Consider the following 60,783-nt stretch of genomic DNA (forward strand, 5'->3'; position numbering starts at 1 on the left):
AAAGAGTGGACAAACATGTTAAAAACAGTACATTTTAAAACACATTTGTTACAGATCAAACAGGATAAAATATCAAAAGAGGCAGAACCGTGTAATTTTAGCAAATGAATAACAGTCTCAGACACAGGCCGTGAGTGTGTCATGTCCACTCCGAACGCAGCTGCTTAACACAGAGCGAAATTCTGGCCAGACAACAAACTTCACACAAAGAGAAACATCTGGGAGATTAAAAATGCAGGGCTTTGATTGTGGTTCTATTAATCTGGTGCCATGGGCGGTGGAACGAGGCCACGGAAACAGGGGGGCATATCGGTCGCCACTCCCGAATCAGAGGCTGTTTATTAGGAAGCCGCTGCAAGACTGGCACCCTGCCTGGTCTCTGCAGATGGGAGCTGGCAACCATCTTCTGGTATAAGACATGGTGCCGTTGTTCTCTGAACCCTACACTGTCCATACATAGGCCAGTTTGTGAGCCATTTCACATTTCACAACCTCTGCTCTTAATAAATGATCTCCACTGCATGATCTAGTTTAGAGCATTTATTTCACAACAGAATAGAAAGTGGACTTTCAATTGCATTTCGCACCATTTACCTGTACAATTTGGACTAGAGTTATATATTGTCATAGATCTATGATCTTCTGAAGTTGCAGTTCTACACACTTGATAACCAATCCACATGCTTATCCAACTTTATTTGACACCACCACCACCCACCACCACCCCCCCCCCCCAAAAAAAGCACAAGATACATAGCAAGCAGGCCTTGACAATTTAGAAGTCCTTGAGATCTTAGGCTGTTCACAGTCGTTCAGAACAACGCTCCAACTATAACAGTAAATGGAGTCCTTTCAAGCATAAGGAAATATGTCAAGGATGTCAAGCAGCTCTCCTCACTGTTAAGACACATTCAGCTGTTGTGTGAGGCTCACGGAGAGTGGTTGCTATAGAAAAGTCAGGGTTGTCTTTGGTTACTTACTGCTCCTATTCCCTCCAGCCGCCCAATTCACCACCTTCCCAGTGTTCCTCCCGTGTTCACGAATGAGACAAATATTCACTTAATGATTACCGCACCGCTCTAAAGAAAGAGGCAAACACAAACATCGCCATGGCAACTCGTCTTATCTGAACTCAATCCCCCAACATGGGAGGTGTTCCCCCTCTCACCTCCACCACCCCCCACCCCCCCCACCCCCAACACGAGAAGGGACGGCAGACAAATTACGCTCCTTTTGTTTGCGCTCAGATGTTAGCGGGCTCGATTCGGTTGCACGGGCCTTTGTGGAAGAGCAGAAAGAGGAAAGTAGAACGCTGTGCGTTTGTGAGACGGAGAGAGCAGCTACAAGCCACAAAGTGACGGTCTTCCTACATCATCGCATTTCACTTTCAATTGTTCGTTAGACTGTTTGGGGAAAATAGCCTGTTACACCTATGAGCCACTTGAGTTTGAGGGTATGAATCCCAGTTCAGTATACATGTGCATAAGAGAAAGGAAAGATGAGTATCAGAGGAACAATACAATCTAAGTGCAAACCCTTTTATTACAATTTCATTTTACTCTGAAAATCAAGGAAATATAGTACACATTCAATTCATTATTTGAAATTATGCTGCATCATAAAAAGGAGGTGTTAAAATGCAACAGATTATGAATACAAAATTAAGTTACAAACAGAAATATCACAAGGTAATAAAATTCAATTTAATTCAAGCACACACAGGTATTGATAAACACAAAAATGTTATAATGCCAGTTGAGATCCTTGCTTCAATGCTGCTTCTCAAAAAATCTCAAAACAAAAACAAATTACTAGTTAAAATTTAAGTTAAAAAAACTCTATATAAAAAGCTGACAGTAGTCTTAGATGTTGATTGTGATTTGTCAATTTTGTGCTAGATCTTCCTGGACAGTCTCTGAAACTTAATATTGGCATCTACAATAAAATGGAAAATGGATTCCACCATGACCATGCTAACAGGATTATATAAATAAGATTTCATTATGCAATGTCTGCTTGTTGCATCCCAAAGCAAACAACATACTTAGCCCAAAATTCATATTTTACATGCATTTCTCTTTCCTACATGCATTCAGACCACTTATTTAATTTGACTGGCTCGTGAACCAAATTATTTGTATCTTCCTCATTACAAATGTTTTATTTGTAAGACAGCTGTAACCATTACACAACAGTACAACAATGCCGATTTAAAGTGTGCTTTTGGTATAATTTAAAATCGTTTTTTAATACTGGTTAAATGCTGTGGACAATGATTAAGATGGATTAATAACATTTTTTTTTAAACCAGAGGGCTGAATATAGTGATAAAGTAATGTGTTTATATAAATACAGGGTCACAACCAGTGAGGCAGTTTGCCACTAAAATGTCAGCACATTTAAAGAAAAGTAGAAATCTAAAAACGGTGTTAAAAATCGAGCCGTTATACTTATACCCTACTGACTGTACAACTTTGACCTTCGGTTTGTGAACTCTGGCTCCAGTAAGGGCACACTGATGAGAACACGCCACCTGTACAACCAAGAAACAGCCCCGCCCCTTTGACCTCTTCTGAACCCAACAGGAGCGCTAATAACCCAGAAAGCCACAGACCCAAGCATACGCACAGATAGCACAGTGTGCCAACATCGCTCCAAAAGCAGTTAGTATTATTGCAGATAATTTCACTATTGCCTCAAAAGTAAAAAAAAAAAGTTATAGTAACTATGGGAATGTCAAAACTTTCAACATAACTGTACAACTGCGAACAAAGAAAGCCAGTACTTTTTATTTGAATTTGTCGAGTTAGGGGTAAAAAAAAAAATAGATTCATATGCAGTTTGAAAGCAACAACAGTTTATGACTTGTGTCTGTCATTGTTAATCTACATTTTTAGATTATGTTCATTATAATTTATCAGGTACTCAAGCAAAGTCATGCATCTCTTGAAAACTGTGCACAAATGTTATTCCAGCTATTCCTCCAGAGGAGGAACAATATCTTCAAAATAGTATATTGTCGTGTAATTCTGGTGATGTCCCCGCAACATAATTAAACTGCACTATTGTCTGATTGAACTTCATCACACCTTCACCCAACAGTTTGATTGATATGTGTCCCTGAATGTGACCAGTCCTCATACCAATATGACCTGAGAGAACAAGTGCTTTTTTTGTGTGATTACCCCCAAGTGCCATGAACTTACTTTCCTAGGTGAGCGCTGAGAACTGCTCCCTTACAGCAGATATAGGCTATAACCCATTAAGATTTTCTGTACAAAACAGGAAATTTAAGAAGGGGAATTATTCCCCATTTCCCCCTTAAGCTGGGGACACATTGCATGATTTTCAAGCCTGATTTGGCAACGATTGGAGATTGGGCAGTCTGCAGTAGTCCAGGGTAGTTTATAATAGTTGCACTGTCACAGCTGTTACGGTACGTGTGCAGGAGCGAAAGACTCAAACCTGCCACGTACGACCTCAGCCGGCAACGCACCGATTAAATCAAACGTCTGATTTTATCAGGGCTGGTCTTTGCATAATCCTCAAAACTCAACACTTCGAAGGCTGAGCTTAATAAACCTGTTTTCTGGAGTGCTAAAAATGAAGAGTGACTTTGCAAATCACAGCACCAACCACAACTGTCACAAGCTGTATGGGTTCCATGTTGATTGTGGCTTCAAAATATTGTGGGGGAAAAAAAGGTTCTCTGGAGTGCAGGTGTATCATGAAAAACGATGTTCTCGTGAGAGAACTGTGTCCGTCTATTTTCCATATTTTTGTGTTCCTCAAAGACAGCCACTGTTATGTGTGTGCTTCACATACGACAGAAAATGTGCAATGACATCAGTTGCTAAATAACTAAATCACTTGGAAAAATCATGTAATGTGTCCCCTTTTTAGTTGGACTGCTGCCCCAGTAAGAGGCAACCTCCAGTTGGAAAAACCGTTTATGACCTTGAACTCTTCATCTTATAAGTGATGGCTTATTGCATTAACAAAGCGCATTCGCTGCTCTAAACTCACAAATTCTTCAAAAAAAAGGACTAATAACAATACAAAGAATTACCACAGTGATAATGACAAGTGCAGTATGACACAGGCTTTTGTCCTGAAATGAAAGTGTGAAAAGGAAAGCAGTGACGACCCAAAAGAAACATATAACATATCAAAATACTCATAAAATGTCCGCCAGGAGACCCACCAATGGGCCGATGATAGGAATGATATGGGTTGTCGTTACACATTGGTGGAGATCTTGTACTTGGGAGCCATGTTGCTGTGGAACCACAGGAAGCTGAAGATGACGCCCATGGTTTTGGGGATGTTCTCGTCGTAGGCAAAGTTCATGGCCTCCTGCAGCGGCACCTTCACCACCTCAATCAGCTCGCCCTCCTGCGGCTCGCCCCCGCCCTCGCCCACGCAGTCCTCGTCCGACACCTCCACGTAGAACATGGTCTGCCTGGCGCCGGTCACGCCCACCCCCGACCTATAAAAAAAAAATACCATCAGATGGGAACCGCGAATTAGCCCTAAGCAAGTTCCACAATATGGGGCAAGCTCTGCTTTACAGCTGGAGGACAATGGTGTGCAGACCGGGCCCTCCACCAGGAAGCTAGGTTTTACTTCCATCTGGTGCTTCAAATCTTCGCTCATCTCCAGCTATGCACTTGGCTCACAGCTCCAAGTCAGCTGTTTTGATTCGGTTGTGTTCCATTTGAGGCGGGTGGCTGGGAAGATGGGGAGGTGGATCATTGTGAAAGAATAAATCTGGCATGGGGGTCCCCCAGCTCAACACCATACCTCTGGCTCAGTGTGGCAGTTGCCACATAGCACAGCGCTGCCACACTTCAGGTGTTGATTCACCTTTAAGGTTCGGTAACGAGGCATCGTCATGGAGATCTCTGATGAGGCCCTGTGGCTTTGGTAGGCTGGCAGAGAGAATCTTCAAAAAGGCATTCTGTCTTCACTGAGACCCCTGATTGTTTTAATATGCATTCTGAAGCGGAAACCTTTGAAGGATATTGAAATGCAGAAGCCGATAGCCTTTGCCATCTTATATCTCTGTTTAGCTCTACTCGGCAATAATGCATAAAGACATAACAATGCCCAAATACACTATGACCGGTAAGGTCAGAAACAGCCTGCATCCTCCCATGACCACAAAATGCATGGCTTTTTAGGGAAACATTAAAAAATGTAATGTTCTTACTATTAACATTTTTCAAAACATCTCGTGGGCGTTTGGGGCCCCTCTGCTCATCAGGGCTCGTTTCATTTTAAACTGTACAAACTGCCACTTCCCGCCTCTGCCCATGACCCTGCAAAATGCAGTTTTCTGAAGCTGCACCAATAACACTGCAAGACCATATCATAGAGAATATTTAGTGCATTTAAAGGGGAAATAACCTTTTTCTAAAGACATGCAGCTATTTATCTCCAACAAAAACCTGCAGATAAATAGCATCAGACAAACTTACATAAGCCCTTAATATCCATCCTTTGTATCTTTTGACTAACATTTTTTTTAATTAATGCGACAAATAAAAAAACCCAATAAAATAATTCATGTTTCAGAGCGACGGAACAAAAAAGCATTCCATTTCAAGTCCGAGCGCATTCCAAATAACCACCATAGACAAACACACGCCTGGCACCGACTTCGTTCTGTTTTCTCTCTCTCTCGTTTTTTTTTTTTTTTTTTTTTTTTTTGGGCTCTTGCTTAATCTCAATATGAGGAAATCCAATATCTGCCGAGAGGCGTGAAAGAGCGGAGCCCGGTCGCGGAGCCCGGTGGCGGAGCTGAACGTGCCCTGCCGCGCAGGCCGGGCTTGTGGCTGCCTGCAGCGGAAGTGCAGGTCTCGCTCGCTCGCTCGGCTTATCTCGGCCGCGACCTCATGGGGGCATGCGGGACGCCGCGGCGCCCACAGGGGAGGAAACCTAACACGGCTCCCGTGTGCGGAATACGAATCCCCCAAAAAAGCCCCGTGTTTTGCTGAGAGAGCGCAGGGCGGGCCATGCAGAGAGCCTGCGGGCAGGAGAACGTGAGGGCGGGGCACTGGTTTAGAAAGACGCCACGCCTGCATGCAGACAGGCCAAATCAGCGGCACTGAGTCATCCGAGTCACCGCCCCCTAACCTATCAGTGCGCTGGCACAGAGCTCTCTCTCTCCCTCCTCATCCGAGCACAGGCACAGAGCCATCTATCTTTCTCTCATTACAGCACCAGTACACAGCTCATGCTCAATTATACACAGGCACCACCCCTCACTCAAGTCTAAAGAACACTCAAAACTCAAGACAGGTTGAGAGAAAGACACAGACAGACAGACACCTATCCACAGACACAGACAGACGGACGCCTATCCACAGACAGACACCTATCCACAGACAGACACAGACAGACGGACGCCTATCGACAGACAGACACAGACAGACAGACAACTATTGACAGACAGACACCCATCGAGAGTCGCCTCTAATGACAGGACCCCACTGTCACCTGTTTTCCTAAGAGATGAAGAGATGCTGAAGATACACAGAAAAAGAGCAGGTCATACCACAGCCCTGGTTGCCTGGGAAACCCAACCTACACGTAGAGTGTTTATCACCTCAAACAGAAGGAGAAGGAAATGTGCACACTTACCATTTGCTCCACCACAAGTCTGACTTTTTTTTAAATATAGGGCTGGCTGTCCATATTTATCACCTCGCCCATCAACAGAAAGTATGCCTCACTAGATTTAAAGAAAACATTCCTGTCCATTTTCACATTAGTGGCCATATACTGTTTCCACACACAAGAAGATCCAAAACAGAGGCTTGTCCAAAAACATAATGCTGAGTTTAGCAGGTTACATAATAAAGTGCAGATGTGGAAAAAGTGAAAGATACAATGTTTTGGTCACAGATAGACCATCATTAGCATCTGATGATGTAAACTCCATATGAAATGCAACAAAAATCCTCAACTTTCCACACCCGATACAAGCTGGTGAGCTACCTAATATCCCAACAATATCATTATGCAATATCTGTTTTTTAATAGTTCTCAAAGGTGTTTTCACATAATGAACAGTCAACCATTTTAACAAAGGAATCAGCAGAGTATTGTATTAATGATGCTGACCTTTTAAGGTTTGTATAAACAATGTACAGGACTTCCTGAATTTTTAACACAACACTGATCAAGTGCATCATTTAAAACAATGCAACTAGCCAATGATGTTGCTGAATATATTAACATGAACAACACACCACCAAATACATCACCTCACCATCTGAATGGTGAATTCAGTATCTAACGACAGAAATTAAAGGCACCAACGTTTTCTTCTACATAGCTTTTTCAGCCAAGCATCTTTCTGACAGTGTTTCTGAAGAGGAAGGAGAGTAGAGGTAGTTTACAGATGGCTTATCTGAGCTGTGGTGCGGTGAGCAGTGAGAATTCTTGCCATGGCTCTGTGGTCTGCCTGTTTACAGGGATTCCTTTAGAGAGGCGCTGAGCTGGAGCCACCGATGGGCGATACCATTGTAGGTGTCTTATCAGGCAGACCTGCATGAACAGTACTGGGATGGGTCTCTCACACACTGACACACAGTCACACACACACTGTCACATACACACACAGACACAAACACAGACAGACACACACGCACACACACATGCATGCACGCACGCACACACGCACGCACACACACACACACACACACACACACACACAAACACACACAGACAATGTCACATACACACACAGACACAGACACACGCGCACACGCGCACACACACACACACACACGAGACCCCCAAGTGCTGCCACGCCATGCAGCATCACAGGAAACCAGAGCCCCAAAGCTCAGCTGATTTTACTCATGCCAAATGCCCTCCTGGCACACAGAACATTTTGGGAATAACGTCATAGGGGCATTTCTTGGGGGACAGCCATGGATCATTTCCTACACTCACTTAAGAACTTCATTTTTTATTTTGCACTTCCAAGTCTCTGAGCCCTTCACTGAAAAACACTTCTGCCACTTGAGTTCATTTTCAAAAGGCTGAACACTGTTGATGGACCTTTCTTTTCACCAGTTAAAAGAGACTTGTTTGTTGTTCTGTTTTGCTCTAAATTGTGGTGAAAGTCTCCACTTAATTGATTTAATAATTTAATTATTAATTGGATTTATTCTTTTGTATTTAATATTTATTCGTTATGCAACCCTTACTGTGATGATTCACTCTGCATTCATAGTAAATTGGTCCACACAATGACAAGCTATGCAACAGAGAATTTGCCATAGATCTACATGCATCTGAGCCCATCTGGAGTTCATCCTCCAAATTATAATACCATTTAAGGAAACAAACTATCCAGAGTGGGCATATTTGTGCACACAATCATGAATTGCTATTCTAGCAATAAAAAGAAAATAACACAACGTGATGTGAAAGTGTGCTATTGGCACGTTTCAGACGATGCTGTTAAAAGTGGGCGAGAGATGGCAACTCATTCATAAAAGCACCTGTTACTCCTGACCCGGGTCCTCTGCAGACACGCGGAGATGAGCTCAGCTTAAGGACCCGCGCTCACCCATAAATGCTTGTGTAGTGACGAGAGGCCATTTCAGAGGCCCGACTGTTTGATCACATGACAGGCTGTTGACAGGACCGCCCGTCAAACCCAAGAGCATGCGGTGGAGGCCACAGAAGGCTCTCTGACGGTGTGCAGTTGCATTGTTTGCAATGAAATTTCACAGGATGACCTCCACATTACCAGAGGTGGGCAAACATGTATATGTAAAATACGTATTTGTTTTGGATTCAAATACTTTTCAACGCTTTACTTGTCTGGTCTATTGGAACCAATTAAATACTCTCAAAAACTGCAAAGCCCACCTTCTGGTCATATTGGCAGGCTCAACAATTACACCAGGCAAGATCAATAGAGCACAGAATAGTATCTGAATCCAAAACAAATACGTATTTGACCCAGGTCTGGTACATGTGCAGGAATTTCCTCCTCCATCCACACTGCTATACTAACCTGCAGTCTGCTCCCGATAAGCACAGGTGAAAAACAATCAATTCTCATTCCGATACACCTTGGCACAACACCCCGGCAGGTGGGACAGACTGCCTGGAAGTCCACCGGCGGTGCGGCGTGAGGGGGGGGGGGGGGGGGTGATGGTGAGAAAAGCAGCAGGTGCAAACTGGCGCAGGTGCGCGAGCTCGTCACCGAGCCTTTTTTTACGACACCAGGCTCTTTTTCCCTCCAATTCTGAAGCTGATAAGAGCACAAAGGCCCATTGCTAATGCTATCTACCAGGGATCTGATTACATACTTACTGCCTCAAATAACCCACTATTTCCAATCACCTCCGCGATGGAATTGCACACATTCTGCTAAACATTCATACGGCCATTCCGGCAAAGAGGGCACTATAATGATGATGATTAACTCGGGTGCACCGCCATGAATGTTGGGAAGATTACAGCAGCAAAGATGGGGGACCGTAATCTGTCTGCTGGATGAGAAGGTCATGGGCAAAGCTGAGGAGATAAGGATTTTTAGGACTGTGTGTGTACTGGGGGAAGATGGGGGGTGGGGTGTACCTGTAGGAGGTAATCCTCTTCAGTTTGGCCACGGGCACGTCGTAGCCACACTCCTCCAGGACCTCCTGGCGGGCGATCTCCTCCAGGGAGAGGGCGGGTTTGTCCACGAGCCCGGCGCACAGCTCGTAGGTGACGCCGGCCGAGGCCGGAGGCAGGCGGGAGCGCTTCTCCTCGTCCGCCACGTCCCCCGCTCCGCTGGCCTTCTCCTCGCCCGCCGCGTCCGCCGCGTCCCCCGCTCCCCCGGCCTCCTCCCCGGCCGGCGCGGGCTGGTGCTTCTCCCACTCGCACATGTACACCGCTGCGGACGGGAAAGACGTTCAGCACGGGGACGCCGGTCAGCGCCGCGCCGGCCGCACAGAACCGCTCCAGGCCCAACCACCTGCGGTTCAGTCCCGGGCACGGCACGGCACGACCGCATTCTCCCATTTTCACCGAGAACCTGCAGCTTCGCTAGAATAGGTAGCTACGGTTTTTATCCTGACCAGTTCTCATCACACCTGTACTGAATCAGCTCTGTTCAGTCTCTCTCTCATGTTAGTCTGTTTGCTATGCTTTAAGAAAAATGACCCTATTCATTAGTCACCGTCTCCCTCTCACGCACACGCGCACACACACACACACACACACACAGAGGTCAAGTACTACACAGAGCGACAGCTGACCTTCACCCAGTAGTCAAAACACGCATGCACACACAGCCCACAAGCACAAACTTGCACATGCACACACACATGCACACTCCTGCTCACAATGGGAGAGCTGAAAAGACACTGGTTACTTTGACAATACGTCCTTTAATAATCAAACAAACAAACCCTGCAGCACATACATTTTAACAATCCAAAGAAAAACATTCCACGAATAGCATTGTTTGAACATCACCCGTTACAGAAACGATTTACCGCCTTTTTTTTTCCTATGTCGTTCGCTGAAAAACAATCACTTTGAATGCGAGGCCTTCCTTCCATTATGAAGCGAGCACCGTAGGCCCTTAAAGGCTCGGGTTGGAACAATGGGTTTGTGTCCGCGGGCTGGTCACGGCAAGTGAGCGAAGTGAGACAGGGCTCAAGGGGAGGGCTATGGCCTTGCAGCCGAAACGGTCCAAATACACAGGCCGTCCCCGCCAGGGAAAAGATGTTTATATCGCTAACGTTCCTGTTTTTGCGTTTCCCGAAAGTCTTGATGGAGTTTGCCGTGTTTTGAGGCCGTTTCCGGTGCTTTGGTGGGCCGAACGGTAATTTTTCTACATTAAATACTGATAGCCACCTCACACAAAATACACGGCTGTGATCGTCAAAAAAGAAGAGCTTTCTGAGCGAGATATCTTTCTTTCTCCCCATTTGCTTCTGTCGCAGAAAACACACGGGCAATTGAGAAGCCAGAGGGCGGCCATTTGTAGCTGAACATCAGAGGGACGGGGAGACAAGAAAAGAAGGGGCTTAAGTCGCGCAATCCATCACCTTATGATTAGAGTAAGAAACAGATTCGGTTTGTGCAAACAAACAAACTACTGGGAACAAAAACGACTCGGCCCGAGGCTAGCGCTCCTTTTGGTAGCCGCCCCTCCCACCATGAACGCCGAGAGCCGCAAGCCTCTTCAGGGGGTGTTTACAATGACTGCGGGGGGGGGGGGGGGGGGGGGGGGGGGGGGGGGGGGGGGGGGGGGGGGGGGGGTGAGGGGGGGTAGAGAGGGAGGAGCCACAGCGCAAGGTGATGAGAAAAGATCGTCACACTCCAGGCGTGGTACATTGCCGGAGGGAGAGCAGAACAAGAGAATTCATTTCACTGTACTCATCCTCCCAAAGCAAAGCTCACACACCACTGTAGGCAGCAAACATAAAGGTCGAAACTCCTAAGTGAAATGTATTCAAACTGAATTACGTCTATTACAGGCAGCTTGTGACTGACAAATCCTCTGCCCATTATGGTCTTTGTGGAGGGGGCATTAGTGTTTAGGGAAATAATTTCTTAAAATTGACAGCTTCAAAAGAAAGGAGGGAATTACCTGGACGGAACTGCTTGACCAGGATGAAGCAGTGTGAGCTGGTATTGAAGATCAGGATTGAGACACTGAAGGAAGAGAGAGCAAGAGAGGAATGAGCCCAGACCACACACACACACACACACACCATCACATACACACACACACAGACACACCCATGCGCACACACGCACACCCAGACACCCTCACACACACACACACACACACATTGAAATGATGGAATGCTGAGCCACAAAGCAGAGGCTTCTGGGTGCTGGTGGAGATAACTGCACCCTCCTGAGACAGCGTCACCCTGTCTGACCATTATACCTGCACAGCTTCACTCGCCCAAGCACACTGGTCAATGTACACTGAAAACCTGACACGCAACTGCCTGCAGGAATCCCTCTCATAACAAAACTTACATTTTAATGGCTTCCTTTGGCTCTGTCACTCATACGGAGACTCAGTCTTGCCCTGGCTTGCGCTGCCCTTTGTTCATGAACATCTTCATTAGCCGGTGTCTTACTGGAAAACGCGTGTAAAGTTGAAGGCTTTAGCCTAAGGGGGGGGCTCTGTCAGTCTCGCTTGTTGGCCGCCACTGTTCCTGCGCTCCTGCAACTCAGGAATTACACTCAGGACAGGGAGGATCGCGAGAGACGCGGCGGCAGAAAACCCATTTCCTCACGGCGGGAAAGCAAACAACGACACCAGCACACTTCCAAGGGGCTTTATCCGTTCAGAAGGGCTGTTTAACACGCGGTTTAGTCACCTTCAGATTGTGTTCTCGGCAGGACCAGGTTCGGGGAAGAGGGCCTTTACAAAGACATCTTTCAGAGCTGATTCCATCACGGCGACACACCACCAAGCTCACATACCTAACAGCACTGGACAATGTGGTGTCCCACTGCTATGTTCATACCACGTGAGATTACCAGTAATCAACTACGGCAAGCTAACTGAAATAGCAGACATAAAATCAGCTACAAAAAAAAATGTGTCTCATCTCAATTTCATCTCAGCCACAAAGGAACTGAAGCACAATGTATGTTGCTCAAGGGGCTTTTAATTACTGAGCAAAAGGCCCCAAATGGCCAAAAACACGGCATTTGCCTTTCATTTACCACTTAAAACATGTGAAGCCAGTTCCCGCACTCATGTAAATCTCTCTTCCCTCATTACAAGGTTGGGGGGGGGGGGGGGGGCATGTAAGGAGCTGATTGAACCCGTAAAAGAGAAAGACACAACAGCTCCTCCATCCGCTGTGCTGAGCAGACAGTGTCAATTAGGCAGCAGGGCTTTGATAACTGGGTTGTCTCTGGAAGGAACTGAAAAGGTAAGGGTTATCACCTTAATTAATACCCAGGCTGGTTTCGTGTCTCCCCTGCACTCTTTAAGGAACTTTCTGAGAGGCTTTTGAAGTGCTTCCCTCTTGTTTCACCACAGCACCCCACCCCATCCCACCCCACCCCTAACCCTCCAAGTCCCGCTTCTAAAGAAAGGTTAGCGCACTACTGCACACCTATTAATAATGTTGGGCTGCAGTGCGGTTGGCCACCAAAACAGAGTAAACACTGGGGGGGGGGGGGGGGCTGGTCCAGCACCTTGTTGTTGTGCTAGCCTAGGATTAGCACCCCGGCCTTTGTCTCTTTGCCTTACTTGAATTTTAAGCTACTAGCTAAATCCTTCAAATAAAAAAAAATAGAAAAACATCTCAGTCTTAAGAATCTCACCATCTCAATGGGATTTCTGAGGGGAAAAGACAGCACACACAAAGGCATGGCAGGCATTCCAGATCTCTTCACATGGAAGATGCACTGGCCTGAAGGAGATTAAGGGCTTGGCTTTAGTTTAACTCCAGCCTTGGGGAGGGTCCTCACCTCCATCACCTTCCCCACACAAGCGCTTACCCCATCCCACCTCGGCCTTTTGAAACGTCTTGAAAACGCGCTCTCGGCCTGACAGCTTCCTCAAAACAAACTGCTCGGCCTGTCTCTTTCCCCTTTGAATGTGTTTTTTTTCTCCAAGATGTCTGCTGCTGATACTGTCAGCCCATATGGAGCAGCTGCACTGAAACAGGCTTCATGTGTAAATTCTTCAGATGGACAATGCTGTACACTGTAATACGATAAACTGAACACTTGTATGGTTAGCAGGAATAAAAGAGGCATTTCTCAGTTTTACAGTTTTGTTGGAGAGAAGGAAGATTATGAGATGAAGGATGTATTATGATTTTATATTCACACCTTCTATGCGTTTTAGAAATCCACAGATGGCACAAATCATGGTAAAGTCAGTTTCCTAATTTGGGCAAGGGTCCAGCAAACAAAATCAGGGGGAATTGACATTGTTTACTATTTTGCTGTTGCTTACACGCAGACAGTACTGTGTAAATAGGAATTATTACTATCTTCGGTTGATACAAACTCTCTGGAAGATGAGCCCATGTACAAGGTTCTCTGACCAGTATTGGCCAAGCAGTCCCTCTCTGTACAGCCAATGGGACCCACCAAGCCCAAGTAATGACTCGACATGGGCAGCATAATTCCTCCCCAGTACACAGTCAGCCAATGGCAAGCTATTATCGTGAAGACTGAAAAGCATTTTAGCCAGTGAAATTAAGTTTATAATGGCGTATATGTTAGTATTTCATTAAAGGACGCACACTGTTTCTTTTGTGTAAGAAAACCGTTACACGCCGGAAAAAGTTTTTGAGACTTTATATCTAAAAGGCTGTTGTTTTACAACAAAAATTTATTTTGCAATGCCAAAGTCTAAACAGAAGAGTTGGCATTTGGAGGCCTTGGAAGAAATCACTTGCCTAAACATGCCTTAGGAAAATCAATACAGTATACTTATTTTTGGTGGTATTGTCATCATCAAAATGGTTCAAAATTAGTTACCATTTAATTTTGGGTGTCATTTTCAGGCTTGTGTTTAAAAAGGGGAGCATTGCAGAACGGATTAACCATAATTAAAGTTAAAATATTGTGATATGAATCCTATATCACCCAAACATCTAGACAAATATAATAATTAAACGCATAATTAAACATTCATGAATTGCTGTCTTCAAAAAGGTTATGACAATGGCACATGATGACAAAAGTCTAGAAGTGATGATTTGCGTGAATCAGCAATTCGTTAGAAGGCATGCAATGAAAGCCAATCGCACACACTCTCTCTCTCTCACACATTCACAGACAGACAGACAGACAGACAGACACACACACTCACACTCACACGCACACTCACCCACACTCACACAGACACACACACACACACACACACACGTTGGTGGAGCCAGGCGGCTACAGGCTGTGTGGAGAAATGGGAAGGAGTTGAGGAAGCAGGAAGCCCTGCCCTGTCTTGCCAGGTCTGCTTTCCCATGGTGAAAGCGCCCTGGAAGTGGGATCTGGAGATTACTTATTTAAGAAAATAATAATAATAATAATAATACAACAAAAAAAAATCAAGTGCATTATAAAAAGGCTGGGAGGGAAAGCACTTTATCTACAAGCAACAAGATTAATTTCAGCCCCTGATAAAGAACTCCTAATTCCTTTTTTGGGCACTATCTGCGCACGCTGATCTACCGTGCTCCTGGATCCCTGTCCCACCTCGAAAACAAACACACCAGGAAAAGGAAACTATTTCCAGAACACAGGCTATTTCTTTTCCCTGGCAGGCTGCTGAGGAGCGATAAAGAGGCCTTTCTGGACAGGCCTGAGAGCAGCTCAGCTGGTACGAGGTCATGACTTTGACAGGCCTCGGCTTGTTTTAGCACCCTGCGCCGCTGCTCTACCTTGAAAGCTCTCCTAATATGTAAACCCCCCCCCCCCTTCCCCCCCTTCTCCACCCATTCCTAAATTTACAGCATGTGGAGGCACGGGCAATTTAACGTGCTGCGAGGCCACTTCTCCGCCAGACTCTCCGTCGGCAGGAGCGACAGGAGCTCGTTCCTTGCGCGTGCGGAATTTTGCCCCGGCCGGCCGGCCGCACCTACCCCCTCCATCCCCAGCCCCATCCTCCAACCTCCACCTCCACCTCAGCATCGGCCCCTCCCTGGGCTCCCTCTCTCCCACCACCACAAAAGCATGGCCAACGCTGGCCTTAACCCTCTCGCCTCCCCGCTCATTACCGGAACACCCCAAGGACCAATAGCGGGGCGCGCGTCACAAAGGGGCCAGGGTGACACTAATGATCTAAACAGATGCCGGTATTAATGGGTTTACCTTTCAACTGGGCCGGGTGCTACCACAGTGAGCCCCCCCCCCTTCCCCCCCCCCCCGGCCCCTATTGTATTGAGGGGCTGATAAGAGGATCAATACAGCGTTCCCCTGGGAGGACACCATCAGCAATAATGCACAAAGGCCCTCCACACTGAGAGCATTAAACCATACCCCACCATTCTAAACCCCGTTCTTCCATTCTTTCTTTGCATTTTGGGCTCTCTTTAATTCCCTCCATTTTCTTTTCATTATCATTCAGATGTCCACACCGCGGTTTTCCCCACTAAGCTGGACCTTTTGGATCCGTTCCTTAAGAAGAGTGAGCTGTTCAAAAAAAAAAAAGAGGAAGAAATCACCATAGAGGATATGGTAATAATTCTATTTAGTCCATTGTTTTCTCTCTCTACTTTTTATCCACTTTCCAGCCTCCTTGTCATCCCACCCAGAATAGACTTTTCCAAACCCCCAAACAGTTTCGAATAAAAATAAAAAGCACTGGTCAATGTTCCAACCGATGAATTACATAAGCCATCAGCTCATGCCTGATGCTGCTGCAGTTATGTTAAGTTATTGGTAATTCCAGTTGTAATTATTTCTGAGCGAATTGGAAGCAGAGCTGAATGTGTTTTAGCAACGCCTGAACCTCTGTAAAGCTGCTCTACAGGGCTCAGACCCATAAAAGGCACCCCACAAGTCTGAGATGTCCATCTTGAGAGGTACTAAGTTCATGAAGTGTTCTCAAGATGCCAGCTCTCTGGAGAGGGCCAACAGCGTGATAAATTGTCAATCCTCTCGACACAATCCAGAAACAAAGAGGAGATAGCACTGCCAAAATGGTACACCTCCTTCCAAAGAACTTCCTTTGAGAGAGTGCCTGAATGGGGTCGCAGCGGCTACAGCTCGGTGAAGTGGAGTCACCCCTCATGCTCTGAGGTCAGCAAATTACAGTTATGTGAATGCCTTCCAGCAAGTACCACAGCTATATAGAAAAAAAGAGGACAGATTAGGATTCGACTGTATCTAAAGAAACAACGGTGGATCGTACATGCAACAATGCTGTGACCAGGTATTGTTAGTCATTGTGGATTCATCCCACCCTCCCATTCCTACACTACAGCCACCTCATATATTGCCTGTTGCACAGTCCCAACTGGAGGTGCAAAGGATGCCCGGATTGGCTGCACTAGCATTTACAGGCTTAATCAGACTCCTCTGCAATTGTGGAGCTCAAAACGAGACCTAAAAGCTCTGTTTGCGGACACGGTCGGCATGGCTTGGCTGCTCTCAAAGCCACTCGCCCCTTGCCTGTTCCTATCAGTATGAAGTTGTTCTTTAATGTAGGTGGTGAGTCATGCTTCAGCACACAGAGAGAAAAGGTGTATGCAGCACTGGGCTCTGTGTGGCTGCCATGTCCTGACCCCTGACCCCCTGGGAACTGGCTCAGAAGCTTACCGAGGGGTGTGGGTGAAAATAAAGGGGGAGAGGATGGAAACAAAAATGATTTACCCGATACGGTGTAATATCAATACGCTGTAATATAGATACCCTCGCTCACCTGTCATGTGTGCGCATGAAGTCCCAGGACTTCCTCGTTCCATTCTGTAAAAAAAAATAAAATAAAATTTCACACATGAATAAAGCAAACCAAGAATAAAAGGTTTAAAATAAGCGTTGATTGAATATTATTCACCAAAGTAAGTTTGCAGCTTTGCAGTGAAAAAAAATGACTGGACGTCATTTGAGTGCCGATTGTGCTAGTTCAAGATTAGCCCAGTAACTGACCCACGTGCAGAACAGAATGAGACAATTTCCTTGGGTAAAATTCTCAGTGGATTCTAGAGACAGACATTTTTCTGAAGTCCCACAGAGGTGCATTGCCAAAAGCTTCTCACACTCAGTCTATCACTTCTGCAGACCCACTAGTGTGCAGCCCCACCCCAACAAGACTGGGCATCATACCACAATATTCCGGCTGTCCCTTTTTGCCAAACCCCACCACGAAACTAAGAAATATCCCTCAGAAGTTCCAAAATATGATTAATGACAGATGCAAAAAAAAATCTAAAAAAGTGAAGATCTTCTTTCTCGGCTCTCAGGTCATGACATGCAGCACAGTGCCTGGGAATGCACATACCTCCAATGAGCCCTCACAGAACGTTCCGGAATGCAGGAAGCGCGAGAAAAAATACACCCACACGCACTTTCCCGTTCGGGAGACATGTGGACAAACTGCTGGATGTGTTAAAGAATGCGAAATGTGGGTGTTTTGAAATGAAAACACAAATATAACAAATTTCGGGGAAATTGCTGTACCCCCATGGGTTTGCAGAGCCCAACCGTCACGTTGACCAGTCATGTGTGAACGCCACTCTAAACCAACCCCACCACGGCGAAGATCACAGAGGTGTAGGGGTACGGTGGGGGGGGGAGGGGGGCAACATGCATGTTTGATCACAGCATCACCAGTGCTTAATCTTCTCATATAATCCCCCTTACGAATAACTGCTTAAGTTTTTCCGCAAAGTGACACACGAGCATGCAGCTATACTGATTCACGGGAGAAACAGAACAGCCACATATAGTGTCAGTTTACACAGGGCCAAGGCAACAACTGAATCATCATATGACATAGGCCAGAAATATAATACAGCACAATATACCAAATAAATGAATATATACCAAAATGTGCAGTTAGGAAAGCACTATAGCATTCAGTGGTAACAAAGTAGAGTGGGGAGAGTAGGTGGCTGATAAGTCAAGGACCCTTCTGACATTTTCTCACACATCCAACACAGAATGCTGTACACTTTTAAGCAAGTTCACCGATCTCATATCATCCATTAAACACAAATGGTTTTTTTCTCATGCTACACATGCTTACTACTGTGCATGTGCTACTTGGAGAATGAATATGAGGCATTAGTTCTATCTGAGCTAGCCAGTAAAGAAGTCTGCTCGGTTATCAGTGTTGTAATTTAAAATGGATTTACGGCATTAAAACTCAAAGCGTGTAAATACATGCTCCCAAATATTTATAGCCTATAAAAGTATAAAGCACTCGGATATGAGGCCTGTTGGGTGATGGTTATGGGAAAGGAGAGAACTCTATAGATACTTCAGGCTTTAAGATATTATTATGATTCCATCCAGACATTTTTACCTCTTCAGAAAACACTTCCCATGCTTTTAGCCGAGGTGCCAAGCCACATTCCTCCCGTCATATATTTTATCAGCTCAAGGTAACCTAGATGTATTGCCTGGAAAACATAGTCTAGGATGAAAACCTACTTTCATCATTTAACACATTTTTTTTTTCTGGAGGTGGAAATTCATCTTGGCTCACTGTGAAATAGCATTGAGAGTCTGATATTAAACAGCAATGTGCGGAGATACCTAAATGCACTTTGCAACACCTCCCTCACTTCCTAATGCTCTCAGTGACACTGAATTCTGATCGGTTCTCAGAGAGAAATGAACCATCATATACGTATTAAGCACAGAAATGTACATTGGAGGTCTGGAATGAAATCACAGATGATTGCTCCTGCAAGGAAGAGACATAAACATGTAACACATCCCATCATACACATTTCCTGTTGCCTCTCACTACCCTATGGGCCCGGGAATAAATAACAAGGTTCACATAATACACTAGACACAATATGATAAACACACCCGCACACCCTCGTGTAAACTGACACCCCCAGTGGAGCTTGCATTATCACACAAACGCTTTACCGCAAACCCTTCACTCCTGTTTGCCTTGTGCACCAAGTAAAGATAACTGCCTGTGCCTCTTGGCTCCAAATGGTGACTGTTTTGGAGGGAAGCTGAGCTGAAACCAAACCACACAGGCCGCATGCGGTTGGGACTGAGCGTCGATGTCCAAAGGTCTCTCTCTTAACTGCCATGGAGGTGGGTGAGCAAACAGAACCTTCACCTTATTTGACACTGCAAAGGGGAAGCACGGCATATGGGAGGCTATAAGAAAAAAGATCCACAAAAAAAACTACAAGGCCAAAAATGCACAGCAGATTGATGAAGACTGATGAAGATTTCAGTCAGCACTGAAACGTTTGCTGACACTTTTCTAATCCCATACATTCACGTCCTTCACATAAAACAAGGAATGTGTTTACCGCACAGGAGACCTTCGTAAGTGGGATGGGTTTGGAGATGCCTGAAGCTGCCAAAGTTCTACCTGTACAATGAAGAAAATCACACGTGACCCTATCCTTGTGGGTGTTGACAGCGGCATGTTCACCTTTAGGGAAGACTGAGTTTGGAACAGGAGCCATTCCGTGGCAAGCAGGTACACGAGCGCATAGTTGTGGAGGTGGGCATATTTGTGTTGGCAGGGAAGGATGCCTGCATTTGTGTGCATAGCATCGGCTGTGGTGGAGACTAAATACAACAACTTTAATTTAAATGAGACACTTCCACTGCTCCACAACACAGTAGGGGTGGGGCATTTCAAAAACAATTATTTCAACACTGAATAAATGCTTTGATTAACCATGAAACAAAATCTCTCTTCTACGTTTTCCTCACTGACTATAGGACACTCCTTTTTTCTGTTTAAGTGATGTAAGACATCTGCCTTTGCCTTTCTTTCTGGCAGGAAATCGTTGTTAATGACATCATAAACAAAACATAAATCATCACTCAGATCATTGATACACATAACCCTGTAACCACTCCCCCCCTATTTTTCCCCCAGACTTCTACTTTGGAACAGAATAAAAACAACACCAAAGAGAGGACAAAAGGTGTTCTCTGTATAACGGCAGAAACCTTTCTTACGCGGCTACAAACCGTCACATTTCTGGGTGTTCAAAAGGACAGCTTGGTTTCAGAGCCCCGTGCCAACTGCACGAGGACACACAGGACTCCAATTCATTAGGCTGTAAAACAATACCTGTGTCAGGTTCACTCTGAACTGGGGTCCAGATGGCCACCCTAACGTGTGGAAACAGGCCTCTGTGGCAGAGCCCAAGGCTGGCAGCAGAGGGCATGGAGGACTGCTGCAAGAGGCCATTAGAGGATGGCAGTCAAGATGACAAGAGGAATCACGCTAACCATGTTCACTGAAAAAACATGAAAGTTCTGGCTACCCCCCGCCACAAGCGGTTACTGGTAGAGCAATTTGCAGTCAGCTATTATAACTGGACTGCTGTACAAACCTGACATTTTTACCTCCGTGTAGTCAGTGCTGCAGACAGCACACAGTATGAAAGAACTGTGGGTCGCACGCAGGAATTCTGACGCAACATAAACTGATATAATTAATACCTGTAAATATTTTCAGGGCGGAGTGCAGAGAACCTTTTCTCAGGATGGATAATTCGGACGACGCCAAAGAATTGATCTCAAAGCATTCTACGAGCAGCAAAAAGACCTTTTGACATTTCACATGCCATGCACTCCTTTTCCTGTCCCGTCTTGAGTCTCTTCTCTGGAAAGTTCCGCAGCTCACCCGCTGCCAGAAGTGTGCTGGTGTGGGCCAGCTCCTCTGTTCTCAAAGGAGAGGAGAGCAATCAAAAAAGCAGGATCCTTCATCAGAAAACGTGTTCTTTCAGAGCAGTTGGAAAACAGGTGCCAAACACACGGCAGCCCCAAGAAGAATCGACATATTACCATAGCCGCACACGCAAGCAGAAAGCCGCACGTTTTACCTGCCTAAAGCATTCACCTACCAACCGATTCATTTACTTAGACAAGTCGAGAGACCAGATAACATCAGAATGAGGTGAAAGCTACCACTGCAGACATGAGCAGCGGATCTCCGCTAGAGCTAGCATTCCAGCCTCCGCCGCAGCGGTCAGGTAATGTCCTTTCAATCGTCTACCTTTCCCCATGAAGTGATCCTAACACCCCCCTACCGCCTAAATCCATTGTGCACAACTTCCTCTACTTCTCTCTGAGGTAACACAAAACTTCAGTGAAATTTAATTGGGCCTAAAACATTACTCGGCTTCAACCGTAAGAGAGTGACGTGCCCCTCCTTTCGTCGTCCCCCCCCCCTTTTCTCCAAATCTTTCCAGTGACAAAAGGTGGATGTGTGACAGGCAGTCCCCCTTGGAAAGCCCCCCTCGCGCTGACATGTCCACAGAGAGGGCTGACTTTGATGGCAGCCGGGACCGCGGCCCGGCCCACAGATGGCGGAGGCCCTCATTAACAGGGCCACTCACTGGGTCAATGTGAATAGCCCGCTGGGGCTTTGGGAATCACAGGCGACACAGATTACTATACAGATTACTGGGGGCAGGGCCTTGAAGTTAATGCGGTCCCTTGGCCCTCGCGCAATAAAGACGGGCGTCCGGATGAATGCCGAGGGGGGGGGGGGGGGGGGGGCGCAGGGAGGGGGAGGGAGAAATCTTGTTCTCGTAGGTGCTTAAAGTCTAATTATCATCGGCCCCAGTTTATTACACGGCGACCTCGGCAGCTGCAGAAATTCAATTGCTGTCACGCTGCCATTTACAATCACGGTCATTAATTCCCACCATGTGCTATTCAATTACACGTGATTTAAGCCCCCCCTCCGCTCCTCCTTTCTCTGTAAACAAAACAGATTTCTTCTTTCTTTTTGCTGGAGATGACTGCGATGGTCGAAAGCGTTAAAAGTGTGTTCACGGGAGGACACGGCACTAAACATGTTTCCCCGATGGAGAGGTATGTCTGTCTAAAATTACTACATAGAGAATCCATAGCACTGTAACCCTACACTACAATGTGGAGGTTTTACACAAATGTATGGGAGCTGGAAGATCTATGATCATATGCTAACCATATATATATATAGCCAGTGCTTCTGCATAGGCCAGTTTCCAATACACACAGAGCAAGCTGACTGGAAACACACTGAAAGATGTAAAGCAGGAAAAAAAAAAAGAGATTCAATCACAGCACTGGTGCCAGAGAGTGTTTATCATTGGAGACTTTCTTCCTGTTCCTGTGGTTCTGAGTTCCGGTTGCTATTCAATTAGTTTTCTTCTTCAAATAAGCAGTTCCAACAAAGTAAAGTGAGGCCACCATATTTACACAAAATAGGGCTTCTCAGGACATGGAGCGGTTGGGGGCTCTGGATAAACCCAGAAAATTTGAATTGACACGGTGCCAGAAACGGGAGCACACGCTCTTTTTGAAGTCTGCTTATGGACTTCAGCCCGAGCACCAAGGTGGCAGACAGGACAAAGGCTACAGACAGCGCTCGGCCCCTTCCGCGTATGACCAGCAACGCGTTCCTTCCTTCCACAGGACGGACGCCGATGAATCCGTTTCCTTCCAGGCTCGCTTGAAGCGAGACCGTGAACCTGAAATAGAACAGGAAATACAGGCGAGCTCACATCCTGCCCCGGCACTCCGGAGTCTTCAGTCTGGGAGGCGTCCATTCACAGTCATCTAGTCTTGTCCACGTGAGAGACACACACATACACACACACACACACACACACACACACACACACACACACACACACACACACACACACACACAATCAAGCATTCTCAGGAATGCACACTTCTTATGAATAGGCCCTTCCTGAAGCCATCTCAAACCAAGTACCTTTCCTAACTGCAAATTAAATTCAGGCTTGATGACCAGTCTGCACATCTTTCATAACCACAACTACTACTACTAGCCTACTACTACTACTGCTACTAGGCTACTACTAATAATAATAATAATAATAATAATCACAAATCATCAACCAAACTCATTCTCCAAATGATATTTCAAGTGATGAATGGATTGGTAATTGATAAATTTCATAAACTTCATAAACGGTTTACTGCAGGCAAATGCAGGGTATAGCCCTATTAGTGAAGAGTATAACTTTGCTTAACAGTCGTGACTGTGCCAAAACTTTATGCAGGTGTTTCATGCCCACTTTCCCTCACTTCCTGCACTTCCTGTGCAGAACTGACCAGCGCATTAACCACGCTAATGGCACAAGATTTTCCACAGCACATTAAAGCCGTTGCACGCGGCCCAACTGAAGTTATACAGTAATAAAACCAGAAAGGATGTCCTGCCTTGGTGTCGAATGCTGAAATGTAACAATAAAAACTGAGGACGCATTTAATTCACTCAACCCCAGGGTGTTTTTGTGACATTTCCAGACTTGGTAACTCCTAATGAATACACACTAACTCACACTGCAGTCCAGTCCAAAACCTGCTACAACACTGGTAGACACCCTTGATGCTGAGTAAATATTGGCCCACAGATACAGAACACAGAACTAAAGCACCTGAAAACAACTTTTAAAAAAAATAAAAAAATATTTCAATGGAGATTTATTCAATCATAATGGCATGGTCCCTGCTAAAACTAATAGCCTAAAAGTTAGACCAACATCAGTATAGATTCCCCCCCCCCCCCCCACTGGGCTAAATACAACAAGAATTGTTGCCATCAAGTTTTGCACCAAGCTGCAATTCCAGTCAAATAACACCAGCTGTCTTTGTAGCTTCAGGCTGATTCATCGCGGGCCGCCGAGCCAGGAAACTGGTTCGGCGCGAGCTGCGGGAATATGTGTGGAGACGGGCAGACGGGCAGACACAGGGCGGCCTTATTCCTGGGAAGCGACGCTGGTCGGTTTAGGCTGAAGACAAGTCTTTGTGCTCCGCTCTCTCCTCATGCACTTCTTAAAGCAGGGGAGATGAAAGAAAGAGAGCAGGGGGTGACCAACCCCTTTGTCTCCGCATGCTGTCTTTGCAATCCCTCCCTCCCTTCCCCCCCCTCACTCCTCCCCCCACCCACTCCTCCTCCTCCACCCCCCCACACCCCACCCTCCCACACCCCCTCTCTCACAGGTGTGCTTCCCATAGAGACCCCTGCCCTTCCACTCCACCTCCCACGGCTATTCATCAGGGGACGGCCAGACACTGACTGAGTGCTATTTCCAGCTCACAAACTCCCTCATTTCCTGCAGGATCCAGCATTCCTGTTGAAATGAGGACAGTCTGGGGGACAGAGAGCCGGCCTGTTCCACCAGCCAGTGAATCGGGGAAGTGCAGTCACTGCGGATCAGACTCAGGCCGGACAGACCCTGCCACGGACAGCATCGACACAAAGAAACCTAAGGAACTGACAGTAATTATTCCTGACAGTGTCTTGTCAAATGGTCACAAGTGTGAGAGGGTCTGTCAAGAGAAAGCTTGTTAGCCACGGTGCCGGTGAGAGTATTACGCTGGACAGCTACTATCACAACAGGATGTTTTATCACATAAACATATAGGCCTATGTGATAAGAAAATTTTAAACAATAGTTCATTAGAAGAAAACTATATGTAGGCTGAATTTAAAATTAAGTACAAACTAAAAATAAAAAATATTGTGTCACTAAAGGCACTTAAGGGGCATTGGAATATATTACCAAGAATCAAAAGAAACAGATCAGATAACGGTTTGTTCAACGGTATGCTCGATTTGAGATTAGGCCACATAGGCCACTAGATTCTTCATCTTTTAAGTGTAAAATAAAACCCGGTGAAAAGCAAAGGGAACAGGTAAGAACGTACTATGCATCAAGAGAGTACTGCCTTTGTGCTATTCATATGTTGAAAGCTATACTAAATCAGCTCACAGTCCACCACAACCTGGGGTGCTGAAACCCAGAAATCTGGACAATCCAACACAGTTCATGGCACAAGTTGTTACAACCTGGCAGTTGGGATACAGAGGATCAGTCATTGTGAAAATGATCATGGAGATGTAGCCGACTGTCTTTGTGAGGGGTTTCAGCTCACACAGTGGCCCAAATCTGATGGAGACTTGGCTTGGTTGCAACACTGAGAAACTGCTGTTCAGACTTCAACACTACTTCTACCAAACTCAACATTCAACAGGTCAAATCACATCATCATCAAACGTATGCCAGACAAATTACGTGATTTTGTCATTATGCAAATTGATTGTTAATAATCTGAATTCACAGTTTTTTTTTCTAAAATTATACGTATATGCACTTTTTTGCACTCAATTATTGCAAATATCAACCCAATTTGTTAGCATTCCAAAAAACATTCTGCATATGAAACATCTAGACTAACCGCAAACAAAATGTGATCGGAGACAGCCACAACATTTTCCTCATAACACTGAGGCTACTCAATGTTCTGCATGCAGCCATGAAATCAGCTAACACCTACAGCTCTATTTACGGATGGAATAAAATGTTAGCTCAACTGGAAAACCAAGGGCCGAATATTCTTTTCTTAGTTTGCAATGGGCAGTGCGTTACGCTATATTTTCGGCATCTCGAGTGATTTACGGGTCCTTCAAGGCGACACATTCCATTGTTCCCCTTAACAATCCACAATCTAGCTGGGAAATGATACACAGGACACAAATACAATGCCCAGAATGGCCGACCACCCCTGTCAACAGAACCGCGGCTCCGTGTACAGTGGGAAAATGTTCTCGCATGCTGCCCACCCCCCCTCCCTGAGATGGTCGTCATGTTCCAATGGAGCACGATGAGGGTGGGGGGCTGATAAAGAAATAATGCTTAACAGTCCGGGGAATCAATAGCTTTTTCCTTGCTTTGACTTTGCCATGGAGTTCTGTGGGGCCCCAGCAGGACGTGGCACTGGAGCCACAGTCCACCGCGAGCTGCACGTACACATGGGGACAATGCCGTTTCAACCGCTAAGATGGATTGCCCTTTTTTTTTTTTTTTTACAGAAATACAGCTCATAATATCGCTTTTGATATAGCAGCCATACAGCTGTCCAGTAAAGACCAAGCTATAAAAAGGAACTTGCGTAACCAAGCTAATTTGTATTGAGATGACCTCAACAAAAGGTTGCTCCCATTCACAGTGCATCAGTCTGAAACATACTTGCCCATCTGACAGGCAAAAACTTTTTTAACATTCAGGCAAGAGGAGGCTAAGGAATAGCTAAATATCAGAAGAGTTTCACACTGTACTTTAACACATGGGACTGATGCAATTTTGGTCCCTCTAGTGTATCATGCATGCGTTTCTGATAAGAGCTGTAAGAACACTGGGGATTCATTTTGGCAGTCATTAGTAGATGTGAAGTCCCTCACAGCAGGACGTGACCTATAGTGAACAGGCACGGAGGGAGCCAGTACGAGCCACACAGAGGGACAGTGGGCCACAGTGCACGTCAGCCATCACCTCCAGCCCTCAAACTGACAGAAAGGAGACGGGCTTCAAAGTTACAACCCCCTAGGACCAGGCAACGCATGAACTGTCACCAGGGAGGACAGAGCGGTCAGAGGTCAACCACGGGCACACTGACCACCTGTCCATCAGACCTCCAATGCTTCTAAACACCGCCCACTCAAACGTCTCCTGCAACTGAGCTGATCCCAGGGAAAATTTCCCATGATTCCAAAGGGCACGAGAGGAGAAGACTGCAACAGGAGGACACTCAGCTGCTAGTCACCCCTCAGTTAATTTCACATTCCTCTCACACCTCCCTAAAACTATTTTTTTTTTTAAAGTTCACAATTTCATGGGAAGCGCATCCAAGGCCCTCACCTTTGTGCCCATCTCGCTCATTCGGCTCAAATGTATTCATCACCCCTCATCACATCTGCCCTGGCAAATCCTATTTCCTGTGCCTATTGAGCGCGCTCAGCGGCCTGGTGCTGCGGTGATGGCTGCCACACGTTTCCCATGGCCTCCTCACCCCTGAGCCTCCCCTGGGCTCCCGGCTCTCATTGTTCCTCATCTGCTGTCCACCCGCTCGCTCCGGTCCTAATACCCCCGCCCCCCGCCTTTGATATCACCCTCCCTCCCTCCCTCCCGTCCCCTAATCCAGCAGGCTGTCAACTGGAGAAATCACCCGCGTCAGCCCAGCTGCCTGCTCAGGACTCCTGAACGCCCTGCATGAGAAAAGCTCTAGGATTTGGGTTCTGGGACCAAGCTTGTCCTTCAGCCAATCAACTAATCAATCATGTCCAGATCCTATCATTTCCCTAGAGTACCTGCTTTCCTAATCAGTGATGCATCTACACCTAAGCCCTGCTAGTGTGTTTGCAACCATAAAACAGCTAATGTTTTGCAGTTTTATTTCAGACAAAATGCATCTGAATGATGTAAACTCACAGTCGGTTTACAACACAATTTTGCAGGGAAGTAAATATTCGTGGAGCTGGCAATTTTCTGGTCTCCGACCGTGAGACGAAGTGAACGGGGACAGGACGAGATAATAATACGACTGGGAGCAAAGATGTGAAGACAAAGCACTAGCAGCATTCCTCAGGGTAATAAAACAGAATCAAGAGAACAATTTGAGAAATGCACAGAGCGGGGGAATATGCCACAAACAGCAGGTTGAAATGGCAATGGCTAATGACTAATGATTTCAGGGAAGGGAAAAATAGGATAGGTGATATGGCACCAGTTAAAAATGATCCACAGTCAGGGATGTCACAAAATGCCAGGAACATAGGGATGAGTACTTTGACTGAAGTACTGAAGTGCTTCAGACTAAGCCACCCAGCACAAGACAAATGGGGTCACTGCAGACCAGGGATACCTTAGATAACACCTTTGCCTCAACAGATTTAACCCCAAGCTATGCTCCAATCCACAAGATTATGTAAAGCGGCATCCTGACCAGGAAATTCTCTGTTCTTGCTTTCTGCAAACAGAGATAAGAAACCTTCACTAGTTTTGGCTTTGTCTCTTGTCAACATTATCTGCAAGAATACTTTTGTATTTACATTTTTTTTTAATGACGGAAAGTTGCAATTCTGTAAATTGGAGTTTAAATGTTCGGGAGGGTCCTGAACTATTTTTACAGGCTGCTTAAATTATATTTGCTAATCTATCTATACTGTCATTGTTCAGTTAGCAATGTTAGAAGGTGAAAAGGTCAACTTAAGATTCAATGTGAGAATTACCACAAAATGTCATCATGGCCAAACCATCAAACAATGTGTACCAGCAAAAGAGTTAGCTCTAAACAAGAATAGACTATTTAGCACTACACAAGAATAGACCATAGATGTCAAGATCTTTTCAAAATGATCTAACTGTAAGATTTGTCCTCCACCCATGTGAGCTATTTGTGTCCAACGATTGTATTCTAAAAATGAAACATATTGAGGCATTGCATCAGTGGACCCAAAAGTGGACAAAGACTTTAGTAGCATAGCATAACTGCAAGCAACCATGTCCTCAGTTGTAACCGACAAAAAAAATACAATTATATCTCTGGAACTAAATTACTCCATAGACATACATATGATTAATTTATGATTGATTTTAAGTTCTTACAAATAGCACAGTGCAGAAATGTTAGGAGGAATTAATAATAAAGAAGTGCTCAGCCTGCTTTGTATAGGCATATAGCTAAGATAGGAAAGGTGAAGAAGAGCATTATCTTTTTAATAAAAATGGCTAACGGGATCTCAGTCCAAAGCACAGAATTCCCAGTATTTCAGTGTATTTAAAAATAACTCCTGATGTCCAGCTTTTTGTGTTGTATCAGAGCAATGGCTTGGAGCTGGTCTTCTGAGCAATGCAGAGTCAGTGTCTATAGGGAACAGACTGGAAGGGGTCTGCATAGAAACTGGCAAGCACGTGTAGGTGGTACAGTGACTCAGAACTGCAGATCCAGCTCAGCCAGTAGCCTCAGTGGAGACTACTGCAAAAGCCTCAGTATCTCACTGCAATGTGCCCCATCTCCCAAGACTCTTCACATAAAACCTGAAGTTTTGAAAAAAAAAAAAAAAAAACCATCATAAAAAAAAACATCATAAAAAAATGCAAGTGGATGTGTAATAGGCAGGCAGGACACTGCCGATGCACTGCTTCAGTATATATTCAGCTGAAGGAACAGATGCAATGTAAATGCTAAATAAAAATATGTGTAAGTAGCTCCGGATAAGAGCGTCTGCTAAATGCCAGCAATGCAATATTAATGCCCGCATTCAATTCAAATGACTCACACTGGCATATCAAGCTGCAAACGGCAGTGTTCCTTCCTATCTTCAGACAACGATTGCACTATACACTCTGACCAGACCCCTCTGTTCAGCACCCTCTCTCCTATAATGGCTGTCCCATTTTTTCAAGCACCTGGCAGCAGGTCCTTGTGGCCCCCTCTCCCATTGTCTCACAAGTCTTGAGGGATATGCACCTTGACAGCGACACTTATGCAAATGTAATTTCTCCTCTCTCTACCTCTCATCATAGCAGTGGTGTTTGGTTCCATGTGAAATGCATTTTCATAAGTTGCTTTGGCACCTGCCAAATTACTAAAGTCTAAATGGCTGTACTTAGTGTGAACAAAACCTAGGCCTACCTAAAAACTTGCCACCAAACTTATCAACCTATTCTCAGTAATACTTCTTTGCCCAGATCTGTCCTGGTACCCAAAGTCTGAGGCTGACAAGATTCAGTCAATTTCCAGTTCATTTTTATTTTGCCTTGTACAGGCCATTCACTGGCCATTATCCTATGATGATCATCATTTGCTCCCCCTCCATGTTTTTAAAACCAACACTGGCCATGCCCCAGGGACAAAGGGAAATACTGTAAAATTCCCCAAAAACATATAAGAGATAAAAACATGACAGTGTGGCTTGCTGCACTGATCACTGTTGGTAGATGGTCTACACAGACCATCTGCTTGGAATGTTAAAGGAATTTCTCCCCTGCCATGGACCCAGCAAGCGGCATGTGTGACTCATCCATGAACCCGGAGCACAATAGGCAAGCACCTTCACACTGACTCTTAACTTCAATACTAGGAAGCATTACAACATTGCACAAATGTCAACACTACAGACACAGATGTAGAAAACAATTAACAAGGAAACAAAAGCAGGTGCCCTCCTCTTAAGAAAACAAACACAATATCCTAAATGGGTCTGGACTCCCTGCGAGGTGCTTCGTCATTTAATGATTTTGCACAGGATGTCCTGGGATAATGCATTTCATTGCTTTTGGAGGAATGTGCGTGCTGACAATATTAGCAAACTCTAGACAATATGAGCCATTGTGCTGAGCTTGCATGCTTTTTTTGTGTCTGTTTTTCGTTCGTTTGTTTTTTGCTTAAATAAAATCACAACCCCGCCACAACCCCAGGTCACGGGCTCCAATACCGGATTTTAATTGTTTCTTAAAATAATAATAGTGATAACACGCACAGCTGCGGCTACAGTACGGCTACACGCCACATTCTGTATTTAACGCTATGTCTCATGCGTCTGAAGCCCAAAGACACAGCACTGATACACTAAGTTCTAGTCCATGCACTAGAAACTCCAAGACAGGTTTCTGTTCTTTTCTTTATGCATTATTGTATTTATCTGCTCGGCGGGTGCTAAACCTTATTTAACCGCTTAAGAGAAGAATTTGACAGCTAACCGCACGTCACAGCTATACAGGTGCATGAGGTCACATTAACCGGACAGTACTGATCAACTACATCAGGATGTAGGCCTACAATATAGGTAACGGTGCTTAGTAAAACATTTCCGTGCAACAAAGCCTGCGTCCAGTGATGTCACTTTTGACACAAGTAACTTGAACTTGTTCATAAAAAAGACAACAGTGGGCATATTCGACAACTTGAGAAAATGTATTTCTTTCAAGTCACACGTAATTAAGAACCACCTAATAAAACGAACTAACGTGGGTAAGTAGGCTATTCATAGCTAGTTACTTATCAAAGTAGCAACCAAGAAAAGTTCAACTCATCGAGGCTTTACAGCTGAAGAGCAAGCAACACGGAGAGGCTCATTGATCATCTGCGTTATGCTGTCCATTTCGCAAATGTAAAGCATGTGGACAGCAGCTATCGTTGTATATTTGGGTAAACCAAATGCAAACCTTCGTAATGTTAGTTAGCAAGCTAGCAAAATATTTGCTGCTACTGGATTACAAATTTACTGCTATCTGAAAAATGCAACGAGCGAAAGCATGCTCACCACCTAGCTCATACTTAGTATTCTGTACAAGTTATCGAGATATTGTGATGAGTATAATGAAGCAACCGCATATGAATGGGGACTGGGTTGTTAGCTAGATATGAATGGGGTGGTTTAATGCTAGCAACTAGCTTCCGATGAGCTCTGCAGTCCAGAGTATCTCAAAGACAATCGCGTGGGAGTGAGTTGCATTAACTCACCTGGCTATAGTGCACCCTGAACGGTTTCATATAATTGGAGCTCGTGCACGGAACGACTTCGATATTATTAATCTGCTCCATGGTTTATACAGATTGCTGCCCACACCGGTGTTTCGCACCCGAAACGCACAGCCGCAGAGAAGCAGGAGTGCTGTTGACGCCTACGGATGCTCAGATAGGCCAAGCCGTGCAGCAAAACCCAAATTCGTTGCACCGAAGCTTCGTCTCGTTTGCAGTTATCACAAATGGTTCTGAAGCATGCAATTGCACGTGTTATTTATTCACATTAAGTAAATTCCATTTATGGGTCTACATTCAATAGCAGTAAAAACACAGGTTTAATATATCTGTTATACAATATATGTGTAGACAATTAAGCCTATTATTGTTATTATTATCATTAGAAATGTCTTAGAGTTCTGCATTGGGGAATTTGGCAAGGACACACTCATGCAATATGCTCTCCTATCTTTGCAATATGTGTAATGGCCTCTAAACACATTGAGTCAGGACCTCAGTTTTTAATACCTCATGTGAAATATGGCATCTCCTACAACACAGTTTCCCCATCACTGCACTGGGGCATTGATTTCCTGCTTAGTCCTAAGAGAAAAACACACACATATTGACATAATAATACTACTTCAAGCAGCAATTTTGTTATCCAAGGAGCTCTCCCATTCAAGTACTTACTAACCTCACACAGCTTTAGGCATCAGGTATGAGAAAGAATAGAATTATATGAATTGTATGAATGATTGTAGAATGATCTTTGACTCTCTGTATGAGAAGTGTTGTATAAATAGTGTTTATTATTATACAGGCTACTGCTATGCAAATTCATCTCATTTATTATGGTTCCTATATTTATTGGCATTGCATTATAAACAGTGAATAACATATAGAATATAAACATCACTTGATCTTGTCCACTCTATAGCCTAATGCATATTTACCTAACGGTTTGTGTTTCCTATGTGGAAGTTACATCTCAGCTGAATGATAATGTGGTTTTCAGACCTGACAGCCATCTACAGGATTTGAGGTTGACTGTCAACATTTCATATATAGTGCATGGGTAAATTTTTCAAATACGGTATTGGAAACTTCTTCTGTTTACATATAATGTCTGCAATAACTAGTTGCGTTTAAACTATCAAAACTGCATAGTAAAATAGGCCCTACAAAGTCAAGGGAAGAGGTTGATTATGTCAGTGGTTTAGGAACCCTAGCACCAATACTGTAACATAACTGAGACCGAGTCGCATACATACTGTATGTCATTGCTTGTGCTGCTTTTCAAGTAAGGAAATGTGACTTTCTATGCAAAATTGTTACTTTCACAGAATAAGTCACAAAACAGAAACATCAGATAAAGAAGATATTCTTTAATACAACATATACACTTTTCTCATGTTGTTATTACTCCTTTAATTATGACGATTATGACTATTTGTAGTAGTAGTAGTGATGCTAGTAGCAGTAGCTCCAGCAGCAGCAGCAGCAGCAGTAGTAGGCTAGTGTTAGTTGTGCTGTAATAGCAGCATTACACTTTATCTCTGTTGCAATCACTTCACCTTCCCTCTCTCCATTGCCACAGGCGGCAAGGTTGTTATCAATCACCTGGAATGTTTCCCGCGTACGCCTGGCGCGAGACTATGGATATGATCCATGAACAGCATTAACCGCACCTCTTCCCGCCAACACGGCTCAAAGTTTCATTTCACTGCTTCTGACTCACCTGAGCCTGCTCTTTATTAACCTTGATTTATTTTTTCAAAAGCGCCAGACTCGCTTGAAAACGCATTCAAGCAATTAGACTACATCTAATCCAGTCATAGGTCACCTATTGGTAAAATCCAGCACCGCTCGTGCTGCGCGTAATACATCAAGTCACTGTTAATGTTGAATAGCTCAGTACTCTGGCAACATTTCACGGATCAGCGAACCAGTAAAGTAGCCTAATATTTTCACAGTTATCTGGTTCTGGCTTTTGTTCAAAAGTAAATACGTTTTAAGTTGTTTCTAATTAGACCTGCCTTCAAAAAGCAGCTGTACTGTAACATCGGTTTCATAATTTCTATAAATGCACGGTAGCCTAGGCTAAATCAAACGCATTAGAATTAAATGTATTCGAATTTTCTTTTCTCCGCCTATAGACTTTTGTGGGGCACTTGGTCCTTTTTGTTCTATCGACTATAAAACTGTCGATCTTCCTTCGACATATAAATGGATAAAATGTATATTCGGAGTATTTAGGCTACATTTAAAATTTTTGCATTTTTAAATTTATCTTAAAATATACGTATATAATGGAGATTATATAGACTACACTATCATATTGTTGGAGGATGTCGTCATGGTGCATGTTATATAAATGTCACTGTACTTTAAATAAATAAATAAATAAATCTCTCCCATTTGGGATAGATACAGTAACCGCATCCGTTTGGTCAGCGCAATGGAGTTATCAATCAAATGTAGCCTAATGCGCATACATTGTTACAATAATTTCTATTTCTGTGTAAACCAGGTCAATTTAATGGATGTTACTTATGGCGGCATGGACCAAACACCGGTATTGGCATAACATAGTTAGATTTTTTGTATAATCGAGTATTGTTTAAATGGTTTATGGAGTTCTGATGGCTTTTAATTTTTAAATCAGAAAAGGGATTAAGCTATTGGCAGCTCTTAGTGATATTCTTAATCATGCCGATAGTTAAAGTATAAGAATATCGCAACATTCTGTGTCCCTGTGTATGTGTGTGTGTTTGTGTGTCTGTGTTACTCTCTCTCTCTCTCTCTCTCACACTCTTGCTCTCTGTCTCTCTCTCTTTCACACACACAAATAATTTAGATTGAGAGATATATTTTCTTATGATTGAGCCTGTTTTTTTCCACTTGGAAGAGCAGAAATCACAGTTGAAAATTGATCCATTTAATAGCCATGATGTACTGAGGCACTACACTGCAACTTCTCCTCTGAGAGAAAGCTGAAAATAGTGCAAAAGTGCCCCAGTTTCTATTTAGCAACTTCAAAGGTGAAAACTAACACTGTGTTAAAGAGTCTGGATTTATCCAGTCATTGACTATTCAGTGCAATGGATGACAACCATTGGAATTAGGCAAAAATACATCATAACCAGAAAGTTAATTTCATGCTAATCATAAAACAAAGTTGATATTAATATGACCGTTTCTGTTGATTTGGCTATGTATTCCACAATTTTAGATTTGTAGTCAAACAATTCATATGTGGTTGAAGGGCACATTCTAAGCTTTTATTTAAGGGTATTCTTATACTTGTTATTGGCGTTTGTCAATATGAGGACCAGAGTTGTGTCAATGAAAGTCAAAGAAGCTTTTATGAGGCTGAGAAATAAGAAAAAGCAGTCAGAGAGTTAGGCCAACCCTTAGGCTAGTCAAAACCAACAGTTTGGGACACCCTTAAGAAGAAAGAGAATCCTGATGAGCTGAGAAATCAGAAAGAGCTTGGTACGCCAAGGAAGACCTTATATTGGTGAATACAATGAATCTGGAGGCATTTGGTTGAACTTGAGCAGATAAGATGCTTCAGTACACTTCAGAAGTCATTCGGCCGCTGCTGTCAGCAGTTACATCATCACTGAAGACAAGTGAGCCAGTATATGTATTTGTTCATGTGTTCAACACTTGCGGTTTGCACAAACTATTCGTTAAATGTGAATTTAGATCTACCAGAAATGGAGCGCATATTTAAACAGTTCTCTCAAAGACTTGGAATTTGTTTACTTTTACAGTATATCGCAACACTTTAATACCTACAGTAAATTGCATCACACCATTCATAGCATAATGGAAAGTAGTGCCATGGCCTGTCTCGTGCCCATTCTCTATATATTTTGATTCATTTTTTCATTTTTGCAGGAAGTGGAGTGAAATCAGACTGCTCTGTGAAAATGACACTTAGGGACCATGTGCTCCAATCTCAAGGTCAGAGCGACAATGTGCCTGCAGTCACTGTTAGTAATGAGGGTGTAATTACCCATAGTCCCTAGGGCTGCCATAGGGAGCGGAAATCCCCACGCTACTACAGCAATAGATCCGCTATCTCCCAGGCTTCTGCCTTTGACTCAATACCATCAGTTCTTTTAAGTAGGGTACATTACATCTTCTATTGCACACATGCATACATAGTCTGTATAGCTCTTTTCAGGAACAATGGTTCAGTGTAATCCTCAGATCTGGTGGTGGTGGGGCGAGGGGGGGGGGTGGGGGTAGTTTGTCTGAGAAAAGCCGCTCCACTGCAACTTTTTTTGAGTAAATTTGACTCCCTAGTGCTTGGACATATTTGTATTCCTTTACAAAAGTTGAGCAACTATGAGCACAATTTGTTCAGGACAAAAAAAGCTATTCTTTTTATGTCATCAGCTGAAGAAAAGCAACAGGAAGCCATTTTTAAAACATCAGAGGCTGATGGCTCAGTATTAGAAGTAATAATAATCAATGAAATAATAGCATTACTAATGCAGGTTTGTTTCTGAGCCACTGAGTGACAGGACGGGCGTGGCACTCCATGTGGGTACCCATGATGCAGCTCCAGGGGTGAAGTCACCCACCTTGGCAGTGCCACTCCCAGGCACACATCCCCAGGTCCCAATCTCCACGGTCCAGCTTCCTGCCTGTGCCCCAGCTTCATACACTGGCAGGATGTAACACTTTTGCAGCTGATCTGCGTCCAAATAAACACTGCCAGACAAAACAATGTGTTATAGAAAATGAATGTGCTCCTTTCTTCTCCCGGGCTTGCTTTATATTGAACGATCGGCGCAGCTGTTACGCCCGATAAGCACCTCCGCGGTGCAGAGGGAGAGTCGCGGCCCCAGTGGCCTCATTGTTCTGGAAACGCGCTGGTCCACAGGGGCAATTACGCCTGCATCCTCGGGAGCGGTACCCTATGAGGTCAGAGAGCTGGGTGCACGGAGACGGCGGGAGCATCCTGGGTGGGTTTAGAAGGAGCGCCAGTGGAGACAGTGTTTGCAGTGGCAGGCCCAAGGCCAGGGGTGAGCAGTGGCAGGCCGTTTTGCTACAAAGATGCATCCTTGTGTGACTGGAGTGGTAGAGAAACTGGAGTGGTAGAAGAAGTGGAGTGGTAGAGGACTGGAGTGGTAAGGGAACTGGAGTTATAGAGGAACTGGAGTGGTAGAGAAACTGGAGTGGTAGAGGAACTGGAGTGGTAAGGGAACTGGAGTTGTAAGGGAACTGGAGTTGTAGAGGAACCGGAGTGGTAGAGAAACTGGAGTGGCACTTTGTGGAGCACAAGCCTCTATCCGTGCTACCTATAGCAGCTGTCATCTCAAATAGATCAGAATACAGGATATTGACAGCGGAAGGAGCAACTTCATTTAAAAGTGCACAGCAGAGGTAAAATGGGTATAATTTAAAATAACATTACTGCTGCTTTTATAATTAATTTTCCAGAATGAGTATGATTTTTCACAGGTATCAGGCTCTCACTACAAAGTGCAATTCTATGAAATAAGACTGAGTTTGATCAAATGATGAAGCTAATAGCCCGATGCAACATGCTGAGCTTCCTGTATCATCAGCCCCTCTGATGTCTTTTAGTGGATCCCCTCTCCACAGAGCCTTAGAGGAATTAATGCCTGAGGGACCAACAACACGCTAATCACGCACCCCCGTGTACACCCCAGGAGGGGACGGCCTCCCGGGACGACCCGCACCCCTTGTCACCCCGCAGAGGAACAGCTCCATCATTCCAAATTAGGATCAATCTCTTCCTGACACAAGCCAGACAGCACAGAGCTTAGGAGCATGCCAGAGCAGAGATCCAGGTCAGTGAGGCTTTCCTCCTTGGCCTCTCTGTCTCTCTCCCCCCAGTAAACTGCTCTATCCATAGCAGCTTTATCTGCCAGGGTCTGCAGGGGTCAAGCAGGCATCTCTATTGGGCTGTTGATGAGAAGAGCCATCCTCAGGGAATGCACTTAGCAATGGTGCCCATAATCTCACGTTTTTTATCCATTCACAAGGAAACAGTCCATTTTATCTGATTTTAGTCTTTTGCGAACATTAAGCCTTCCTCTTCTGCCTAGGCTTTCCCTTCTTTTACACTTTCTCTTTTATGTAATATTGCTTTAATTCTTTTTAAATACAGATACCATCAGATGCCATGGTTTTCATATGGTCATGGTAATGCAAATCTTCAATTTCTTCTGGTTAGTGAAGAATGAGAGGGCATACAGACAGGCATGATGAAGTATCTGAGGACTTCATCTCACAGGGGAAGGGAAACTACAGGTTCCTTGCACGTTCCACGTTTGCTGATACTGTGGCAGAGATTCCAAAAATCCCTATAGCGCTAATAATTTCAGTGAAATAAGTGTGGCGCTCAGAAATTTAGGCATAGTGCTGTGCCACAAATGTGAATTACATAGACAAATAATACATTGTAAATAAAACTAAAGCCAAGAAAAATTCTGCAAAAGAAAACTGATAATTTACGTGAAAAGCATGAATATATTATTTATGAATATTTTAAAAAGATTAGGTTTTTTCGTTTTCCAAGTAATTTTCCATTATTCTATGTCACTTTTTGTATATTCGAAAAAATGTCACAATATTAGGGTGTGGTACTGGTATAGGTTTAGTGATGTAATGTGATCTTATGTCATTTCAGTGGCATGTATGAAGGTTAACTGCTGTGTGTAGTGAGTGGGGCAGAATGATTCACTGAGGAATCAGATTAACTATACTGAGACAAAGCCAGAACCATGATTATGGGGCCCCCCACTGGCAAAAGCACCACCCCTTCATTTGGACAGTATAGTTCACTAGTAATTCATTTATAGTCTCTTCATCAAAAGGACATAAGAAATCCATTACTTTGCTTCTTCATGTTGACCAAAAAGCATTGATCATTTATAGAGCACTTGCTTTGACACCCACTCTTATTAGTAAAACTGATTAGTAAATATCATCAGCTGGATTTTTGTCCTGTTTTGAAAACAAGGACGTGTTTTTCTTTCAAAAGATTGTTTTAAAAGCAAAAAGGAACCTAGTAGAAATTGTTAGAAAAAGGGCAAAAACAGAAAGGATAATCAAACCAATATACATAGCTATTTTCAAATGATATATTATAATATAATTACAATGACAGACAATTTTGCTGAAAAAAATGCAATTCACAAAAAATACTTGTTGAATGTAAAAGACTGCTGTAAATTTTAAATTCTAAAATTGATCAATAGTTTGTTTCCTTAAACTTACTCTGAACAAACAAAACTTCCATTTTATAGTAATAAAATTTTCAGCTGTCGGTAAATTTAGGAATTATACCAATTTTCAAATGTAGGTGGTTGGGTGAAACATGCTGGTATTCATCCCAGAACTCTGGACAGGCACTCTGGATGCATGTGCAATATAGCGTAGGTAGACAGGTATGTTTTACATTTGACACAGTGTGGGCAGAAAGGTATGTGATGTGTGTTATAGTGTTAGCAAACAGGTATGGTCTATGTGTGAAACATTTTAGACAGAAAGGTATGTGTGATAGTGTAGGCAGACAGGTGTATGTTTAATACAATGTAGGTGAAAAGGTATTAGCTGTGTGGCAACTGGAATGGAAATGAACGGCCACCAACTGTCACTTCAAGCTTGTCCCTGTTTCTCTTATTTTCCAGGTAGAGTCTAAATAAAGGGAACCTGATCTGTGGGGAACTTTGTCTTTTGTGAGCAGTTTTCAAAGCAGAGGCCCTCCTGCCTATCTAGGGCCTTTGTAATGGAAACCTCCACTGTCATTTTGCCCCTTTTATTTTTAGGGAAGGCTATTATTGTTCTCCTCAGCTCAGCTTTGTTGTTGGACAAGGTCAGTTTTTTTTTTGAAGACCTCCCCCCATCCATTTTTTTTTCTCAAACACCCCCTCCCTTCCAAACGTTCAAATACAGTTTGAACAGAGCATTTGAAAAATGCAGAGCACTGCTCAGTTATTATTACCTGTATTATACCTGTAAAAAAAGATGTAACTTTTATTGTACAATTCTGAACATGAAAGTTAAAGAACACTGCGGAGAACAGAGTACTGTTCACCGCAGTCTTATCTAGTCACTTTAGCCATACTCAAAATAACACCAAAGCAGAAAGTTAAAACAAAGTCTGGCTTAACACACATTCTAGAGAGAGGGTGGTGGTGACTGGTGCATGCTGGCCTAATAGGCCTCTACTGGAAAAACTGGAGGCTCTGCAACAGAATCTTCAGGGTCCGGCAGCTTTACTGAGCTACACAGAGAGGGTCAGCCAGTGGGAGTTTCTATAAGTGGCGTGAAAACACGGCAGCAGTTGTCTTCTTGCGCAGGCCTGGAACTGGAGATCCAGACAGTGGTGGCAATCATCTGGGATTAGAGGCCAGTGGGTCTGACAGGCACACTGAACCCCGCTCTCCCCCAATTTACTATGGGACAGCTGGCTCCTCCTGGAAAGAGAGCTATTTTAACTGTGCTGAAATCCAAATCCTATTGTATTTTTTCTCTCTCTCACTCTCTGGGGGGCTGTGTGATCACGGCAGTCCGGAATCCAAACTGCACAAGTTTCACTTCTTTGTTTTTAAAGCTACAAGCCTTTTAAATTGTTTATTTCCCCATCTTTCTTGTGGGGGGTGGGGGGTTTCTAAGGATAGTATTACTGGCCCCTGTGTTTCCAAGTGTATGGTCACCTGTCTCCTGTCCAGGTTCTCTGTTATTATTGACATGAATAGATGAATAATGCATCAGACATTCTTAGGGACATGTAATTCAATCTGTGAAATTTGACCAAGCCTGCGAGAGGCGTAACCATTGGATATGGAGGAGGTGAACAACTGACCTGCAAGAAGAATAGCCATTCAGCTAAGACTCATAAATAAACGCTCACATAGATGTGTATGAGTATATGATAAACCAGCTGTACGATTACACGATGGCATTAAGGCTTGGCAATGTCACTCACCTCTTTAATTCACAGCACATTACTACGCCACCCGTTAGCCAGGCTAGTTTGGTCATTGAATTAGGGGGTAACTGAAATAGAAACCTTTGTATTTCAATTGAGTGGAGGTGGGGTTGGGGAGTTTGTTGGAGTCAGGTGACATCTCTCCTGATACACTGAGAGTATGTTCCACAGTAGCTCAGGTCATTGACCATCAGCTTGGAATTATAATTGCTGGTTTTGTCATGTTGGGTAAGTGACACATGGTGTAGCCATTCAATAGGAAGAGGAGTGTGTGTGTGTGTGTATCTGAGCATACATGAATGTGTAGATGTGTGCTAAAAAACTAATTGGGAATGTGGCTGTTGAAACCAACAAGGGCGCAGCCTCTAAGTAAGCTAGAGCATATTATATTATTGTTCAGAGCAATTGGGTTGGGAGTGTAGTGGAAGAAGGGAAAGAATGGTGAACTAGAATTTCCTATGATGACAATCACGTTTTAGTGTCCAACACATGTAAACTGAAGAATCAATAAAGAATAAAACATGCTCAACTCAACCCTGTTTAGTTAGTAAATGTATAAAAAATGTATAACAGAGAAAAGCACTCCAGGATGAGTATGAGTATGAGACAGCACTCTACACTCACACTTGAGAGTGCCATCTGTGTGTTTCCCTACAACACACGCAAACCACTCTTTAGGCCTGTACCTCCCTATCAAATCTGTGTAGACCACAAGGATAAGAGAAAGAGAAGCCAGTGTGGTAGGACAGAGAATGTTAGGCTATTAAAATACATTGCTAATTGCTGAGGGGGAAAGAGGAGTCCCATTCATTAGCTGTGTGAAGAGCTGCTTCGCACTCTCACTGAAGCAGCAGCAGCAGCATTCATTTACACCTTCATCATGGAAGCGGCCAGCCCTGAGGAAGAGCAGTTTGGTGAGTGAGGATGGGAATAAAGGAAACTCCAGTGTGTTTTTCTTGAAGCTAGAGCAGTGCAGTATGCTACCTGAAACATACTGCACCTCAGTGTTCGGATTACTTCAGAGCAAAGAGAATATAAGGTCATGTCGCATTCCTCAGTTCAAAAAAATTGGAACCAACTGTGACCAGATTTGAAAAACAGATCGGTGGTTATCAAGAATCTAAATGATGCTCACTTGATTTTGACATTTTGAGACAAGGAATTTGCCGTTTTATGTTGTGCAACTGCTTTCTAGTTAAAAATGAAAGTTCTGTTTGCCTTATGTTTTTTATGGTTTAAAGCAGTGTGATGTAATACGTGATTGGTCACGACTTGTTTAAAGTTTACACATTTATCCTATTTGAGTCAGGAGCCAAGTCGCTGGTGTGTATTTCCACTAGCCACTGCTCTCTTTATCCTGCATCTTAAGAATTGCACTTCCTCCTCCCTGTGGCCAGCAGTTTGTTAAGCACTAAGTTCAGCAACTTTCTTTTTTTAAGGAAATGCCATTTAGCAGTTTGTCACCATTCCCTTCGTCAGCCATGCCGTGTACAGAGAAGCCATATTCTCCGAGCTGTATTAAAAATAAAACGCGTCTGTTGTCACCCTATGTATAGTGCAGGCCCTTGAACGCAGATGGAATGGATACCTGGATAATGCCCCTGGATAATGTTACCTTGCCTGTTGCACTGTAATTTTAATGAATGACAAATAAAGAACCTGCTCACTTGTAAGTAGTTTGTTTGGTGCCGCGACACAATGGACCAGGGATTGTGACGAACGAACCCACAACTCTCTGATTGCACATTAAAAATGGATCTGGAGGCTTGTATACAGAGTGCGTTGCTCGAAGGAGCCCAAGCATGCAGTGGCCATCTGAGAAATGGAGAAACACAGAAACGTGGCCAACGCCGGTGTGCTGGGATCCATCAGGATTTCTCTTACTGCTCTGCCGTCTCGCCAATTTGATTGCATTTGTCTTCATTCATTGGGAGTCTGAAACAACATTCACTCATTATCAGAAGGCCTCTGCTCAACCCAGACTGGACTAAGAGACCTGTCGTTAGAAGGGAAATTTGGGAACACGTCACACGTCTGAACGTGACTTAATTAACTATCCACAATTTAAGAGTTTTATAAAACATTGATATCAGTGGAGGAGGCAGCAATAAAAAGTGCCTTAAAGGTCTGTTGCAGAAGAGTAACCATAATAATGCCAATGAGATGTACAGTATCAAATGTGGTTTGATACTTCAAAAGCAAACCGCTTCATAATGCCGTTTGAAGATACTCATCATAGTGCTATGTGGGCTTGGGTCCTGAGGAGGTACTGGTCCACATAGCGTGTGTAGGATCAGGTTTCCCAGCCAAACCATCCGTGAAAAGCAGGCTCCTTCTCATCTCCTCCGCCCTGCTCCTCCCTGCTTTCTTGTGTGGAAAATACTGGACTTCACAGAGACCAGGAGGCTCAATCATTCAGCGACAACCGATACAGTAGAGGAGGCCTTGAGAAAGGGTGCTCGCAGCCAATAAGTCACGTCAGGGTGCTGGACGTAACTGTTATGTTTGGGTGGTGCTAAGTCATTGTTCCAGGGCAAAACCCCCCTGTGCTTTTCTTTCTCTTTTTGTAATTCTCCTCTCGTGTCTGTTATGTGACAAATGGAAAAGGGTAAATAAAGCTCGGGTTCGGGGGAACTCCCCGGAGTGTTTCGGGGCGTAGTCGTGGGGACCCCGCGGTACCTCCCGCTCGGGCCTTTCCTGTGCCACCAGGCCCGAGGAGCGCGGTATTATTCTGCGCGGGGCGAAGAATGAGGCCATTGTGCTGGAGGTACAATACCGCCTTCCTCCGGGCCCACTTTACTGCCGTTTGTGTGGTATTTATACAGCCCGGCCCTTATCTCCATCAAACTGTACACAGGGAGCTGTCAGCGGCCGCCCCGGCCAGCACTGTAGATAGCCGCGATAAAGGGTGCTGCTTTCTGAGCAAACACTGCCAGAGAATGGGGGGAAAAGAAGTCTTTATAACAGTCTTTAAGCGGGCGATTTAAAAAACAACAGTTTGTCCACTCCTTTTTATGTAATAATGATTAAAGTAGAGCATCGTTATTCCAAGATGAAGATTTGTGCCGTTATATCGGTTAGCGTAGCCGCTGGCTTTACGTCCACCTGCATATAGCAAGGTGCAAACATTAATATGAACTTATCACGGAGACGTAAATGAATGACAGTGTCGGTTATTCCTGGTATTGGTGTATGTATCACAGCAGTATAAGAAAACAATTTGCGAGAACAGTCGTGCAATTAAAGCCCCATGTATCTGCTGCAGGTGGGACAGACCTCTGCTTGTCAGCTCCTCTTGGTGTGCTGTCTCTGTACCCAGCAGGGCTTTAGCTCCTGCCTGTCTCACATCCCTTATTCAGTCAAATGAACAGCAAAGAAAAAAAAAGTAATCTTTTAATTAGTTTTAATTGTGAAGCACTTTGTGACTCTGTCTGTGAGAGGCGCTAAATAAATAAAAGTTACTTACTTACTTACTTACTTACAAAGTTAACATGTAATTTTTTATATACAGTATGTCTATATACTGTAGCCACACCACAGTGTGTGAAATGATGCAATGCTTCTCGATATTAATGCTGAAATTCTACAGAACAGGCTACTCAGAGCCATAAATGTATAGCTGTTGAACTGAATGTTTTATTAGCTGCTGGATGAGGTAGCATGTTTCTCCAATGCTTGGCACGGTGCAGTAAAGATGTGGCTGGTGGAAGTATAAAACAGGGACTCAGCCCTTGATGCGAATAGAGCTAAAAGTTGTGAACTTCTGAAAGGTCATGACAGATAAAATGTAGGGTTGCATTATTTAAATATAATAAGGCAAGCAAAAGCAACAAAACCATAAAATCAGCTGCATGACATAAGCAATCAAATCCCTGACAAAATTTCAATCTCAAGTGAGCATCAGGGACATTAAATATCTGAAAAGGCAATGAATGGAAGAATGACAGGAAATTCTTTTCACGGGCTTGCCTGTGAATTTGGACAGCTCAGCGCTGTGGAGTCCATTGACAGATGTCCAGGATTGGCTGTGATATAGAGTCAGGGATTACTGTACCCCGCCCCCATGTGTACACAGACACTCCCACACTTGAGGAAACACTTATTTGTACACCTACCTTGTTTGCCCTCATACACATTACTGCCCCTTCAAAGATTATCGGCTGTCACCGCTCGCGCATGCAAGAACTCACTCACTCACACACACACACACACACACACACAATACAGTATACACACACACACACATAATACATACATGCATACACACACACTCTCACACACACATACACAATACACTGACACACACACAATACAGTGCACATGCGCGCACACACACACACACACACACAATACATACATGTGCACACACACACATTCACACACACATACACAATACAGACATACACATACACACAATGCAAAAAAGTGCCTGCCAATGTGCTCTGAGCACATATCCACTGCTTTCATATCACACACACACACAGGTTGTGCAGCAGTCTGTGTGGAGCCTCTGGCCCTCCATCACTGGGGGCCCTCTTAATGGCACAAGGCTTGCAATTAATGCAGCCTCTAATTCATGCGACTGCCTAATCCTCCAACAGAGCCTCCCCTGCTGACAGTCATTATGTAGGAGCTCCCTGCATTCCCTCACTGGGCTCTGTCTCACTGAAGGCCTATTGAACCGCATACCGGTGCCTGTGAATCACCCACCCTGCTCCGAACGAAGGAGCAGAAACAGCCTTCACAGTCATGCTGGGAAGAGAGACCTGCTCCAGCTGTGTCCCTGTACCCAAAATACACACTGTGAGAGAGTACTCCTCCTCCTCCTCAAAGTGCCTCATCCTGTCTCTCTGCAAGATGCCACCCTAGACCCAAAATGTCACCCGAGGCGGTGGATACCAGTTTCCTCACAGCTTATTCAAAGTGCAGTACACAGTGTGAAAGCCAGCTGAATCACTATCACATGCTAGAACTGCCTAATTTATTTCAGTTCTCTCTATTGAGATCCTCTCCGTGCCAGTTCATTTCTTGTGCAGTATTTTGGCTGTTCGTTGGGATTTTGAAAGGACTCTATTTTGCGTGGTATTTGACTTATCATTCTACATAGGAAAACTTTCACAGTAGGAATGAAAGGCATAGAAGCCATTAATAAACCATCAAAGCATGTTTTAGTACATCTTTTTCAAAGAAACTGAGCCTTGTTTTTATGCAGGTATTATGGTACCATTTGTATTTTCAAATGTAAAGCAGGTTCCTCACAAGCAACTAACCCTTAACTGTCATTTTTATATTGTGTGGAACATATCACTAACTTTTCTCAAAATCTTTTTCTCTATTATGTAGATTAGCCTTTTAGACAGTACGTGGCGGACACATTAAAAAAAGAAGGCTTATTAATTAATATCAGCAAGATTATCTGTTCATTAATTTTAATGGTGCATTTTGCCTTGGAGGGCATGTCCAGTGGAGCCCTCAGCTAGTGTTGCAGCTGAGATAACATGAGCTTTTAACTGGCTAATTTGTAACTGTTTTTCACAGCTAAATCTCATTAAAGGGGGTTCGCCATCATATTCACAGGGATGCACTTGACAGGATTTTGAAACGGTTAACAGCAGCGGGTCAGGGGGCGAGGCACACGGGAGGGCCCTCTGTAGTCAAAGTCAGAGCAGGAGCAGGATGCACTCAGAATGTCAAATAATCACTCTCAAGTCTCAACGATGAGCGCCTGTTTCAGATGAGCAGTCAGAAAACCTGCCGCAGTTTTCAATGAATAATAATTTTCCGTCTGCTCGAAGAACGCTCTTTTGATGTTGCCAGCACTGCAAATTAAAACTTGCCTGCTCCAGTGGGCTGGGTCAAATGTACAGCACTGTTAACACTTTCACTCAGCAGCCATCTTGCTAGTGTGTGGCAGCTTTTATGCAACGTTCGGACTGCCCCTTCAATGTCTAAAAAATTAGATATTGAAAGTCTAAATATGAGTTGGCTTTTTAAAGATTTGGCCTCTTGAACTGTACCTCTGTGTCTCCTTAGAGCTCATGAAAGCGGATGCTTTCAACAGGGTGCATCACCACTCATTTGTTTACAGAGATGCTGTGTTGAGTGAAGGCCTTAGAGAAAGTCAGCAATCATGGGACTTTAGGAGTGGCACCAGCAAAAAACCCCAAATTGCCACGCTTAACTCATCACCCCTATATTAGAAAGCTTTTCATGCAAAGCCCAGCTTACTGCAGGAATTCACGTGTCCTCACACCTTCGCTGTGGTTTTTCAGGGCTGCATGATGGCTTTCGCTTGATTTTCACCAGTGCATTCCAGACTTAACCATCATTTGCCCTGGAACACTCTTGGTAAACTGATATAACCTTTGTTCATGTCCTGGCAAAGTATTGCTGTTGAGTAGGATCGGTATGTACTGTATACCAAGCATGCTTTAGTGGCAGTTCAGTTCTTGCCTCTCTTATCTCCTTATCATTTCCAAGCACATAGTTCAAGTGTTGTGATTATTATTATTATTATTATTATTATTATTTGCTGTTGATTTTTTGTAGTAGTAGTAGTAGTAGTAGTAGTAGTAGTAGTGGTATTAGCAGTTACAACAGCAGCAGTAGTAGTAGCAGGAACAGCTATGATAATTATTTAAACACGTACAGTACCAGCAGCGGTAGCACAGTCTTTTCCAGTGCCTTGTAGGAAAAAACGGGGCCTCATTCATTCATTGACACTCCAGATCCAAGCGATAAGCTTGACTGACGCTTTGGTCAAAAGAACCCCTCCAATGGTTTTGTTTTGGGTTTTTTTTAAATCCATATTATCTGCAATATGATCAATTATTATTTTAACAATTGAACTCAAAAGCACTGGAAATGCGCTTCAGGCCATTTCACGTGAGCCAGCTATCTTAATAATTAGTGTAAATACTCATTGAATATACGCACGGGCTTGGTATATGGGCAGGTACGCAATAAAGTTTCAAGTGGGAACATGACTGCACACTGATTCAGCATTGGTTTTGAAGTTTCTTTTTTCCTATGTAAAAACTAAACACCTCTGTGTTCTGAATGAATAGATTGAATAGATTAGATTAGCCTCCATTCAGCATCCAGCATTCATTTGCATCTAACTCTCTGTTCCAAAGTGGAAAATGAATATTCCAGTGTAAAACATAAATATAGAACATTTTCTTCTTGGAAAGTTTTGTCAATTTTCTTCACAACAAATATTTAGAATGTATCGATAGTCATTTAACTCCAAAAAAGTTGCAAATGTGGCAATAAATAAATAAATAAATAAATAAAGCTGTTGCATTTTGAACGCATTGGTGAAAAATTAATGCTAAAATGTGAATACTTGTGCCAGTCTGCTTGACCTTTTTAGCATTAGTTAGCTCTCTTGTTACACAGCAGTGCGACAGATTCACAGATCATTGTTTTATGCAGCGGCACTGATGAGGAGCATGGCTGAGGAAACTAGCCAGTGTTTTCTTTGAATAGCACATTACATCATATTAACATTGATATAGTGTCACCACACTGTTTCAGGCACAATGTTTATATCTTATTTATTTATTATATATTCTCCCCCCTTTTCTCTCCAGTTTTGAATATCCAGTTGTGCCACCACTGTGAGTCACCACTGTGCTGTGTCATTCATTATCCAGCTGAAGCATGTGCCCCATTGCAGTGACTCATACTCACAATCCAGTTACTATTGTACACACGACAGGCTGCACAGCAATACAAGCGAGAGGAATATCTCTCACTGATAGACTGTGGTACCCGGAGAGTTGTTAGACATTGGAGATAATGTGATGGTAACCGGAGGAACCCTGGCCTTAAATCCACCCGGATCTGTCAGCGAAGGAAAATGCATTCTGACCGCTGGTTTTACTACGCAGCATTACGCTAATAGTGCAATGTACCGTAGAGCCCAGGAGAAGAGATAAGTGGAAGATACAAATCAGGTATGTTACACTCACATAGATACGATCCTTGTGAATGTGGAAGGAAGTAATCTTCTACTGGAACAGAGGACACCAAGACAAAAAAAGAAAAAAATACAGACAACCACAGCACTGAACTAGCATATGTAGCTTGTCTACTACAAGGCCTAAATAGGAGCAATTTTAGTATTCATTTTATTGCTCAACCACCTTCATCATTGGGTAATACAGATACATTTTATGTGACATGTATATAACACTACATGCACCTGTTTCTTTCTTGCTTTCATTCTTGACAACTCACTCGCAAATTGACATACACACATACACACAAACACATACACGCAGGCATGCACATGCACACAATCACACACACATGCAGGCACACACACAGACACAGAATGGCACTTCATTACATATTCATTTAATTTACAATTATTAAATGGCAAGATTTAAATAACAAATTGACTGACCCATATTTTGCAGTAACAGAATTTGCTAATTGACTGTCGACACAAACATATTTCCTTTTAATTAACATTTCCCTCCACTGAGAGACAAAACATCTTATTAGATTTGTTTCAGAACATTTAACATATGTATACATATCTCAGATATTTGTCCCAAGAGGCGCTGCACATGACATCCTATCAGTAAACGCCTCATGAGGTTCTGAAAAGTGATAGGTGCTCCATAAACACCAAATGGCATATTCAAGGGCTCCAAACTCACAAAAGGAATTTATGTAGTGGTGAGAGGCTGAGCCAGCTCTGGTAAAGTAACCGGCAGAGGTCTCTCACACATATCAAAGATCACAGTCGCAAAGAATGCTGGTAATCTTCCCAAAGATCACAGTTGGGAAGAATGCAAAGAAGAAAAAAAACTGGTCTAATGATGAATTAAGGCAAACAGAAACGGGAAACAGATTAAATTAACACACGTCCTATCCTGTTCCCTACCTGGTTTAATGAAAAATTCAAAACCATTAAACATGACTCTTACATAGAAACAATTACTGAAGGAGCATGTGGCTTGTTCAAGTAACATAACACCACATTTGAGGATTAGAAACATCCTCAAATCTCTTTCTATAAACAACGAGTTCATTTGGGGTTTTTTTTTCCTTTAACACACAAAATACACCTGAGTTGATAAACTGATATAGAACTGTGATGTAATACAGTCCAGAAGGGACTGAGAACATTTCAGATGCAACATCTCTTTTTTAAATTTATGAATTAAAACGTGTTCCACAGAATCGGCACTCTGAGATTACTTGTTATACATTCCAGCTCAAGTTTCCTCATTCCTCAAAATTTGAACAATGCAGAATGAACTTTGCCTTTTAAGCGATGGCAATACTGTTGGGTTAGGCTATTTGTGCCCTTAAAATGAAAAGAGGCGCTCATGTTCCTGGCAGGAGGTACTGCATTTCAGCAATGTGCCTTTGGTGGACCAGGATCTCTCCTTTCCAATTCTCAAGAGTGAAGTAGGTTTGTTGTAACAGCCAAAAAAAAAAAAAAAAGAAAGAGCTGACTGAAATTACGGGTTCGTTCCAACAAGTGCTTCTTTCTTTGGGCTGCATAAATCAATCAAGAAAAATCTATTAATTTTTTACTGAACTTGGTGACATTGATAAATCTGCAATGATGGTAAAATATAGATATGCAGTTTAGTGGGAAAAGACAGTAAAATGATGCCATAGAATGGCTCTTCCATGGCCATCTTAAACATCCTCTTATAAATAATATGTAGGTGATTGTTTTGAAGCCTAAACATCAATAGGAAGTATAGGATTGTACATAAAGTTGCTCTTAATGGCTAATGCAATAATCATGGCTGAAACGGAAATGCATCATAGAGCATCCAGCATAGTTAGATATCTGAATGTTAGGAGGAATTACATCAGAACTGGGCACACGAACGTAATACTGTTCACAGAGAGAAGACAGCGAGCTTTCACTTGCAGGGCTGTTTTGCCGTTTCAGAGAAAGCCGTTTCAGAGAAAGAACATTCTTTCCGTTTGTAAGAGAAGATATGCCGTTGTGGTCAGGGATGTCTCGATGACTTGCGTAAGTGGCCACGGAGGGATTACTAGAAGCCTATCACGTAAGTACGGTCTGCTCCCCAGTATCGCATCGCAGCCCGAGTATCGCGGTGGCCGTGGCACGCGGTGGGCTCGGTCGGATCAGATTAGCGAGTGGCTCAAAACGAGAGCGTCTCACACCAGAGCGGCGCAGGCTCAGCTCGCCGCATGTCTTTCATCCCCGGCGTTCTTATCCACAAACAGATCTCTGAAGATGGCTGCCGCTTCCTCGCGCACCCACACCTACAAATACTAAATAATGCAGCGGACCAATCAATGGGGAGTGCAGCGCAACTCTCCTTAAGTACACTCCGGTCAGGGCACTTAACTAAATAAGAAGCGTTTTGAGTTGCGTGCGTGCCTGTGGCCACGGCTCTTTGTGGGGAGCAGGATGGTGGGTAACAGCCTTGTCACAAACCGTGGGGAACCTGCCCCAAACTCCCTCCGGGGGGGAAATAAAACAGTTGGAGATGTGCAGCTGATTCATGGTTTAACTGGCCTTGCCTAAGGTATGATGGGACATGCGGGACCCTGAGGGTCAGAGATTCTACCCTGCTGTGACACAGTAGCCCACAGTACCCTTAACCCCATAGGGCTTCAGGTGCCCGGGGATCTAATTCCATCTATCCCAAGAACACGGATGACCCCCCTGATAGACCACCCTCGGTTCAAATGCGCGCTATAAAACTCCAGCAGAGTCAGAGTCTCTTGATGTCCCACAGGATGTGTGAACCCTGCTAAAGAGGGGTAGAAAAAGGCCTCAGGGGAGCTTTTTTTTTTTTTTTTTTTTTTAAATCTGACCACCCCCAGTGTTGCTCCTGAGAGAAGGTATCAGACATAGGAACATCCACTACTTTTGGAACCCACTATGTTCTACTTACTCTAAAGAAAAAGTTATTTTCACTAAACTACTCAATTAGCATTAGTTCATATTTTAATGGGTTTTTCTTTTTTTTTTGGTTGAATATTACTTCTGATTAATGCTTTTCTCTGGGTTTTTATAACTGTTTTTCCATTGCATTATTCCATATTAATTACAATATCTTGCGAACAAGATTGTTTGGTTTGCCACACTTGATTACCGAAATCCATTAATTGTGGATTGGGTTCCGTAAAAACAACCATGCTCCAACAGGTGTGTTCTTTCCCCAAGTGCCGGATGTGTGCCACCTCATTCACTGATTGGAGAATTAAACAAATATGAGGAGTATACAGTACCACAAGCTTGGCTCTTTCTTCCTCATCCTTAGACTTGTATACTGTATACCTCTTCACCTTGACAACAGTGACTCCTGGTGGAAGTAGTTGGGAGACCTTGATCTTCCAAGAATAGTATTTACTAGTTTATTTTGCTTACTGTGTTCAGCAGAATCTCAAATAGTAGCAAATGTCAGGACTAAAATTCAATGGCATGATCTGAACTGTGTATATACTTTTGGAAGCCCTGTATAGAAAATAGGTATGGAGGGAGATGCCACTATTCGTATTTGTATCTGTATTTATTCAACCAAAACATTATTTGTATTTGTATTTGGATAAAAACAGGAAGTGGTAGTGGTGTAAACCGAAGGTGGGTGGAGTTTAATAGGGAAGCTGTATTAAATGCCAAAAATTCCAGATTTGTACCATTATAATCACAGGCACTGCTATTGTAGAAATATTGAAGCATTAAAGTCATTATGTTACAATGACATCAATAATAATGCAGTTTAACAACAGGTAATTTGCCTTTTAAAGCTGTGTTTAACAAACAATGATCTTGTACACGCACACACACACACAGACACACACACACACACACACATGCACATACACACTGTCCCATCTCAACTGTCCACCATCATCTTGTGTCACTAAATAGGGACCTTGTTTGTGCAGTCAAACAGGAAGTGGCCCATTGCTGCTGCAGTGCGGATCAAATTAGGGAAAATTGGGTTACTGAAGAAGAGGTAGAGGACAGAATTAAAGCCACCTCTCTCAGGTTCTGCCCTCCCAACTTCATCCTGCCCTGCCTTTCTTTCACAAAAGGAATTTTTTTTCATCCCAACAAGGCACATTTAACTCTAATTGTGTCAAAATCACAAGATCACCTTGACCTCCAAGAACTCTCTGACATCACATTCATCTAACCAGTCGCCAGCATTCGATCAGCCATGTTGGTGTATTACTGTTACAGTGCTTTTAATCCCAGGCAAGAGGCTCACTCTGTAATTGGTATGACTGTACCATACTTTACCACTAGATGGCGCATGTGTTCTGTTTTTTAACTGGTCTCCTCTCTCACTTTGACTAAAGAGAGGTAAGGTAATCATTTCTCTTCAAGGGTCTTTCATGTGTGTGAAATGATGTGTCAAAGAATAGCCGCTCTTAATACTTGACCTGAGACCTGTTTTTGGTTCATTAATCGCCGTGGCGGCAGATGTGCACAGGCAAACTTTTTTTCCGCCATGAAAATCTCTCGTTACTCAGAGCACAAACGGAATGACCTCACGGGCAATGTGTGCATCAGCAAGGATGCAGGGAATTACAGCTGTAATTACCTTCTAAGAGCAGCCATCAGACACCCACTGTGATCAGACTGAGCTGTGAAGTCAGTCTCTTTCCACTTCATTAAACTCACCTGCCACGCTCACGACCTCCAGTACTTATTTTTCCCTGTTTGAGCCGCAGGTAATTAACATATTACGATCCGGGGATAAGGTGGCAACAGGCAAGGGGATGGAGCAGCTCTCTGATCTTGCCTCTGTTGGAAGTGGGTTGGTTACAGTTGACATAAAGTCAGAACCACTTAGAATCTAAGAGAGTGCATACTGCATTCAGGGTGAATGTCATATTCGTAGGCGTACCAATTCTTTGGCATCTCGGTGTTTTTAGTATGCTGTATGTGAATACAGTCATTGTGTGATTCTGTGCCTTTGTCCACAGGTTTTTCTTGGCAGACCCCATACAGTTCCAGATATAAAATCCAGGTATAAAATCTACCAAGGTCACAGAGTAAACAGGTGAGTGGAGTTTGGGAGCATCTGGTGAAAGTCTATGCAACAACAAATCATTAAATGAATGGAAGTTGACTTGACCTCATATCATTTTAAATAACATTAGGTAATTATGCAAATATGTAGTAATCATGCATTAAATTAGCAGAAATACGTCATGTTTAACTTTTTACCATGTCCTCTTAAAGATTAATTGTAACATACACCACAATGTCAGAAAAAAATGTGCAAAATCTGTAGCTATAAGGTACATAGGGCTTGTCACTGGGGCAGTGCCATCAAAGGAACAACCATTGTACCCTTTACCCTTTTATATTAGGCAGGGAACAGTGACAGTGCTGGGGTTCCCAAACCTTTGCATACAACTGTATGCACACAGGTATACCATCACGTCCCATCCCTTGCTACAGCAAGGCGGAATAGCCCACCTGGATACCTTGGATTCATGGTTGCCATTCTGTTTTCCACTCTTTTGGCTGTCTGTTTCCCCTCCAGTCCTGAATGGTGCATTTGCAGTGTTATTATCACACCTCAAATGCTTTCTCTCAAGGCTGAGATTTCACAGTTCACTTGAAAATGTCACAGTTGAGGCTAAAACACCCCTGCCTCAGCTAAAAATAAGCAGAAAACAAACACACACACACACACACACACACATAGAGACAAACAAACTCACACACTCCATTACAGACACCTCTTCCATCACCCTGCTGATGTGTGTCCTGAGGGATCTCCGACAGCATATTCAACAGCCCCTGTTTGAACTAGTTATTTTAATTGCCAGAGTTTCAGGTCTTGTACACATTGACTCTGGCCCATATACTGGAGTTACACAAACAGCAAATGTGAAGCTTCACCTCACAGAATTCTGCTAAGTGTTGAGTACGTCCAGCTTACAAGTGTCCATTTTCACCCAGCCAGAGTGTGTGTATGTGTGTTTCAACTCAGCTCATGTGCGCAGGGGCTACACACACAGCTTGTGTGTAAAGGGACCCTGAGACCAATGTGGAGGCAATCGCACTGATTTCACTCTCAAAAGCTTCATATTCTCAGAGGTTTCATTATCACAAAGCTCTCCAGTGTGTAAAAGTAAACAACACACATTCACACACACATACACACAGACACACACACACATCCACCGAGACACACACCAAACATATGCAGACAAACACACACCAAACACACATGCACGCACACACACCAAACACACATGCACACATACACACACACACACACACACAGAGCCTGTCTCCACCACTTACTCACAGGTCCCAGCTCTTCTAGACCACAGATCTCACAACCTCAAAAGGGAATACTGCTCTGGATGAAATTTTAAAGCGCTTCAGTGCCCTACACTGCATTCCCTCTAGAAACTGAACTGAACAGATATTCATGAGTCTGGTTTCACCCACTCAATTGGCATTCAAAGTACTGTGAAGAGGAAGTGTGGGAAGCCACAGGGTGACTGACCTGGGTTTTATCAGTGCCATCTTCAGCTAGAAAGAGACTCGAAGAAAAGACACAAAATAGAAAAGTAGTTTCTTAGTTCTTTTCTGTTCTCAAAATGTTCAATACCAACAAACGAAAGGTCTAATGTTACAAGTTGAATTTTTCACTGGAATTGAATGATTGCTTGGAAAATGTGTTTCTCTGTGAAGACACTACTGATATATTAGGCCTTGTAAGAGAACAACCATAAGCCTGAAATGATTTATGTACAGTTACTCAAACAGAATTGGTGATTTATTTGCTCAAACAAATTAGATGTCTTCTCCAGACGGAATTTACTAGTAAAGCGATCAAAAAATCAATTTCGTATTGAGCGAAGGTGCAAATAGCTTGAAAAAGCATTAAGGCATTAACTCGGGAGAAACCTTTTTGCCAGAAGGTTATAAATTTGCTAGTCAAGGACGCCCCCATCTTCTGCCCTGTCAAGCTTTCTCTTTGAGTGGGTGCAGGTTCAATCCTTCCATCTGAAGACTGAGTTCTGGATCACAGCCTCGCAACACGCATGACCCTCCCGTAATGCAAGTACTGACCATGTACATAATAACCAGCGAACCAAACTAGCTGTGTTTCTTTAGAACAGAAGGTTTTTTTCCTTTCAATCTTTAGCCCATCTATTTTATGTGATGTGCCACTGTATTAACTGATAGCAGTATATGTTTGGCACAAAATTGTGGCCACTGTAGGGCACTGCACTGTACAGCAGGTTCACTTTTGTGTTGTGGGTCACCTCTTTTTTTGCGATCTCTTTTTTTGCGATCTCTTGATTTTTTTGATTTATTTTTTTTGTGTGGAACACAAGAAATTCATTTTAGTTTCCTTTTAATAGTTTGCCTTTTAAACTCGTGTCCAATGGTGTGTAATTTAATTAATCATCGACAACATCTTACAATGAAGTGAGCTAATTTTAGCATTTCTGCACCCTGTTTGCTGGACGCCATTGAGCAGCAGAACTGGTAAGTGATGAAATATTAACGGGTGTGTTTACAGCGCTGTGTGGGAGGCTGCTCTGGTTAGAACTCAGTTTCTCCCCGACGGCGTCGTCGGCACACGTAATGGCCTCCGTTTTGTGGGGACACCCTGTGAGCTGGCAGGCGCCTCGGGAGAAAGGACAAGATGAAGTTTCTCTCCTGCCGTTTCAGGGAGCCGGAGACATTGGGCCCCCAGTTTGTGCTCTTCTGCATCGTGGTGCTGTGTGTGTTTGTTCAGGCTACGCACTCACGCCTGCCCCCATCAGGTCCACCAGGGCCAACACACTGTTTGGGCCCCACCTCTGAAATAAAACAGAAAAAAATGATCTGATTGATTTACGATCTCCCTGTGAGGTGGTCTTCGGATCATCTCTGTCTGGTTGCTGTTTCGCTTTGTGTCCACCTGGTGTTCTTCCCTTTGATTGGATGACGGGATTCTTTCTGATCCTTTGTGTACCATAGTTAAGCTGTGAAGTTTGTGGGGAACTAATTTGATGTTAGTGTTTTTGATCAAAATGTATTTTTGTATTTTAACCTCCACTGTTGGTTAGAAAAACATTTTTCTATATTGTGGTCGTCGGTCTTACCCACATCCTGCATCATGTATCTAAAACATGCCTAAATAGCCAATAGGACAGGAGCTGGATTTAAGGGGGCCTTCAGAGCCTGCATTTGCAAAGGGCCCAGAATTTCATGCTACACCCCTGGGATGAAATGTACTCAAGGAGGAGAAAAGTTCACTACATGTTTATAAGTAAATGTTAACCAGAATCACCTTGAGTGTAATTTTGGTATGTACAGTACATCATTTTTGGAATCTGGAAAAGTTCAAAAGGTACTCAACACAACAAAAGTGTCGCGGGCTTTAGTCTCCAATAGCCTTGTCTTTGTCCTTGCCCTTTTTTGTGCGGGCCTGGCCGAAATGTATTCAAAATAGAAGAGGGAAGATGCATCAAACTCTCCGACCCACTCCTGAAATCTCAATTCAGACACCTCAGTGAGCAGCCGTAGGCCTGGCTCTCCAGCCCCAGATAAAAAAGCAATGAATTATTCATCTTTCCAACTTTAGATGGATAAAGAACTGTGATGTCGTAAATATAACATTTCCGGGAATCAGCCAACTCAGATGCATACTCCGCGTTGGCTTGAGCTAACAGAAAATTTGGCTCTGCTCCTTCTAGTGAAAAATTAATTTGCCTGTTGTCGGTGAGGCTGCTTAATGATAGCACTAACCCCTTTTTAATTTATCAAATCAATATTACTTTACATCAGCAATACAGCAACCAAAATAAAACATATGGACTAGCCCCAATGGTTTAATGTGACAAATTTGGATATAATATTGAATGCAGATGTGTGCTAGCAGCAATACAGTAATACTGTCTTTTTGCGCATTTTGTTGGTTTTTGTGATGAAAATCAATTTCTCACATAAAGGAAATGGATTTTTAATGAATAATGAATTTTATATATTTTTTGGAACTGTAGCATTCTATTATCAAAAATATATATTTTAGAAAACTAATATTTTCATGAAATCATAAAAAAAACAATAATTATATAACATGTCCACTATGCTCCCTGCTATTACCACTGGAAATGGCATAACCTGCTAGAACAAAAACTCAAGAGTTTAAATAGGCAAGTATGTAAACCATATATTTAGGATATTGACATCAGGGCTGAGTTGGTGGCAATCTCAAATAATGTAGACTAGCATAGAGGAAAGACATTGTAGCACTCAGTTGGCAAGCTAGTTAATTAATACTAATGTCAGTGCTGATTTGGATCACAATGTTACATCATCATAAAATTATAGTTCATCTAGCACGGTTATTTAATACATTCTGTCAATGTGTGAAAAATGCATTAAAACATGTATTATACTGTGCAGAACAAATTACTGTTGTTTCATGTAGCGTTCCTTGTTTTCCGCAAACCCTGTCTTCCGAATATCTTTTAAAATGTATCTGTACCCAAGGCATTATCGGTGCATTACCAAATAGGGTATTTTGGTTCAGATACAACTCTATTACATCTGCTTTCTGTTCTGCAGTTGAATTCTTTAGAAAAATGTTGTTTAGATAAAAAAAGATCATGACAACAATATCAAATGACCAACATAGGAGCAAAAGGAGACAGAGCCCAATTAAGCAATATATGATTATTTACAGGAAAGAGTTACTTCAAATGATGGCTATTCAAAAATAAAGGCATTCCCCACATGTGGCTGGGCTGAGCCCTAAAGATAATCACCATTTTGAATCTGGGCTGTAAGTCCAGTGGTGGTACACACTGGGATCCATCTTGTGGGGACAGGGTGACCTTGATTTGACCGTTGGTCCCATAGCAGCTCACCAGGCACCTACAGCCCATTTTATCATCAGTCTACCTCACCTCCAATTAGCGCCCACTGGAGACAGAACCATCGACCCATGGTTTGGGGAAAAAAAAGAAAAAAATCCTAGTATTTGCCATTTTTACAGTAGGTGTCTTGTGTGTATAACGTCTGTCATTAATCCTTGTAGTTTGTGCAGTATTCTCGAGTTGAGAGTTTAATCTGTAGAGATTAGTTGTAAATAACTGTTTTTTTTTACCTTCTTACAGAGAAACTGGGAGTTTGTTGAATTAAAAGAAAAAGATCTAACAGGAAATATGAATTTTAATAATGTCAGTGCTGCATACACATTTAAGAAAAAGCACAAACAAAGTAACCAAAATTAGAGGAGCAAGCCAGCAGAATGGCATGCCTCTGTCTTTGACATGAGTGAGGCACTTTCACTCTTCCCAGCATGCTCTCTGAGCCCAGAAACAGGGAACGGCTGTCAATCACACACCCTGAGCAAACTTCAGTAAAGCAAAGACCGTCTGTAGCAGAGCACTGCCGCATCCACTTCAGAGGGAGTTAGAGGTAAAGCTCTCCCCCAAAAAGATAACGAGGAGCGACACGCTAGCCCTGCTCTGTTAGCAGACAGGTGGCATCCTTCGCCTTTCATGTGTTTTATCTTCCCAGCAGTTGGTTGGTTTGGAGGGATATTTTGCACTCACATTTAAAACAGATACTCTCAAGCACACACACACACACACACACACAACCTGAACTCAAGGGCGATTTTGCTTCTTTCGAACACAGGCAGTAAAGCGTTTCAAATGCTAGCAAGGCCAGCATTCTGGGAATCGGCATCTTCACCTCAGCTCTTTTGGAAGGTTTGTTCTTTTCACAGGCAAGAGGGGGCTGTGAGTTTCTGCAGTGCCCTCTAAACTATTGGAGACCCCCCTTTAAGGCTTTCAGAAAATAGGAATTCATTAACCCTTCACTGTACGTGCTCTGCCTCCTACTGTAGTTTCCGCAAGGCCGATTGGCTGCTCCTTAAAGAGCTGATCCTTTTCAAGTTAACCTCTCCTCTGGTAATGATCACAGGGCCACCCTTTAATCATGCATGAATCTGTGCCCTTGAAAGCTTCATTATTGAGTGCTTTTTTTTTTTGTGAAATTTTTGCCCAAGTCCTGATTGAACTATTTGTTTTAATTGGTGTTTTTTCAGCATATTTTGTTTTGCCTGGAGCGTTGATTTATTCATTTATTAATTTATTCATCTTTTTTCTTCAGCTATGATTGGGAGAGCAGGGGAGGGGGGGGGGTGAAGAAAGACCAGGAGATAGCACCAAAATAGCATCAGTGGAATTAAAGCACACCTCTGTCCACAGCTCCACCACACAGGTTGACCTTCTGTTATGTCCAGGAAAGGATCTGCATGTGTATCTGTGTTTTTGTTTGTGGCTGTATTTTATTCCTTCGGGTTCAGGTGAACCAATGCATTTTCAAACAATTCAAATGGCCCAGTGAGGGAAAACAAATCAATGGAGTTTACAGTTTTTACTTTTTCCCACTTTGGTGCTCGGAATGGGAGATGTGGGCTGCCGGGCTGATTTCAGTGAGATGACGGGTGGTAGATTTCACTTTTCAATCAAGATAACATGGATACCAGATTATCCTTCAAAGTCTCATTAGCACTGATGCATTTTGGGGTGTTTGGAGATGGGGCTAAGGGTTTAAAAGGCTAAAGAGCCATGTAGGATATTGATGTTGTATTTTTAAGAAACCATTGAGTCTTAAAGAAAACATTTTACATGAGTAGTATGTTGATGTGAACGTGTTTTTAGTATTGATTTACACAGTAAATAGCAACCTGCAGCCCATGGTAAATTGATAACTGTGAATAACTGTGGAATAAGCGTGTGAAATGCAGTGAGTACAAGATGCCAGCAGAGGGAGCTGCAGTTATTGCACTGGACAGACCACACAAAGAGTTAACACATCATTCGAACGCAGACAGCCAGAGTAACCACCC

The 60,783-nt window shown here is 43.4% G+C and overlaps 1 protein-coding gene across 1 annotated transcript; it reads right to left on the reverse strand.

The window, feature by feature from the left end:
- Positions 1-1,522: 1,522 nt before the first annotated feature.
- nudt14 (nudix (nucleoside diphosphate linked moiety X)-type motif 14) lies at positions 1,523-32,109 on the reverse strand. Its single transcript, XM_035392306.1, has 5 exons — positions 31,945-32,109; positions 17,378-17,421; positions 11,615-11,679; positions 9,610-9,907; positions 1,523-4,489 (listed from the first exon to the last, which is right to left on the reverse strand). The coding sequence occupies exons 1-5, from the start codon at positions 32,023-32,025 to the stop codon at positions 4,240-4,242; spliced, it is 738 nt and encodes a 245-aa protein (XP_035248197.1). The 5' UTR covers positions 32,026-32,109; the 3' UTR covers positions 1,523-4,239.
- Positions 32,110-60,783: the final 28,674 nt, after the last annotated feature.

Source organism: Anguilla anguilla, chromosome 1, assembly GCF_013347855.1.
Source record: "Anguilla anguilla isolate fAngAng1 chromosome 1, fAngAng1.pri, whole genome shotgun sequence".
Taxonomy (NCBI): Eukaryota; Metazoa; Chordata; class Actinopteri; order Anguilliformes; family Anguillidae; genus Anguilla; species Anguilla anguilla.

Coding starts and splice junctions, on each gene's coding strand:
- nudt14 (XM_035392306.1), bottom strand. CDS start 32,025: ATGGAGCAGATTAATAATATCGAAGTCGTTCCGTGCACGAGCTCCAAT. Junction 11,680..17,377: donor TTCATGCGCACACATGACAG/GTGAGCGAGGGT, acceptor CTCTTCCTTCAG/TGTCTCAATCCTGATCTTCA. Junction 4,490..9,609: donor AAGAGGATTACCTCCTACAG/GTACACCCCACC, acceptor TTTTTTTTATAG/GTCGGGGGTGGGCGTGACCG.